The sequence below is a fragment of the Gossypium raimondii genome, chromosome 8 (genome assembly GCF_025698545.1).
Source record: "Gossypium raimondii isolate GPD5lz chromosome 8, ASM2569854v1, whole genome shotgun sequence".
NCBI lineage: Eukaryota > Viridiplantae > Streptophyta > Magnoliopsida > Malvales > Malvaceae > Gossypium > Gossypium raimondii.
In genome coordinates this window covers 23,804,915-23,877,003 of record NC_068572.1, presented here as the reverse complement: position 1 = coordinate 23,877,003, position 72,089 = coordinate 23,804,915, and the positions used below count along the sequence as shown (strand labels likewise).

General features: G+C 33.1%; 3 protein-coding genes across 5 annotated transcripts; all 3 read left to right on the top strand.

Annotated features, from left to right (window-relative positions):
- Nucleotides 1–18,462: 18,462 nt before the first annotated feature.
- Nucleotides 18,463–30,800, top strand: LOC105791066 (carbon catabolite repressor protein 4 homolog 6). Of its 3 annotated transcripts, XM_012618944.2 has the most exons (15): nt 18,463–18,646; nt 18,732–19,110; nt 19,345–19,508; nt 20,020–20,085; nt 20,250–20,302; nt 20,999–21,080; nt 21,213–21,259; nt 21,744–21,825; nt 28,011–28,103; nt 28,228–28,260; nt 28,334–28,419; nt 28,492–29,512; nt 29,619–29,704; nt 30,104–30,188; nt 30,499–30,800. In XM_012618944.2, exons 1-15 carry the CDS (start codon nt 18,560–18,562, stop codon nt 30,577–30,579), a joined length of 2,445 nt encoding a protein of 814 aa, XP_012474398.1. In that variant the 5' UTR covers nt 18,463–18,559; the 3' UTR covers nt 30,580–30,800. The 3 variants fall into 3 exon arrangements, with proteins under 3 accessions (XP_012474398.1, XP_052490448.1, XP_012474399.1); XM_052634488.1 differs by lacking the exon at nt 28,011–28,103; XM_012618945.2 differs by lacking the exons at nt 28,011–28,103; nt 28,228–28,260.
- A 16,326-nt stretch (nt 30,801–47,126) lies between these two features.
- Nucleotides 47,127–49,587, top strand: LOC105793207 (uncharacterized). Its single transcript, XM_012622134.1, has 6 exons — nt 47,127–47,222; nt 47,905–47,956; nt 48,089–48,552; nt 48,661–48,983; nt 49,092–49,185; nt 49,306–49,587. The coding sequence occupies exons 1-6, from the start codon at nt 47,127–47,129 to the stop codon at nt 49,585–49,587; spliced, it is 1,311 nt and encodes a 436-aa protein (XP_012477588.1).
- A 19,900-nt stretch (nt 49,588–69,487) lies between these two features.
- LOC105791065 (40S ribosomal protein S11) lies at nt 69,488–70,982 on the top strand. Its single transcript, XM_012618943.2, has 6 exons — nt 69,488–69,618; nt 69,702–69,742; nt 69,857–69,957; nt 70,261–70,405; nt 70,498–70,587; nt 70,716–70,982. The coding sequence occupies exons 1-6, from the start codon at nt 69,607–69,609 to the stop codon at nt 70,804–70,806; spliced, it is 480 nt and encodes a 159-aa protein (XP_012474397.1). The 5' UTR covers nt 69,488–69,606; the 3' UTR covers nt 70,807–70,982.
- Nucleotides 70,983–72,089: the final 1,107 nt, after the last annotated feature.

The following is a 72,089-nucleotide window of genomic DNA, read 5'->3' as shown; positions in this document are numbered from 1 at the left end:
ACATTAACACTTAAACATATTCCCATCCAGTATAAAACATTTGAATCAAACCAAAACCAAGTCTTATGCATAACATATCATCTTATATAATCAAGTATCCATGCTTAACAATTTGATCACTTACATATATATATTTATATTTGTACCAACTCAAGCCATGTTACAATTTGCCTACTAGTTAACCATCAATCAATTATACCAAAACACATATCAACCATGATAAGTCCACATACTTATATATATACCAAAATGTATCAAACATAAGCCATACCAATGGCAAATCACAACCAAACACATACATGCCATCATTTGGCCAAATTTAGCCTATACATGCCATTATACCCAAAAGAAATTTTTCTATTTATATCAAAACGAGCTAAAGGATAGTGTGATGTTGCTCCAAACGGCTTCCAACCAAATCAAGCTTTCGAATTACTATAAAACAGAGGAAATAAAATAGAGTAAGCATTTAATGCTTAGTAAGTTCGTATAACGGGAAATTAACTTACCATTCATTTTCATTAAACTTCATCAAACATGTTAGTCATTTATTTCACATGAATATCAAGAATCATGTATAAGCTCTTCAATATCAAATTTCCATGTATTTTGTGTATATACAAGTAACGATTCATTTTGAATTTATTTATTTTCTCATATCAGGATTTTGCCCGTTGAATCATTTAAAATATTAATGGATACCCAGGTAGTACACACGAAGTGTACCAATTTGTAATCCGTCAATTCATATTCAGGAATGCTCATATGAGCACATAAACTGGAAGCTCATGTGAGCCATGTAACAGGAAGCTCCAGAGAGCTATTAACGAGAAGCTCATATGAGCTAATATCGTGAAGGTTCAAGTAAGCCAATTTCGGAAAGCTTTTGAGAGCTAATTAATCAAGAAGCTCATGGAAGAGCCTTTAATTGGGAAGCTCCGAAGAGCCATATATCGGGACGCTCATAAGAGCGGTGGTGTGTCTACAACACATGCAGGATCATAACCAATCGGGGTGCTCTGAAGAGCTATTAACGGAAGCTCGCAAGAACCATATAACAGGAAGCTCATGAGAGCTAATAACGGGACGCTCTTTCGATCTATGGTCTGTCCACAACATATGCAGGACCACAACCAATTCTGGAACCCTCTATCCATCGAATCTCATTTATCCAAACAGGACTTATTATTTATCGGGCATTGTCGGATATGTAATCAATTTCATATATTTATGGAATTTATACAATTTACATATACAAAATTAAATTCAAACATACAAATATAGAAAGTTTAGCTACACGAACTTGCATTGACAATTGTATGTTGATTTGTTGTCTACTAATCTGACACTTTCTCTTTTCCTCGATCTAATTTCGTATTTTGTATATCTGGAACTATACGAGTAAATTTAACTCAATTTAATACAATTCATATTCAATTCAATTTAATTCATATCTTAGGCAAAATTACCATTTTACCTTTATACTTTTCTTTAATTACGATTCATCCCTAGGCTCAGAAAATGAAATTCGTGCATTTAATCCTTATTCCAAGCCTAGCCAATTTTTACTTGTAACATTAACAGCCCATGTATTTCATAAAATTTAGAATTTTTCCATAAATTGTACATGTTTACAATTTAGTCCCTAAATCACAATTTCATCAAAATTCCCTTTACAAAAGTTGTTTATCTATCAACAAACTTTCATTTTCTATCATAAACTTCATAATTCATGCATACTCATCCATGGAAAAACCCTATTACTTTGATAACTTTACAAATTAATCCCCGAGATAGCTAAATTAAGCTTTTACGATCTCAGAAACATAAAAATCATTAAAAACAGAACTTGAATACTCACCTAATTGAGAAATATAAGCTTGTCTATTCTTCAAGCTTTAAACTAGGTTTTCCACGTATTTTTATTTGGGAAAGATGATGAGAAAGATAATATTTTATTATTTAATCATTTATCATCTTTTATTATTTCCACTTTCCAATTTAGTCCTTTTCTTTATCAAATTTTCCATTGATGACTAATCATACTTATCTACTAACTCTTCTTAATGGTCTATTTGCCACATAAGGACCTCAAATTTTGAATCCCAAAGCTATTTGATACTTATAGCTACTAGAACTCAACTTTTGCAATTTATGCAATTTGGTCTTTTCCATCTAATTAAACATGTAATTGGTAAAATTTTATTAACAAAATTTTCATACGACATTTCTATCATAATGCAGACCATGCAATAATATTAAAATAATTTTCCTTTCGAACTCAAATTTGTGGTCTCGAAACTACTGTTCCGATTTCACTGAAAATGGGTTGTTACACATTTAGTATGACAAACTTAAAACGCAAATATCTCGATCTACACTCAACATTTTCACATGAAACAAGTTCCATTCATCCACATATTCATTTACGACTAATTTCAAACCTTTAAACTATACAAAACTACACATTTCAAGGTAACAAAATTTTTCGACAAGTTTTGGCCATTCTAATGAAAATTCATTAAAACACGAGAAATCCTTAACGAAACCTCAAAATAATTTTAGAAACCTTCTAACCAAGTTAAAACAAGATAAAAACACTTTTAAATCACATTTTCATCCACAATATCGAATTCCACCAATAACGACCTAATTTTTGGGTTTTAATTAAAACATGCAATTTCATAACTAAAAACTCAATTTTAAAGTCTAGACAACATTAAAAACTAATGGGAAAGTGAATGGATACCTTTGATGGAAGATTAAATAGAGTTTTTGACACAAATTCGAGAAACCCACACTTAAGGAAGATGATGAAATTGGTGAGATATTTGGGTGTTTTCTTGATGATTTAGGAAGGTTTAATGATTTGGGAATGAGGGGAATCAAAATAGTATAGTTTTGAAATAAAAAAAATTGAATGGAATAGCAAGGCAGAGCAAGGGACGACAAGTAGCAAAAACTATCATGAAACAAACTACTCGAAGCCATTCGTGGTACGAGTATAGTGGAGAAGATCATTTGATGGAAATACTGGAATGAGAAGGATTCACCTATTCGTAAACACAGGTGTGGATTCGGTTTAGGATTTATTGCTATAAATATCACAAACCGGGTCTATTTTCAAAATTTTTATTTTTCACTGTGCAAAAAAACCATTTTCGAACTGGATTTTTTCCCAAAACAAAGCACATATATAATGTCAGTTAAGGGTTTATTGTAATAAATAACACAAATGCTTGGTTTTAAAGAAAAATTTTAAAACATTCATTATGCCTAAAAACATTGTTTACTAAATCAATTTTTCCAACAATGTGCTCATGTATTTAAATTTTGTTTTACTTGTAATTTAATCTAATATTTTTATTTTAATATCATACATATTTCATTTGTTACTATTAATTAGATTCAAATCATATATTTCATTATTTATTGTATTTTGAAACATAAATCGTGTTCTAAATACGTGATTTCCACACTTATACGCATGTAATAGAGTTTCTAGTTATACCATAAAGATTTTGATTGAGTTGGTGTCACCCATAATTAGGTCCCAGATTAGTTATTAAACTACCAAAATGCCCTTATTTTAATAAAGCAATAAATCTTAATTTAATGTTATTTTAGTCTTTTAATATAAAATCTAGAAAAAAAATCATGTTTATAATTCAATTTGAACTCAAAACACCTGATGTGATCTCGGTCACATCATTTTTTTGGCTAGAAGGACTCGAGTTTGGCTTAAATTCTAGGGGCCCAAAGTTCAAATGAAATCCATCATTCGAGTTCTTTAATTGATATTTACATGTTTGTTGTTTTAATTTATCATGCATCATGTTTCTTATGTTTTAATTCACAGCATGTATATGTCTATAGGTACATGGTCGACCACCAAAACACATCATATGGCCTTTCACATTCCAAACGAATTTGAGGTCCCATCTACCATGCATAAAAGAAGCGAGACAAAAGGTATCACTATTGTAAGAAGTTAGGTTACGTCAAAGCAGATTGTTATAAACTGTAAAATAAAGGGGTTGCTGAGAGTAACGAGGAAGATGTAGCTGGTGCTAATTTGGTCGACGAAAGCGGGGATGAGTTCTTGTTCGTGTCAACGAGCGATAACTCCGAGCTTACGTTCGAGTGGATACTAGGTTCGGGATGTTCTTTCCACATGTCTCCCAATAGAGAATAGTTTTCCACATACAGTTTGGTTGAAGGTAGAGTTGTAATATCCCTAAATCGGGTCTAGTAGTTTCGGGTATATTTTTTGGGTTTCGAGTGTGAAACTAGGAATTCATAGGGTTTCTAGTGATTTTTAATTTAATTTAGGAGGTTAATTTCATCTAAAATTGATTAAATAATAATCCAAAAAAAATTTAAAAATATTTTCAAAAAATTAATTTTAAATATTTTAAATAATTATTAGTGAAAATAATCAATTTTGGTTGAAAAATAATTTTAAAATAATTTTTATTGGGGGTAATTTGAGTAAATTTTAAATATTAATTAAATAGGATTTAATTGTAAAATAAGGGAAAATTTAGAGTATTTATATGGAAAATAAACCTTAAAATTCAGAATTTTCGAGGGAAAGGATTAAATGGTAAAGTAAAGGAAATGTGAGAGTGGCCATTAGGCAAATTTCCCAATTTTTAAATTTCTGGTGGGTGGTTTCAGTTTTAAAACTAATGTATCTAGCCCACTTTTCATACATTTTACATCATATTAGAGAGCTTTAAAATTCATTTTCTTTGCATGATTTTAAAGATCTATCATCAAAGAATAGATCCAGCCAATTTCATTCTCAAAATATTCTCTCAATTCACCCAAAATTATTCTCAAAAGTAGCCAAAAATATTCTAAAATTTCTCAAGTTTCTTGAATCAAGATTTTCAATCAACGAATTTATAGCAAATTAAAGGTAATCTTCAATCCTAAACTTATTTTTATGATGATTAGAAACATTTTTACATGATTTGAGAGTCAATTAAATGATTTTTATCAATGTCATCTTCTTTCAAGAACACATGGTTCTTTAATGGTGGATCTTGAATTTTGAGAGAAAATACACAAATCAATGGATGTTCCAACTCAAAATGGATCTATTAAAAGGTTTTTTTATCTTATTTATCAAGATTAAACATGATTTGTAAGGTAATTTAAATAAATCTGAATTTCATCATCTTTATGAACCGATTTTTTGAAATTTGTGAAATTGATTTAAAGATGAAATTAATGCTTAGTATAAGTATATTTGGTCTAGTATTGATGATTGAAAGTGTTTAGGAGGGCTGGAGAGATCAATTTTGTGAGGAATCGAGTTTTCAACTTGATGTTACAAATCCGATAAGGTATCTTTGTGAGAGGATTTCGATTAGTATAGTTAATTAAAATTCATGTTTATTATAGCATTGGAAAGGTGATAATGTCTACTTTATCTCTGTTGAAGCTTTGAATCTTGAAGAGGACCAAGCTAACTGGAACTGAAGCTTGGATTTGCTTAGTTAATCACTTGTTTGTGGTGGAATAAATTGTGAGGTGAGTGTTCCTAAGGGCGATTTGGTAAATTGACCCTCATGTATGTTTAATTAGTAGCTTAATTGATGATTTCAATTGATTAATTATGGTTGAATGGCTGGTTTTTTGCAAGATTGATATTATATGTACAAGAGTTGAATTTTTATTGAATAATGGTAAGTAAGCATTTAGGTGGTGTTGAGCAATTTATTTAGGTTAATTATATTGATGATTAGATCATGTTTATTGGATTTTTTTATCATGATATATTGGTGTTGCAATTGGTAATTGAACATTGGAAAATGACAAATGAAATGCTTGATTTAATTGGATGTTAAATGGCTATGTTACATGTTACACATAAGCATTTTGTCACATTAAATTGAGCACAATAATGACTGATTTATATGCTATGTTTAACTAAATATATTGGCAACATGCATAGTGGATCTATTGGATATAGTTGGCATGCTATAGGATTTGTGAATACTCACATTTATTTGTGATATTGTGAGCATATGGCTATAGGTGGACTGATTTGTTTGGAGTAGGTAAGGGAGTGTTGAGCATGAGTCTCCATTCATTGGGTTATTTTAGGCGCTATAAGGGAGCGTGTGCTTCGTTTCGCTCAACTCGGTGGACTGTATTTAATATTTTTAGGAGTCCGAAGATCTGTTTATTCGATGTATGATCACCCGATTAAGCCATGACAAGTGTATGCCAATATATTTATGTGTGATTATTGTTATATCATTCGATGTTTGTAAGCCATGAACAATTGATTCTTGATAAAGCGTATGGAAATTAAATTGACATGTTTTATTATTATGGTTGATAATTGGTAATTGATTGGATGTGATTTAAGCATGATTTGGATGTTGATTTACTAGTCGTTTTTATTAACACTCACTGAGCTTTTTAAAACTCACACCCTCACAATATGTGCGGTAATCATCGGGCTTGAGGAGTTGAGGAGACGAGCAAGAGAGTTCCAAGAGATTTAGGCTTGGTAGAGACTTTATTACACGTTTTAGAGACTGTAATCGGGCATTGTAGAACTCATGGGAATAAATTTAATTTTGGTTGTAATTGGACTTTGGACATTGGACATTTTATTTTGGATGGTTTTATAATAATTTTGAGGCATGTTTGAGTTTAATTATTGAATGATTTACGGTGTATTGTTGCTTGATAACACGATGATTGATAACACGATGTGTGAGGCATGAAATTTATACTAACGATTGTTTAAATGAAGCTTCCATGGAATGGTTTACTAGCGACTAAGGTACGCCACTTGTTTGATTTATTCGATGTTTGTTATGCATGAAATTGATTGCCTAATTCTATATAATTGAGGTTAATTGATGTCAATAAATTCAATTGAAGGTCTATGTATATGTATGTTAATTAATCGTAGTTAAACCAGGTTTAATGGCCATTAAATATGCCAATTTAGGTTTTAAAATGAATTTTTTGCAAAAATAGGTGCAGTGTTTTCACACGGGCGTGTGAGATTTCCACACGGGCGTGTGAGATTTTCACACGGGCGTGTGAAATTTTCACACGGACGTATGCGATCGGCCTAAAAGTTTTTCACAACGTGAATACGATCGTTTAATGACACACAGCCTGGGGGACACGGCCGTGTGGGTTTTGGGGGGTTTGAATTTTTGTCTTTTTAAATTGATATTCTAATTTGTTTAAGTTACAATTTAGTCCTGAAAATTGATTAGTCTAATTAGAGCCTTATATGATAAGGGAACTTGGTAAAATTTTAGGATTAGTCTTATAATGGGTAAAATTAGATAGAAACACACTTAATTTATAATTCAGAATAGGTATTGATAGTTTGTATTAGTTACAATTTAGTCCCTAATAATAAAACTTGAATTAGACATAGTAAACGAACTCAAATTAAGCTGAAAATTTTAAGCTTGCATAAGTTGACTAAAAGAATGTTGGTAAATGCTTAGATCTAAAATCGGGTTAGTTTTACTATAGGTGGTAAAATGATAAAAATGCCATTAGGTTAAATTACCTAGAAAAAGTTTAAAATTGGGGTATAATTTGCTTCCGCATTAATAAATAACTAATAATTAGATAAAATTGAGATGTTATAAGGTTGGGGTGTGTCTTGGGTGGTCATTAGCCGAAGAGTCACTTAGGTGGCTAATGTAATGCTTCGAATTTAGGCCGGTCTGTCCCGGTCGGGTTTGGGGTGTCACAGGAGTTCTGTGTATGAGAAACAAATCATCCAGTAAGGTAATCGGTATTGGTACTGTAACAGCCCAAATTTAGGGTTAGTCGAAATAGTGGTTTCGGGACCATAAATTCGACGAGAAAAAAATTTATTTTCATTATATTTTTATGGTCTAAGATTTCAGAAAATGATTTTGTGAAAATTTCATTCGAAAATTTTGACGTTTGGGCACTCAATTTAGTCAAAAGGACTAAATTGTAAAACGTGCAAAAGTTGAGTTCTATATGTTAGAGGTGTCCAATTGTTATGAAATTTTAAATTGGAGGTATTTATATGGTAATTAGATCATTAGTTAAGTTGGTGGACAAAAATGGGTATGGTTAGGCATGTTCCAAAGTTTTTCATTAAGGGCATTTTGGTCATTTAGTTATTAAAATGAATTAAAACAAAATTAAAAGCCAATTTTTGTCCATCTTCAACCCCTAGGCCGAAAATTGCATGGAGAAACCATGGCTAGGGTTTTCCAAGCTTCCAAGCTCGATTGTAAGTCCGTTCTATCCCTGTTTTTAATGATTTTTACGTTTTTGAAATCCTCGTAACAAGATTTACCTATTTTTACCATTGTTTTGAACTAGGGTTTGTGCTTAAAAATTTACCCATGAATGATATGCATGTATTTTGATGTTTTGTGGAAGAATATGAATGTTTGGAGTGTGATAAACGATTTGTACTAAGTAATTTTCGATGAAAATGCCTAAAAGGATTAATTTGTAAAAGTTATAAAATATGTCACAAGTGTGTGAATAAGTGAGTATTGTGGACTACTATAGTTATGAAAATGGTTCAACTAGGCCTAAAATGCAAGGAAATTGAATAAAAATTATTTTACGAGCCTAGGGGCAAAATCATAATTTTGTGAAACTTTAAGGGCAAAAACATAATTTTACCAAAGTATGATTTTTGGACTGGAATGAATAGTGTGAAGGTTATATAAGTTAAATGTATTGTTATAAATCAAGAAAGACAAGAAATTGAAATTGATAGATAAAAAGAAAAGTGAGAAAAAGTAAAAAATTCTCAAATGAACCTTTGGAATAAAAAGGGATACGAATGAATAGACAGAAATGATCACATGTGTGGCACGGATTGTGTGTAGGCCACTATGTAAAAGTGAAAGTGATGGTCACATGTGTAGTACTATGTGAACCGATATTCAATTCCACACCTATATTCATTATTCAATTACACTTAGTCAATTTCCCGACGAACACTTCGGAATAATAACAGATATTCAGTGGATTCAGCACATAGCAACCACCTTATTAATCAATGATGTCCGGTTGAATCAGCACATAGCAACCACCTTACTACTCAATGATGTTCGGTTCACATAGTAGCCTGCACATAGTATTATACATGTGACCATTACCATCCGATACACGTAGTAGCCTGCACATAGTACTACACACGTGATCGAAACTATCCGGTACGCATAGTAGCCTGCACATAGTACTACACATGCGACCTATCATTCCGGTACACGTAGTAACCTGCACATAGTACTACACACGTGACCATCACTTTTTACATAGTGGCCTACACACAATCCGTGCCACACATGTGATCATTTTTGTCACTTCATTCGTATCTCTTTTTATTCCAAAGGTTCATTCGGGAATTTTTTACTTTTTCTCACTTTTCTTTTTATTGATCAATTTCAATTTCTCGTCTTTCTTGATTTATAACAATACATTTAACTTATATAACCTTCACACTATTCATTCCAGTCCAAAAATCATACTTTGGCAAAATTACGTTTTTGCCTTGTAGGCTACTATGTGAACTGAACATCATTGATTAGTAAGGTGGTTGCTATGTGCTGATTCCACTGGACATCAATGATTAATAAGGTGGTTGCTATGTGCTGAATCTACCGAGTATCTGTTATTATTCCGAAGTGTTCATCGGGAAATTAACTAAGTGTAATTGAATAATAAATATAGGTGTGGAATTGAATTGAATATCGACTTGAAATGGAAAAGTGAATTTTGAATTGAATTGTGATTGGAAGTGAAAAAGTGAAATTATGAAATAGTACATTTAGCAATAAAACAGTTTAGACAGTAATAGTTGTGTGACTTTGAAAAATCACCAAAAATGGTGGAGATTGAATTAGAGGCTGAATAATATATGAAATTGAAGCTGATGAGTATTTTCACATAAAAGATACAGAGCAAACAAAAGAGTTATATATTTTGAGATATTTGAAGTTTAGTTAGACAGAGTCAGAATGAGTTCTGAATCCCCTGTTCTGACTTTGGAAAATTTTCAAAAATTGTACAAAAATAATTATGGGATAAAGTTTATATTTTTAGAATCCTCAGTGAATCTATTTTCAAGCGAAATAAACAAAAACAATATCTGAACTCTATAAAATGAGATAATTATTTTTTAGTGAAGAGAGGTCAGAATTGTCAAGCAGTGAAACAAGGGAAGCTTTAAGGAATAAACTGTACTATTTGGCTAAACCAAAAATTCTAAAAATTTTATGGTAAGAAGATATGTGAATCTAGTTTTGGGGAAAATTTACGGATCTTAATTTGGAGTTTTATAGCTCTAGGTAAAAATAATTTAGTGACTCTGACTTGAATAGACAACTTTGAATATACATGTGAGTGAATAGTGAAATTGTAGTTAATGTTGTTTAAGTGTGTTATACACATTAAGGATGTGAAATGGAGAGGAGGAGGAGGAAAATTGGAAGAACATATGAATGATTTGTGTATAATTGGCCATATGCTCGATTATAATTGATAAACGATTGAAAAGAAATAATGTTTATAATTGTGCATTATTAGTTATAGTTAAAATTCATGTGAGAAAATAAAGTTTCATAGTATGTGTATGTGGTATACTTAGTATATGATTTGGTATGTAGCAATGTCAGAAATGGTTTATGAATTAACTCATGTTGATAAGTTTGATACATAAATAAATGTGGTGCTTATCCATGCTTATAATGCTTATACTGATAGAGGGTTGCGCGCGGACCAAGATTGAGTTGTCAAGTCAGGAGAAAATTCCTACGAGGCTCTAGACGATCAAACCTGAAACGAAACAGAGAATTGAAGTTAGATTCGATTAGATCTCAATTAAAAACTATCAATGAACAGCAAGAATCAAAAACACCCTTAGAGACGGCTATTCTTGGAAACCAAGAATCGATTTGAACTTAAGAAGTAATTCCCCAATAGCCGATCCTATCAATTACGAAAGAAAACGAATTAGAATTCAAATCAAAGAAAACAATCAGATTTTAAATAGAAAATTAGGGATTTGGGTCGGCAAAAAGAAAAGAAAAAATTCAGGAATTAAAACGGTTCTTGAAACCCAAGGAGATGTTGATTTGTCCAAATCGAAACAACAACTAATTTTCCCCAAAAATTCCAGCTACCAAATCAATCAGATTTGAAAAGAAGAAATCGGCAAGAACAATGAATTTTAGGGATCTTGAACAATCTTTGCTGCCAATAACAAGGGGGCGATCCGATCTTTAATGAAGAAGGGGGCGAATCAGATCTTGGATGTTTTGGAAAGTCTGAAACGCAACAAGAACAGCAAACAAATTAATTAAATAAAAATCGACGCAAGCAGGATTTAAAAAGAAAGAATGACAGCAAGAAATAAATATAAGTCCTAAGAAGCCTTGAAATCGAGAAAGATTTCACAACTCCCTTCAAACGGCTCTAATCTCCCTTCCAATGAAGAACAATGGCAAGAAGAAGGCTGAAGATGGCTCCCACAATCAAAAAGATTGTTAAAACTACTTCTAAAGAAAACTCAAGAGAGAATTCTTGGAGAAAACTCAAAGAGAATTTCTACTCAGAAAAATCTGAAATTTTTAATGTAATGTAATGTGTGTCACAAGGGTGGCCGGCCATGCCTATAAATAGGCCTTATAACTATTTCCTAATCTCATTAGGAAAACTTAAAAAAAACCTAATTAACAAATTTAAGAGGGAAATTCGGCCAAGGCATTCGAATGGGCTGCTTGGGCCGAATTTTTACATATAATACTCCTAAAGTCTAAAAATTAAATTAAACAATTAAAATTTTTACAAATTGGGCCACTTTAACAATTTGGTCTGATTTTCAACTAAGTATGGTTTGACTTCTTGGTTGGGCTTGGAATCCTCTTATTAGGCCTTGCCTTCAAGAACTTGGCTTGTAGTCCATCTCCTACCGAAATTGGCTCGTTGATGCTCGTAACGGAGATCCAATGCGCTTTGGCTGCAAGATTCGGTTTCTTGGACCAAGATTTCCAAGATTTGAAATCTTGATTTTCTTGATTCTTGAAATCGCTCCAAAGAGCAAATTTGGGCCAAGATTCGATATCTTGATTTTCTTGAAAACAAGAAACTGAATCTTGATTTTCTCTTTCTTTCGTGTACGCATCTAAGGCCTTTGTGACCCGTATCATTCCCCCTTCCTCAAAAAGATTCGTCCTCGAATCTGAAAAATCAAATGGAGATAAGTCAACCACATTGAAAGTAGAACTTGTAGTCCAAACATAAGCATAACAAAACAAGTATAACGCATACGAATGGACAGATTCAGATTACCATGCAAACAAGCTAATTTACTCGCCAATGCCTCGTCAAATATTCAAAACAGAGATGGACATGTTTTAAGGCATTCAATCATCTCAAATTGTTTCCACAAACCATGAATAAATCGCGAGTAATAAATCCAATGGTAAACGTAATCATCACAAGTAGGTATTTGATAAGGTTCACACGGTTCACAGAGTTGCACAATCATACCATGTAGTAATCGACGGTTTATAGATTCACTCACACATGCATTATCAAAAACAAGAATCTTTTTGTCAACCATCAAAACAGATAGATCATCACTAAATAAAATAGGACAGTCAAGCACGTTTCGATCTAAGTGTTTTATAAAAATTAAATCATCAACACGATCTTTCTCACTATCCGAGGAGTACAAAAGTGTTTCAAAAGTTTCAAGCATCTTACCTTTTCCATTTAATACAAACCTTCGCTCATCAGGGGCATAGTGTAGTCGAAGCTCTGTTGTTGAGTTAACTTTTGTCAAATGGAACTCAAACTTCATGTACGACCACCTAAACTGTTTAAGGCACGAATATAAATTGAAAACAAATTTGGCAAATTTCGTTACCTTATTCACCAAAACAGATTTGCACAAATTCGCGGATTTTACATAAGGCAAATCAAGAGAATAACAACTCACGCTTCCTTTCGTAATGACTTTATCAACCACAATCGAAGAATAACAATTAATCGGATCAAAATGAGGGGATCTATTAAGAATTAAGTCACCAAAAGTTTTATCAATAATTTTCAAATCTGCACGGGACTCGGTTGATAAAATTTCCTTACCTCGCTTACCTTCGGGCTCATGTAGTGTGATTTCATCTTTGCCTATGTTGATCGTATGAAAGCATCTTTCATCGGAAAGGTATTGAAGTTGGAAGTTAAAGGTATTGAAGTTGGAAGTTATCTTTCATATGTGGCCAATGGAAGTGTTCTATCCCACGCAAAGGTGGTAAACCTTTAGGGGCCTCACTAAAAACATCCTCATAATCCTGCGAAGAACATTGAAACACACTAGGAAAATTTTCATTAATGTTAGATAGAGATAAATAATTTTGCCTAAACCTCACAAGGATACAAGGCTGTTCATTGAATAGGTCTCTTCGCACATCTTTTTTTGTTGCAATTAAATTTTTCACTCTATTTTTACCACTTGCGGATTCACTCACCTTTGGGCCATTTAAATTGTGACTTTTTTCACTACTAGCCTCTTTTCTCTCTGTCTTTTTTATTTGTCATTTCTCCCTCACCCCCTCACAAAATTTCATCATTTTTAATTGATCTTTATATACATCACTGGGATTTAAAGGAGCAAGAGTGAATTTTCGGCCTTTAAACACAAGAGAATATCTATTAAGCTTGCCTTGGTGTGTAACATCACAATCAAATTGCCAAGGCCGTCCAAGGAGCAAGTGTGCCGCATGCATTGGGACCACATCACACCATACCTCATCCTCGTAATTCCCAAGCTTAAAAGTGATCAAGGACTGTTTTGTAACTTTAACTTATGAGCATTCATTAAGCCACTGAAGGTGATACGGCTTAGGGTGCTCAATACAAGGTAACTTTAAGGAATCCACCAAATAGCTGCTAACTACATTTGAACTACTCCCACTATCAATAATAAGTGAACATAAGTTAACTTTTATAAAACACCTAGAATGGAAAATATTGGTCCTTTGGTTATCACAATCGTCTCCCATTTGGATGTTAAGGGTGCGGCAGACTACCATCTTATTTTTTTTCTCTTTTTTTTTTGAAATACTTGTAAAACAAATACTCAACACTCAAAAGAAAAATTAGCAAACCTCACCGTTAGTCACTCAAAAAGAAATATCAAATTCTCCATGAGGTAGAATTCAGTCTTGTGAGTTCTTTAGTAGAGTCTATATCAACCAATTAGAAAGTGTATGAACCGAAACTACCAAAGAGTCCTAATTTGCACTAAGATGCCAAAAACTGACGAGACACCAATTAATTTGTGTTGCACTGAGGAAGAATTGTGCACACCTTAAAATCCTACTAACACAAGAAACAAGGTGTTAGATAGTGTAAAGGAAGAATAAAGGAAAACAAATGAAAACCTACAGCTAAGAATCAATAAAAATTGCTGAAATCGAAAAACCAGAAAAACTACGGAGTAACTTGACAACTTCGTTCGAGGTGTTCCTGATCTCTAAAAATCACGAAATTAAATCTGGAATGTCCTTAAATATTGAATTTTTGGTCTGGAAAGTTTGGGCACCAAACTCAAACCGCTGAATCTTTTTTAAAATTTTTATTGGATTTCGTCTTTTTCAATTTTTTGACTTTTTCGACTAATTTTTTGCGGGAAATATTTTTATATTCAATCACAGTGCCAAAAATATGTATGTAAAATTTCAGATCAATCGAACAACGTTTACCCACTCAAATGAATTTTTTTCAAAAAATTTTTCTGGGTAAAACTGCTATTTGTAGTTTAAAAAATAGAGATCAGTTTAAAAATCAACCAAGAATACCCAAAACGCCCAAAATCTGATACTAAATGATAGAAGGTTGCGCGCGGACCAAGATCGAGTTGTCAAGTCACGAGAAAATTCCTACGAGGCTCTAGACGATCAGACCTGAAACGAAACAGAGAATTGAAGTTAGATTCAGTTAGATCTGAAATAAAAACTATCAATGAACAGCAAGAATCAAAAACACCCTTAGAGACGGTTATTCTTGGAAACCAAGAATCGATTTAAACTTAGGAAGTAATTCCCCAATAGCCGGTCTTATCAATTACGAAAGAAAACGAATTAGAATTCAAATCAAAGAAAACAATCAGATTTTAAATAGAAAATTAGGGATTTGGGTCGGCAAAAAGAAAAGAAAAAATTCAGGAATTAAAATGGTTCTTGAAACCCAAGGAGATGTTGATTTGCCCAAATCGAAACAGCAACTAATTTTCCTCAAAAAATTCCAGCTACCGAATCAATCAGATTTGAAAAGAAGAAATCGGCAAGAACAATGAATTTTAGGGATCTTGAACGATCTTTGCTGCCAATAACAAGGGGACAATCAGATCTTTAATGAAGAAGGGGGCAAATTAGATCTTGGATGTTTTGGAAAGTCTGAAACGCAACAAGAACAGCAAACAAATTAATTAAATAAAAATCGACGCAAGCAGGATTTAAAAAGAAAGAATGACAACAAGAAATAAATATAAGTCCTAAGAGGCTTTGAAATTGAGAAAGATTTCATAACTCCCTTCAAACGGCTCTAATTTCCCCTCCAATAAAGAACAATGGCAAGAAGAAGGCTGAAGATGGCTCCCATAATCAAAAAGATTGTTAAAACTACTTCTAAAGAAAACTCAAGAGAGAATTCTTGGAGAAAACTCAAAGAGAATTTCTACTTAGAAAAATCTGAAATTTTTAATGTAATGTAATGTGTGTCACAAGGGTGGCCGGCCATGCCTATAAATAGGCCTTATAACTATTTCCTAATCTCATTAGGAAAACTTAAAAAAAATCTAATTAACAAATTTAAGAGGGAAATTCGGCCTAGGCATTCTAATGGGCTGCTTGGGCCGAATTTTTTCATATAATACTCCTAAAGTCAAGAAATTAAATTAAACAATTAAAATTTTTACAAATTGGGCCACTTTAACAATTTGGTCTGATTTTCAACTAAGTATGGTTTGACTTCTTGGTTGGGCTTGGAATCCTCTTATTAGGCCTTGCCTTCAAGAACTTGGGCTTGTAGTCCATCTCCTACCGAAATTGGCTCGTTGATGCTCGTAACGGAGATCCAATGCGCTTTGGCTGCAAGATTCGGTTTCTTGGACCAAGATTTCCAAGATTTGAAATCTTGATTTTCTTGATTCTTGAAATCGCTCCAAACAACAAATTTGGGCCAAGATTCGGTTTCTTGATTTTCTTGAAAACAAGAAAGTGAATCTTGATTTTCTCTTTCTTTTGCGTACGCATCTAAGGCCTTTGTGACTCGTATCATTTACTATATGTTTATTTGGCTAGCATGTTTGGTGTGTATGCTTAGGCTTTGGCCAAGTTGTGGCTGGATTACGCCACATTAAATTTATAAAATTATGTATTGAGATGGTAAATGTCTAGATGGAAATATGCTTGTGATCATAAAAAGGGTGGTAAGGTTTAAAGTTTGCAATCTTTATTAAAATGGTTTATCATGTGGCTAGTCGTCAAAAAGACTATCTTGCGACTATGGTTGAGTGTAATGTTTATATCTTGTGTGATATGCATAGGAAACAGGAGTGAAAAGGAAATGAAATGCTACATTCATGCTTGAAGTGTAAAATGATGCAAAAAGGGGACGTTAAGTTAAACGATAAATATGTATTAGTATTGAGTTTATGAAATTGAATTGTACGTGAATTAAATGGAAATTGCAAATGATATGATTTGAATTAATGAATTATTGTGGTATTGAAATGTATATTGGATTGAGAAATTGAATTGAATCGTGAACATGAGAATCGTGAGCACGAGAATGTGAATTAAATTAAATGGGAATGAAGTATTGAATTGCATGAGTATGTATTGGGTCTTAGAAGCCCTGTTTGTTACAAATATAGTATTTTGAAGTTATAACGTGAAGATTTATAAAAGCATGTGAAGAGTTTAAATTTGAATGAAATTTTATAACTCGGTTTAACATGTTTATAAGTGTATGTGTTTTGGTAATGCCTCGTACCCTATTCCGGCGTCGAATACGGGTAAGGGGTGTTATAATGTGACATCGCCAGATTCGGTCATAACATTTAGACCGGATTTGGGGTATTACAGGTACTGTTAAAATTAGGATGCACGATGGGATGAGTATGACACTCTCAAATGTCAGGTATGTACCTGATTTACGAAAGATTCTCATCTCCTTGAGTATTTTAGACTCAAAAGGTTGTAGAATCAATATCGAGTTGAGCGACATTGAGGTGTCTCATGGAGCTCTCATTTTGTTAAAAGGTAAAATAACCGGCAATTCTTATATTCTGGAAGGCTCTACAGTGACCAATGAAACTGGACGTCCCTTGTACGTTACGGAGTCGAAGTCAACTCGTTTGGAGCAGAGACAACTTGGTCATAGGAGGGAAAAATGTATGATCGTTTAGTTGAAGAGATGTTCTCTTTTGGATGCAGGTTTTGAAAAGTTAAGGCACTGTGTTCGTGAGAATCAAACTCGGGTTAGTTTTGATTTGGCAACGCACAAGTCGAAGGCTAGCAGTCTTCTAGTTTCTAAGCACAGATTCAACTCAGTTAATTCCCTGCATAATTCAAGATAGGCCCGTGGCGAGCTTTGGCAAAGATGGCATTGTGAGAATTCGTGTCAAGGTGGAGATTGTTAGAGTTGTGTGACCCAAATTCCTATTAAATAAGAGATTGCTTGCAAGTAAGTTAAACAAAATATATTTTCTTTCTAGAAGATTTAGTATTTATTAATATAATATATTTATCATTTATTAGCATAATTTATTTGACCTACGAATTTAGCCTAATTAAGCTCTTTTACAACCTTAGAAAACACACCCATTAAAAGATTAGAACTCATAACATTTTTGGACAATTTTGTGTTTACGTTTTGAGGGTTCTTTGTTTTCGGCTTTTGAGGTTTAGTTAACTCCATCTTTTGTACTCTTCGTTCGTTTGCCATTATAGTAAAATTATCTTTAACCGTGACTTTTATCCTCTTTTGAAAGGTTTTTTCACGTTAAATTTGTGTGTTCAAATTCTCAATTTCTTTCACTATTTTTACTGATTCGGTGCTTAATCGAGTCGATTCCCAACACCCACCAATAATGACACATCAATGCCTCCAATTCTTTACAAAAAATATTAGGGAGTAAAAAACAGGACATTAACTATTTTAAAATATATGTATTAAATAACTTTTTCCTCGTATTATTATACAATTAACAAAAAGTAGCTTAATATAATATATTTACTTATTTAAAATTCATTTTCCTCATAATTTGAACTAATTTTTTTTAATATCAAATATATTTTAAATATTATTAATTAATTTCTAATCATAATTTTTATTATTTATCGAATATTATTGTGAAACATAAATTATGTCCTAAATGTTATGCATGCTAGAGTTTCAACTTTCTAGTAATTTGCACGATTGATTTTATTATTGTTAGTTGATTCCAGCCGCTCACCGCTCTGGTTCCACTTCACTGAAACAGTTTCTTTCGATGCGGCGTTGTCCTCATCTACGTCTCAAATTCCTTGCCGCCACTGCTACAGCCGACACCGCCGCCATGTCCTCTTACCAACGTCCCGTACTTCATCTCTTCTCAAACACATTGCCCTGTGTATTATATTTCCATCTATGTGCACTAACATTCAAATTTCTAACTGTAACAGCATCGAGGCGGTCGAAATCAATGGGGCAGAAGCTTCTCCGACCGAACCAACAGCGGCGGAAGAGGCCATCTAGTTACTGGGGATTCGAACTTGGACTCTGTTGGAGAAGCGAACCTAGGTTTCCGTCGAGGAAATTTCTCCAACCAAAACTCCTTTCAGTCTCAGCAGTTCGGTTATAAACCTAGGCCTTCATCTCCTTACAGCCAAAACCAACAGTTTTTTCGCCAACCTCCTCCGGCTCGTCCGTACAACCGTTATCAACCGCCACGCCATCCGTTTGGTCAAAATCCAGCGGCTAAGCCTTTCCGTCCCCGCAATTCCAAGCCCTGGGATTACCGGGAATGGAAGTACGCAGGAACTCCGCCGCCTCCGCGTTCTGGTAATTAATATTAGTATGCTTAATCTCTGTTTTCCATCGCTTCTGTTTCTTCAAAGAGAAAAAAAGAACTTTTAAAAAAGAAAATATCGTGAATTTGTTCCTTTTCTCTGTAAAAGAAATTTAGCAAAATTTTGAAGCAGACAAGCAAATAGCAGAAAGTAGTAACAGCAGAAACCAAATTGAAAGATAGCTTATTTAGTTGGTTTGATTAATTTGTATATATATCATTTGCAGATAAGTTTGTTGTCCTTTCATATAATGTATTGGCGGATTACCTTGCTAGTACCCATCGGAATCTTTACTTCCATATACCTTTCCATATGATGAATTGGGAGTGGAGGATGAGGAATTTAATGTTTGAGCTCAGTTTATGGTCAGCTGATATTTTGTGCTTTCAGGTTATCCTTTATCCCTCTTCTATGTTTCAGAACTGTAATGAAGTTTGACATATGCGAACAAAATATGGAGGCCTGTAATTTGATTCCATTTTTATCTTGAAAATTATTGATTTGCTAGAAGCTTGCTCTATCTATAATTAGTATAATAAATAGGTTGTAAGTCCAGTCCTTAGCATCTCATTAAAAGGTTTTTGTTTTTGTTCTCTTACATCTGTTTACTTTCTGCATACCGCCACCAGCATAGATAAAGTTTTGAGGCCTTTGTAAAGTAGATGAGCAGTAAATGAGTGTTTCCATTAGCGACTTAATTATGGACTATAATGACTACTATTCTCATGGTAAAAGCAATGTTGTAGGGTGTGCTAGGGTTTATATTCTTGCTAACTTGGCCGGGAGTGTCTTTATTTACTTATTTTTAAGTGTGACTGGTTGTTCCTCTTTTGGCGGGTAGCTAACGGGGTGTATTGTTGTTTAATATGAAATGTTATGTTTCCTTTTACTATGTTTTCAGGAGGTTGATAGATTTCATGACATGGAGGAGCAGTTGAATTCCATGGGATATAATGGCATTTGGAAGGTTTGCTATGTCATGAATTTTAGAGATAAAAATTCTATCCTAACTGTGACTTCTGTCTTCCGTTTGTATTCAACACAGAAATGGCATGCTTTTACTTGATGTGCATGCAAACAACCTTGCCCTGGAGAGCAGAACTCTGACTTATTTATTGGGCCATTTTGCAGATGCGAACTGGGAGAGCAATTGATGGTTGTGCAATCTTTTGGCGAACATCAAGGTCATTATACCTTCACATTTTATTAGTCTATAGTGGTGTGAGGTCTAATTTGTTGATTGGTGATTTGGCACTTTATTTTATTTACTGCATGAATCTTATCAATTATCATCTTAAACAGCAGGTCAGCTGTTTGTTTTATTGCTGCTGTTATGCATTTTGTCATATTTAAGATCCACGCTACATAATACTTGCTTTATTAATGTGCCTTGCAGTTGATTGCTTTCCACTTTAAAGCGATGCAATATTATAGGTCATAGATTAACACTGAGAGAACACAAACCATATTTCTAAATCTATCTGCCATGATCTCAGAACAAGTGGCTACAATAGCGAAATTACATATTTTTAAAATTAATATTTCCATATAAATATATTTATGTGAATGTAATTGAGTTATTTGTACATGTATACACATTGAAAAATAATTAAAAAAATACCGATAAACTTGAAACGATACATCACAATACATCGTTACCAGTATATACTAGTACCAGAACAAAAATGGTACGTTCGTACTGACTACTTTGGTTAAGCTATGTACATTTGAGATTTTGAATTCTTTGTTTTTCTTTCAGCCCTCTCAAACTTTTGTTTTAGATTATGTGATAATTCCTTGTTGATGTCAGATTAGACCCCTTATCACATATTTCATTGGGTATTGTAGCATTAATATTCATCTGATGATTTTCATATTAGGTTCAAGTTGCTTCATGAAGAATCTATAGAGTTCAACAAGCATGAACTTCGAGATAATGTTGCCCAAATATGTGTTCTTGAGGTCCACTACAACTTTCTCGTTCAATCTTGAAATTGCAATTTTAATATGGTTTTTGTGGTTGGATTTCATCTTGACTTTCTTTGTTTTCCTTGACATGGCATTAATTACTATTTATTTACTCTTTCCCCATAGTTGTTGAGCCAAAGTCCCCCCCAAAATACAGCAGCACCATTAAGAAGGTAATAAAGGAAGTTTATGGTTTAAATCTAATACCTTTATAACAGAATGTCATGTAAATTGTTTCTTATTTAATTTGACATGAAATTTTCTTGTAAGGGTAATCTTGAATCAAGTATTTATATTCAGAGACATTATATACGGAGTCCCCAAAGGGACTCTGTAGATGTAGAATTTCAAAATCTAATGTGGAGTTATGAGTTTAAATCTTGGGAAGGGTGGAATCTATGGAGGGCTACCTTTTATTATGTAGCATGAGACCTTGTGTGCCAAAAAAATTAGATTACCTACTAGAAGAGTTAAAATCCAGTTGTTTTCCTACCATTTTTCGTATGCTTTTTTTGTTTTGTCATAATGGTGCTTAATGTTATGGATCATGATTTGGGGCTTTTTGCTTGTGCTCGTATGCCGTATGTGCTTTTCTATTAAAACAAAATTGAATTTTGTATCATTCAATTATTAAAAAATATTAGCATTTATTTGCAGCTCAACAAATTCAAATAAAGTTGTCATTTGTAACATTCACGTGCTATATAATCCAAGAAGAGGAGAAATTAAGCTTGGCCAGGTATTTAATTTTCTAGAGCTAGTTATTTGGTATCTTTCTTTTTCTACTTTTTGAAATGCTTTTCTTGTCACCTCCTTGGAGGCCTTGATTATTGATTACACCACATTCACTATAAGAATCAATCTTTTTGCTCATTTGCAAGATTTTCAAGATTGATCACTAAGCATTTCGTATAACTTGAGGTTATTTTGCCATGTCAAGTTATTTATTTCTGTGTTCATATTTTGCTTGAGTAGCTCTACCTTTTATGATGTAACACTTATGTAGATTTTGTTGCAAATGTGGTGTAAAATCCCAAGATCTATGCAAATATCAATTGTGGATAGCATAGAGCTCAAAAACATTTGAATTACTTTGGCCTTGCTTATTTAGTTGGAGAAATCATCAACTGCTTGGACTCACTAAAATAGGAGCCACAATCATGTCAACATGACATGGTAGGGATAAGGGTACCCGGTATGGGTTGGATTTGTCAAACTCATGATTGGGTGAGAAGAGCAAAGAAAGAAAGAAGAAACTGAAGAGAAAGGATGAGAAAAGAAAGAAAAGTTATACTAAAATCACGAAAATCAAGGGAGTAAAAGTAACACATTAGAAATGTTGAGAGAAAGATGATAATTCTATTGATTTGTGTGGTAGTTATACACGTGTTACAGGTTTTGTACAAGGAAATAAATCAATGTAATTAATCTAATTAATCCTTAAAATCTACTATTCCTACTGATCAACTAATCTTGTTGATTCTGCTTGTAGCACTCCCCTCAAGCTGGAGCATAGATATTGATCACGTCTGTCTTATTACATGCATAATCAACTCGATTTCCATTCAATGTTTTTGTGAAAAAATTGGTGGGTTCTCGTGTATTTACATAACCAATGGAGATTAAATTGTCAAGAACTTTTAACTAATGAAGTAACAATCAATCTCGATATGTTTGATTCTCTTATGATAGGATTTTAGGGTGATAGAAAGAGTGACATGATTATCAAAACAAAGTTTGTTGGTGATGAATGCTCCATCCCAGTTTCAGCTAACATATGATGCATTCACCGTAGATTGATATGTTTGATTCTCACACGTAGACTGAGAAATAACTCTATATTCTGATTTTGCGCTTGACCAGGATAGGACATTCTGCTTCTTGCTCCATGATACTAAATTTTCGCCAAAATGATACAATTTTTGGTAGATCTACAACATTAACAATATGAACTACATACACCACAAGGAGAATGATACTAGTTTTTTTCCGCTTATAGAAAATTGAGTGGTTATAATTACAATTTTTCAGCCCAAACTCTTGAACTACCTCATTGAATTTGCCAAACCATGCTTGAGGACTCTACTTTGTACAAAGATTTCTTCGAACAACAAACCTTCCCATACTCTTCTTGAGCAACAAACTTAAGTGGTTGCTCCACATAGACTTTTTTTTTGAGACCACCATGACGAAAAGCACGTAGCAGCTCGAGCTTTAAGTCGAGCCATTGAGTCATTTGGATTAACTTTGACCAGAAAGACCCATTTGCAACCTGTTGCCTTACCCTTAGGTAAATTTACCAAATCTCTTGTGTGATTGTCATCGAGAGCTTGTATCTTTCAAGCATTGCTTCATACGAACCAGGATGAGACAAGGATTCTTTAATTGTTTTAGGAACTAAGATAGAGCCTAAAGAGGCAATCAAAGATCTAGAGGAAAGGGATAAGTGACCGTAGAAAAACAAAACTAGCAATGGGATAAGTAGGTTTCGGAAGGGTACATTGACGTTTACCTTTTCAAATTCCAATTGGTAGATCAATATCATTTGGCAAAGGATTAGATGATGAAGTGATTGGTGTAGGACATGTATCATCGGTCTTTTTTCTTCAAGAGTAGACTTGAATAATTGGTGGTTTATTTTAAACTTGATGAACATTGGCAACTGTTTGCTCAACAGGAGAACTAGCCATGTCAGACCCACCCTCGGATTGCTCAATAGAGGATTTGATTCTTCTTGATACTTTTGATTAGGAGAAATAGTCTGTGAAAAGAATGGTATTTGCTTAGAAAATGCCATATCAGTTGAGACTAAGTATTTGTGAAGATTTGGAGAGTAGCACTGATAGCCTTTTTGAAGTTAAGAGTGGCCCCTAAAAGCACATTTGAATGCTTTGGGGTCTAGCTTAGTGAGATGAGGTTGTACATCATGAGCATAACCGGTGCTACCAAACACTTTGGACTTTACTAGAAATAGTGTTTTAGTGGGAAAAAGGACAATGCTGGAAATCTCACCACTGAAAACTGAAGATGGCATGTGATTGATCAAGAAGTTGGTTGTAGAAATAAGATTTGCCCAAAATGGTTTGGGAAGCTTCATTTGGAACATTAGCACTCGAGTAGTTTTGAGAAAATGCCTATTCTTTCTCTTTGCGACATCATTTTGAGATGGTGTATCAACATAGTAAGAAAATAGGAAGACTGGTGAGGAATGATTCATGTAATTCTTAAATACATTTGACTTGTATTTGTGAGATTATCAGTTCTTAATACATGAATAGGAACATTGATTTGGGTCTTAATTTCAGCATAAAGGGTAGCAAAATGTGAAAATGCCTCAAAGTGTTCCATAAAATAAATCCAAATCATACGAGAGCAATCATCCATTAAAGTAATAAAGTAATGAAACCCAATTTTAGATAAAACAAGATGAGGTCTCCAAATATTTGAATGCACCAACTCAAAAGCAAATTCAGTTCGCCTATTAATTTAAGGGCTTAACGAGCTACGGTGATGTTTTGCAAAATGATAGGGCTCACACTCAATTGAAGAAATATTACAAAATTGAGGACACAACTTTTTCAAGATTAGTAGAAAGGGATGTCCCAATTGACAATGTGCTTCGAACGAGGAGGCGATGTTGGAATGAGCAACTGTTCCCATTCATTATGTAGAGGTTGTCAGACACATTTCCCTTGACAATTTCTATCTTCAATAATAATGTTTCAAGACACTTAATTTAAATGCAAGTATTTCAAAGTTAGTATTCATGACCCGATAGAGGGTTATTGCTAACGTAGAAATTTTGTCGATGTTACAACTCTCCCTTAAGAAATTTGGTTGTCGGAATTTACTTGAATCGAATAATTAAGGAGGTTGCTATCGCACTACTTCGCTCCGTAGGTGGCTTCTTTGATGTTGTGATTTCTTAATAAAAACCTTCACTAAAAGAATCTTGTTTCTCAATTCTTTGATTTCTCGTATTGGGATCTATTTATTCCTCCCTATAAGTCAAATCTGATTGGATTTCAATCATATTGGGGTAATGGAATGGGAAGGATTAGATCTATATCTTCTCAACATTGAAACATGAAATATGTTGTGAATTTTTTCCAGCTCAAGAAGTAGAGCTACTATAGGTTATCAGGCCAATAGTTCAAGGATCTTGTATGGACCAATAAACCTCAAGCGTAGCTTGCTTTTTTTTTTTATGGTGACACTTCCATAGGCACTATCACTAACATTGCGTTCAACATCCTTTTGTTTTTAAATTGGTACAGGATTTTTGTTTATTTGAAGCGACTTTAATCTTTCCTTGATGAATTTCACGTTTTCTTTGATTTCCCTAATTAAGTCTGGTCCTACTAGTCTATTTTCACTTAGCTTGGTCCTATACAATGGAGCTTTCATTTCCTTCCATATGAAGCTTCGTATGGTTCCATCTAAATGATAGATTGGTAACTAATGTTGTACGCAAATTTAACTAATGAAAGATATCTCTCCCAACTTTTGAACTAAATTGCATTCCCTAGTAAGGTTTTGGAAGATTCACAAGTATCAAAAGGGATTTAGCAATTTCCAACAGAAGGCTATTCTTGTCGGCTACTCCTTTTTGTGTATCCAGGACAATTGGTTTGATGAATTATCTCATAGGACTTAGCATAAGTTCCAAACTTGTCTTTTGTGCTATTATCAATTATTAGAATATTTATCTTAGCATAAAATTGAGTACAAATCATCTTATGAAAAGATTGAAAGCATGAAAAAACATTATTCTTTGATTTTATTAGACACCTAAGCCATCTTATTGCAATATTAAACAAAAGTAGCAAATCATCAACTACCAGACAATTTTTGGTCCTTAAACATTAGAATAGTCATAAAAGGTTTATTACTTCTATTATTTTGTAAATGATAAAAGTTTCTCATATGTTCAGCTTACTTACAAGTCTCACAAAAATAAAATAAAAAATCAAAGTGAGTCTTTAAAAACAAACAAAGATATGATTTTTCTTGAACAAAAAAAGATGGATATCTAGTTGTTTGTGCCATTGTATTATTTCTTGGTTGACATCCTTGTTTCTTCCAAAAGAACTTAATATGGATTAGAACCTCGACTCCCCTCTAACGTTTAAGCCATCATGCAACCTATCACTACCATTCCTTTTGTTTGAAGGTACTGAAAGACACAATGATCAAGAAAAAAAACCCTCAATTTTACAATTTAGAGTTTTGATAATGGCATTGATGAGTAAAATATTTAACATGAAACCGAGGGACATGAAGTATAGAAGATAGATATTGGGGGCATAGATAACATAACCTGTTTTGGATACAGGAGTAAAAAAACCACTAGTCATTTGGACGCCATCCCTTTTTAGACATGGAGAGTAGTTAAAAAAGTCTATAGTGGTTCTTGTCATATGTGCCTATTTGCTTGATTCAAATACTCCATGAATCGGTTTCAGGGTGGGCAGTAAAAGCATTACTTAACAAAAAATGGATGTTGCATTAGAGGAGTCGTCAATACAGGACAGAAAATGCTTGAGATGCTGAATTTCACCAGAAGAAAAGATATCAGTTATATCTGTCTCCTTAGAAGTTTCTTAGATTCTTGACAAATTTGCCGGAGTCATTGTTGACTTGGCTGTTTTCCTCCACGACTTCTAGTGGGTCTGTCATGTAACTTTTAGGAAGTATCCTTGGTATGTCTCGACTTTCCACAATAATCATAACGCCATTAATCTTTCTCAAAATTGTTGGCTTTCAAGCGGTCAGCCCAACCTTCTCAACTAGTGCTGTTTAGAACATGACACTTCTACTTCTTGCTGGACATGGGAATATGTTTTGCTCAAGAGAAGGAAAAAGGGGGTTTTCCAAGAACTTGAATCTTCATGGAATTATACTCATTGTTCAACTTGATTAGAAAATCATAAACCCACTCCTTTTCAACCAAAATTTGAAATTTGATTGCATTTGGTAATAATCAAGTTCCTGTAGTAAGCCACTGAATTCAAGAAAAGTAATGAGAAATTGTCATCACCTTGCTTTGTGCTATGGACTTTATCCCAAAATTCAAAGATCTAAACTTCATTCTCGTTCGTGAGTAGGTAAGATTGCATTTCATGTTTTTTCTGCAATGTCATATGCTCAGGAAATTTGGGGCTGCATAGAGTTGATAAGCCTTGCCATAACAAGTGAGTTCTCTAAGTCTCACTGATTAAAAGGTCGGATCTTTTATCAATGGTTTCCACTTATCACCATTAATATAACCTTGCAATCCTCTAGTCAAAATGATCAATAAAAAAGAAAGTGACAATGCAAGGTATTTGTTCCCATCAAGCTTTGCAAGACTGATTTACAAAGAAGGGTTAGTGGAACTAGTAGCAGCAATTTTCTTATCATCTGGTATTTCAAATAAAAATGCAAAAGAAAAACCAAACCCAAAAATATCCTTTAAAAAAAGTCAGTTGGCCTGCGATGAGGTTGCGGCTCCTTTGAGGGTGGTGGTGAGAACATAATAGAAGTCTAAATGGAAAAGTGCCAAATTTGGCTATCTATGGTTTAAGAGAATCTGAAAAAAAATTGGAACCCGAAATCAGGATTTAAAGCTGATACCATGAAGAATCTTCAGGATTTTGAGAGAGAAAAACTGAATTGAATTCTTGTTTTGATTTGAACAGATTACAAAGGTATTTATACACAAAATTGGTGCCTAACTTAGGAAATAAAGTCAATACACTAAATAAAAAATCCATACATATTAGCCTAAGAATCTGTCAAGATTAAGCTGTCAGCAAGATTGTGCTAGGCTATCAATTAGTCAACAGTACTAGGCTATCTATTAGTCAAGAGTGCTAAGCTGTCAATTAGTCAACTATGAATAATAATCATTTCAATGTTCTTACCTCTGTTTTTCTCAAACAGGTTAGGAGGCTCCTAGAAAGAGCTCATTCTGTTTCAAAGAGTTGGGATAATGCTCCAGTAGTTCTTTGTGGGGATTTTAATTGTACTCCCAAGGTTGTCATGTCTTTACATATTAAGCTTTAGTTAAGCATGATTTACATGGTTCATTTCTGTTTATAAATCTCTGTATTTTTCTACTTTGGTAACTTACAAGGACCACACTTTACTTTCGTAACAGAGTCCATTGTACAACTTTATATCAGAGCAAAAGGTAAATATGTTTATCTTTTCTCTCTTTATTTCCTTGATTGATGAATATTGTAATTATATATTGTTCGGGGCAGTTGGATTTATCAGAAGTGAATAGAGATAAGGTGTCAGGACAAGCTTCTGCCGAAATTCCTCTGCAGACATATAATCCCAATTCAGGGTGGGTAACACTTAAATAACTTTTGGGTACACTGCTGATTACTGAAAATGAAAAGCTCCCAAAATATTACAGGGCTCAGTCTGGTAATATTCCTGCACAAGTTCCTCCTGCAGTAGATATCAAGCGAATTGGTGTGGATAAAAATGATTCTCACTCTGATACGAAGAAACAAAATAATCTAGACAGAAATATGAATGATGCTTCTGTAAACATGTCTGGGTCCAGTGAGACAATGCAGGATTTGTCAGATATGTCCTGCAACAATTTGCGAATGGGAGGCAATGACAGTGCAGAATATGATGAAGTGACAGAAATTCGGTGTGGTGCAGTTGATATGCAAAGGCTTTCTCCTGGCCATTCTTCCTGTCCTGAAAATATGTGCTCCGGCATCACTGAGATGGAGCACATAGGAACAGATGTTACCATCCATTCTAACAATGGAAAAGCGTTGGATGACATTGTGATGAACAATCATTCTAACGGGATTACAACTGATCCTGAGTTGTTGAGTACCTCCCAGTCAGAGACTTCTTCAACTGAACCGTTATACCAAACTCACTCTCTTGACGCAATTGAAGTTTCCCCTCCTAATATCTTAGCTTGTCAGTCGTCAGAGTCAGTTGCTAATGATCACAGGGATAGACGTCCAGTTCCTTCTCAAGTTGACTTCTATGGTCTGTCTGCTGGCACTGACATCGAACTAGAAGAAAAAATGGATAATTTGTCTCCTGAAGAGCATAGCAAAACTATGGTAGAAAGTGAAAATATTGTTGCAGACAATAATGCATTTGTTGATGCATTATATGGTAATCAAGATAGACATCCAACAAACTCTAGTCAATCGGTAGCATCAGACTTGGATCATTCTTCAATGGAATTTTTGAGTTCCCAGGATTCCCAGTTTTTGCTACCAAGTGCTGATGTTCTGGATGATGTATTGCCTTCCTTGGATTCCGAAGTTGCTGAGATTGAGCAGACTACTTACGATCCATCATCATGGAGCCCAAAGGAATTAGCAACTGCAACTGGCAATGAGGACTGCAAGTTCCTGGAGCACCCTCTGCAGCTTAAAAGTACATATACAGAAGTCAAGGTAGATCACTGTGGAGCTATACTTTCTTAGTCTTTTCAGTGATCAGATATCTGCAAGCATAATGAGTATAATGGGTTAAAATTTGGAACTCTTTTCCACAACTCAGGATTCTCCTGGTACAAGAGATTCTTATGGAGAACCCCTTGTGACAAGTTACAACAGGCGCTTCTCAGGCACGGTTGATTACATATGGTAAGTACTTCTCATCTCATGCTTCTTAGATTATTGGATATATTTGAGTCATCAGATATGTGGTCAAGCAGCGTTCACATTTGACCTGGATATAGTTTTGGGTGTTGGACATTTATACACCCTTTTTATTTGGGTATATAGAAAGAAATTCAATGGGGATAGTATATATATGTTATCCAAGCCATGCATTTTATTTTCATAGTACCCCATCAATATGTGCTCATTGCTTATAGTTATTGAGGCTTTTCTTATGAGACCTTTTCTTTCATTTCTCATGGTCTAGTCAATTGAAATAATCAACTAGCTTTTTCACCTTCATTTAAAAGTTTTGGGTTATAAAATAGTGCTGATATGCATGGTTAGTATTGATTATATCAATCACGGTGATCTATATTCCAGGCGTTCTGAAGGTCTTCAGACTGTCAGGGTGCTTGCTCCAATTCCAAAACATGCTATGCAATGGACTCCAGGGTTTCCAACAAAGGTATAATAATAAACCTAGTTCATATGAAAGTGCTATTTCTCTATGGTAAACAGCAAATACTCTTCTTCTGGGTAACTATAGTTCAAAAGTATATAGCGATTTATAATGACTTAAATTAGACATAAAAGAAAACAGAAGATTCAGATTCAAATTGGATTATATTGAAATTGTGTATATTACATGTACCCCAGCTTGAGGGAATTTTGTAATTTGCATTTCTCTTTGCTTTTAGTCTGGGGGTATAAATTTTTCTCAGATTTAACTGGATTGCACTTTCAGTAGGTATTTTCTTTTTTCTCTGTTTTCTCAGAAATGGGGTAGCGATCATATTGCATTGGCAGCAGAGTTGGCATTCACAAAAAGCTTGACCAATCAAGACCCCAAGAGTTAAGTGGCTAGAAAGGGGGTTTTTTTTATGGTGGTTACTTGCGGGGTTTTCTAATCTCACTTGTTGTATTATTGTTGTTATATGTCGATCTGTTTTACTGACTACAATTAGATATTTTAATTCATCAGTTACTAATTGTGGATGAGAATAAGTAAATACCAGATCCTCCTGGTTGTCATTTTGCATAATTATATATAGAGATCTTGGTAACATAGTTGGGACAAGTCTCAAGTTCAGTAGCTCACAGGGCAGATTTGGTTAGATTGTCTTTTCTTTGTCACAACATGCATGTTCTTTTGTTACCTGTTGGTACTATCTAGTAGATCGTTGCATGGTTATTTGAACTCGACTCGATTGAAGTGAACAAAGAATTGGTTCAACTAACAATTAAATAAATTTTAAGTATAAAAAATTGGTTCAACTAACAATTGAATAAATTTTATGTATTCTTTTTATTTTTAATGATTTATTAAGTAAATTATCTCAATGAATCTGATCAACGAATCGGTAGTTGGCAATTGATTGAATGGAATTGCTGGATCATAGTCACTTACCCCCATAATTAGAAATCTATTAATCGAAGTGATGTGAACAATTATAGTTGTGTACTTTTTACTAATTTAGTTTTTGATATTGAATATAAATGTTTTTTCTATTATTTAATAAAATATATTATATCATCGTCTTTATAAAAATGATATATATAATGAAAGACTTTCAATTCATAATTAAATAATAGTACGATATTAAAAAGTATATTTGTAAAATATTTAAAAGATGCGCATATTTATTAATATCTTTTATTTTTACAATTGATGCAAATAAATTAATGATATTATCAATGTATTAAATAATAATGTTTTACTCGGTTGCTACCAAATGTTTCATTTGTGTTTGTCGTGTAGTTATTTGTATATTACATTTTGTGTATGCTTCTTTTGAGTCTTCTTTGAGGATAGAATTGATCTATGTTTAAATAAAAAATTGATTAAATTGAATAATTCAAATATAATGAAAGTGTAGTAAAGATGAATCATCTAACTCTTATTATGAATTCTAATAAAGGTGAAATAAATTTTCTTGAACATTAAATTTGAATATTTCTTTTGAGAACTGAGATTAGATTTTGATTTGATTTCGATATGTATGCTAATAATAAATAGAATTAATTATAACTTTAATGTATTAAAATTATCAAATTAACTATTAATTTTAAATTTAGCGTTAAAACTAAATTCAATTTTTAGTTTTATTATTAAAATTATTCTTAACATTTCATATTTAACTGTTTTTTAATTTAATACCAATTAACGATGTTATTAATCAAATATTAAATTCAAATTATATTAAATATAAACAAATTAAATTTTATGAATTTTGTTTAGAATCTACTTATCAATTGGGATGAAATTATCATAAAACATTTTTTTAATTTCTTTATAGTTTATTTTCATGAGTGAAACAACTATTTAGATTATTAAATCTTATAAGTGTATTATAAAAAAATGAAATGAATTAAATAAAATTTTAAAAAATTAAATTCCTAAGTAAAACAAAAGTATATTTAGACAAATTAAATAAATCAGACTTCCTAATAAAATAAAATAAAATCTAATTTAAAAATAAATACTAATAATATTACAAATGTATTTAATTTTTATGTCTTGTGCTTCAATCTATCATTTTCATCACATCTTTTATCTTAATCATCTTCAATCTATTATCCGCATTATCATCTTCAATTTATGTTAGACTTTTGATGTAATTAATTGCTTTGGAGTTATAGATTATCTAAACAATTATAAAATTATAATGATAAATAATAAGAATTTATTTTTGTAAATTAAATATTTTTATAAACTTATAATTAATAATTATATAGTAGTTAGAAAATAGCATAAAGTAAAAGTAAATTTAATAAGGACATTATTATAAAATGAAACTTTCACATTAGACAAATGAATGGGAAAGTGAATAAAGTGAGTTTAAAATAAATTTGGTTTATAATAAACTAAAGATGAAAGAATATAATAAATTCACCTCCTCATAGATTAAAATGATCATAGTAATAATCTCAAAATTGTTTGGAGATATTATTTGGATGCTATTTGTTAGTAAATGCTTAAATGTCTAATGTTATGAATAATATGTTTAAAATAATACTATTATTAATAATGAATTAATATACTCAATTGTGTAGTTTAAATCAAGAAAAATTTTATGCAAGATAAAAAAATATTATTGATATGATTTTATCTATTATTAAAAATTAATTAATATTATCTATTTTAATAATTAATTAATTAATATTACTTATTTTTAATACATTGAATTCAACTTTAACTCAACTATATAGTTGAATAAAAGCTCTATTATTTAAAAAAATTAAAACTTATTTTTTCTCAAGGAAATGATACTTTGAATCATAAAACTATAATGGAATATACGATCAACTAACATTTATCGAATTTGAAAATGAGTCAGAAGAAATGGTTCGATCCTCTTATTTTGATTTCTTGGACTGAGAGATCCATGAATCGAGATCCTAATGCATATAGATACAAATGGTCCAATGAGAGCAAGAATTTCCAAGAGCATTTGGAACATTTCGTTTCTGAGCAGAAGAGCCGTTTTCAAGTAGTGCTTGATTGATTACGTATTAATCAATATTCGATTGATTGGTCTACTTGAGTCTTTATGATAAGATGTGATAAATATTGTTATGTATTGAAAAACACTTTCTAATCTCATGTTGTGCAAAAATCATGGCTTTTTGATTATCACGATAACATGGATTACCATGGATATTGAAAGTTATATGTATATGAAAGCATGATTGTCATGTCTACTGATTTGTTATGTGATTTGTTTGCCATGATGCATTACATGGGGTAGGAACATGTGTAAGGAGGAAGATGTGGCAGTAATAATCTGCAAATTTGATGGTTTATCCATAACCTACATGTTTTGCCAGCTTGTCTGCAAATTTGGTGGCTTTGTCCACATATATGTTGGTGTGTTTTGGATGGATGAGTTCTGGGGAACTCCTTTTGGTGTGTAGCAATGATTGGTAGGACTATTCATATTTAATTTGTTATAAAATTCACATTGAGGTTTTTAGTTCACTCTTTAGTTTTCATAAACTATTCAGATGATTCACAAGCGTAGGACTTGGATTCAGCATATGGAGGGGTCTCTCAGATGAAATATTTTATAAAATGATTAATAAACTTTTTGGGTTATTATTTTGGACATTGGACATTTGACTATTTATGGGTTATTTTTACTTATATTTTTGTAAACTGCCATGCATGCAATATTGATGAACTTAAGTGTTTTAAATTGTTGTTATAAAATATTTTAATGATTTTATCTAATTTTAGTAAACTTATAAATTTAAGTTGTTTTCTAAGCATTTTCAAATTCTGCTGCAAAATATTTTACTATAATAATTTTTAAGAAATAATTAAAATTGATGTTGCAAGTTCTTTGTTTTAATGATATAAGACGATAAATCGATATAGTAATGAACTTTTCAAATATTTATGTTTTAATAAATGTTTTTCAAAAACTAAATTATTTAGTATTTAAATTTTAAGTTTTTACAAAAATTACTTTAACATAGTTGTCTTTAACAAGTAAAAGTTTTTCAATGGATTTAATGTGGCTTCCGAAATTTGGCTATAATGTCTTAGCCGAGTTTAGGGGGTTACATGTAGTGGTATCAGAGTCGAGTTCAAAACTTTGATTATGAATTTTTAATCGATTTTGCATCCATGTTTTAAAGAGTATTTTTCTTTTTAAAAAATATTTATTACTGTTAAATTTCAGAATCGAACCTCTGAGACTCCGAGACTCCGATGCTGATTCCTCTTTAGACGATGTACTTATTGAGATTTAGATTGAAATTTTATTTTATTAAAAATATTGATCATAAGACTGTAAATATGTGTGAATAATGAAGAATATTTTTGAAACTATAGATTTTAGAACTAAAAACTTTCCGGTAATAATTAGTGGTTGTATCTTTTCTTTGAAACTGTGGATGAAACCTTGAGACTGTAGACTCGAGGTTGTTAAGAATAGTCGAGGTATGCAAAACTGTGAGGTTCAGTGTCGTGTTGATCAAGGATAGTCATTTGTTTCTTAAGGACTTGTACCTGGCCCTGAGACAAATGACATGCCTAACGCTAGAGGCAAAAACCAAAAGACTAGGGATGATGCAGTGTCCCAAGTGGTGTTGGGAATTTTAGAAGAGTTTTCAAAACTTTTTTTAAGAAGACCAAGATAGTGAAAGAGAGTAATTGCTTGGAGTGCGAGAAAGAGAAAAGGAATAAAGAACGAAATAAGATGGGTTCTGATTCTAGTCGCTCAAAACCGCGACCTTGGAAGCGAGTCAGTGGTAGACTTCAGCAAAGTATTGCAACAGTAAATACTAAATGTTTTATTAGTTCAGCAAGAATTTTGGTTTGTAAGTACTGTAGTAAGCGCCATCCAGACAAGTGTTGGAAAAAGTCAGGTGCATGTTTTAGATGTGGTTCTGTTGAACATTGAGTTAAGGATTGTTCATATCATTCTCTTAGTTAAATGCAAGCTTCAACTCAAAAGCGGAATCAAAGATTGGTTTATGCAATTAGGTGTCGAGAGGATCAAGATGCAGTTGGCTTCAATGTAGGTAATTTTATGATCCATTCTAATTGTACCTTGCATTGAGTGAGAAATGGTTTTACCCAAATGTTTGTTGTTAAAAGTATTTCTGTTGAACTGAGAATTTGGGGTAGAGGAAATCATTAGTGATATTTTTGTAGATAATTTCTTGAGACAATCCGTGAAAGTGAATAAGAAGTCCGTTGGTAGTTGAACACAAAGTATTGTCTGGAACTGTATTGGAATTAGAGTTGCGCAGTGGAAGCATGATGGTCAATTGGGAAAGAGGAATTACACATTTTATGTTAAGTGTATAGCGTGACAACAAGAACTTCGACAACAAATTTTTTTTAAGGAGGGAAGAGTTTTCACATTCCAAAAATCAGGTTATAAGAAATTAGGGTTAGTGAACTAAGAGTGGTCACGCCTTGATTGTTAAAAGTTTTATTTGAAAATTAGATAATAAATAAGTATCTAGTCTAGTGGTTAAGTATTGGTGGAGTTGTTCTTGAAGATTTGAGTTTGAGTCCCTTCCCTCACATCATTTTCTATTTTGAGTAATTTTGTTTCAAAATCCTATTTTGTGTTACGCCTTGTTTAAATAAATGTTGTTAGCATTTAATTAAGTTTGAGACGTGGTATAGTGGTTAAATAATTTATGTAACTCCTAAATGACCCAAGGTCTAGTCCCCATAACATTAATTATTTTTTAAAATTCATGCAAAAATTTGGTCAACTTTCCCATGCAAAACTGTCCAACCATAAGCATGTAACTCATATTTTTTTTTTGTAACCCCATATTTTAAAATTTGAAAAGGTGAAACTCCTAGAGTAATTCTGCTTAATTATCCTTAACACTCTTGCCCCCCTCTTGAATGCTTTGTTGGGAATTTACTCTAGGTGACCATCCACTCCTCTCTCTCACACTCTTTCATTTGTTTTGTTTTCATAACAATTTTCTCTCTTTTCTCCTTATTTTCCTCCTCCTTGTACGGCCCAAATTGGTTGCTCCTCCTTGTTTCTTTCTTTCATTTTTGCTTAATTTTCCAATTTCAAATCGAAATACCACCCAAAAACCATCATATCACCACCCAACAACCAACATATCACCACCATTAAACCACCTTAGCACCACCCCACCACCACTACGTCAAAACCATATCATCACTCTAGTACCATCATCCAAAAATCGATTTCTTTATTTTTTTCTCCTCTTCTTTTACTATTTCTTTTGATCGTCACTTAAAATATCTTAATACTTCTCCATTGTCGAAATTTTAAAATTCCTCTTGGATACTTCAACTTTTGACATATTTGTCAATATTTGGGTAACAAGTATCTTCTTTTCTTCTTTTAATTTTATTCATAATCTCATATATTTTATTTTCTTTTCATGAAAACTAATTCAATTCACTCAATCTTTTCATTAAACTAGATCCTCACACCAACTCAAGTCATCAACTTTAGAAGTGTTCATCTTGGATCATCTTGGAATAAAAGAGTAAGTTTCATAAGTTGAGAAGTTAGTAGATGATTTTATTTGGGAAATTCTTTTATTGGAGATAAGAGAATTCTAACCACATGTACGATTTCTTTATGTACGAATCAAAGTTCATATTCTCTTGGATTGGAAGTGATCAAGATTTAGTAGGATTTACAAGTCAAACTGCAGATGGAGTGCATTTTATACAAGTTAAACATGTAAGGACTTGACTATAAATTATCAAACTATTATACAAACGAAAGCATAATGTTTTTGTGATTGACTTTGTGGTTATAAGGTAAGTTATTCTTACATGAATCTTTATGATAAGATGTTAAAAAATTGTTATGTATTGAAAAATACTTTCTAATCTCATGTTGTGCAAAAATCATGGCTATTTGATTATCGTGATAACATGGATTACCATGGATATTGAAACTTATATGTACATGAAAGCGTGATTGTCATGTCCTACTAATTTGCTATGTGATTTGTTTGCCATGATGCATTACATGGGGTTGGAACATGTGTAAGGAGGAAGATGTGTAACCCCTCTAATCGGGCGTAGATGTTGTGGCCCAATCTAAGTGATCACATGGGCCATGGAAATAAATGGATTTAATTTTTAAAACACGTATTTAATATTTCTTTAGAATTAGTTTGTTTAAAACATAATCTTGAAAGGTAACCTTGTTTATTATTTGAAAAATTTTATAATCATTTTAAAAATTTAGATTCGATAAAACGAGTTTGTGAAAAACTGATTTTATTAAGAAAACATCAAAACAGTTTATCCATATTAAAAACCATGCAAAAAGTCAACTCATCCATAATTTAAAAAAAAAAACATCCATTCAATGATAATACACAAATTAAAGTCCCAAAATAAAATTTAAAAGTCCATGAAAGTCCCAAAATAATAAAATAGTCCATAGCCATAAAAATCGTCTATTTCTGAGAGCCTCTCCTATGTCCGAATCCGAGTCCTAGCCACGAGGATGATCTTAAATACATAAGTAATGTGGGTGAGGTTTTAAAGGCTCAGTGTGAGATCACCACATAATAAACATATATTTGCATACAGATCAACTCATATATCAAACATGACATAATCATACATCATCAAAATGATGGAATTTATCATTGATAACCATGCATGAACACATCGGTGCACATTTAAAATTGATGCACGTTTTATAAAAATTCCTACCCATCTCCGCTACACACCAACATCGAGTTCCCCAGAACTCGTCCATCCAAACACCGTTTATGGACATGCCACCACTGATTTGCAGATAAACTGCCACTGATAATACTGATGTGGACAAGCCACCACTGATTTATAGATTTATTGCCACTGCTTCCACCTTTCACATAATCCCACCCCATGCATGTGATATGGCGATTTCACTTATTACACATATAGACCACTTTATACACTTATGCATGTAAACATGCTCTCATAAACACTTATCATATAATATTCACTTTTAACGTAAATACCATGCTTTTTCACATTAGATCATAGATCTTGATTTATTACACATATATACATATATATCACATATATTTAAATCATCACATATAACACATAAGCAATTCATCACATATCACGAGCATGAGATCTACACATATAACACAATCAGTATCATAAGCATATCATTTGCCATGTATTTCATAGATCCACTTGGTTAGAACACTTACTTGGTATCCATCTTGTTGAGTTATACATCTTTTTATAAATATTTAGTGTATTCATAATTTAATATAATTATTTTATTAACAATAAAATATTGATGTCACACAAAGAAATAGTATCGATCCCACACCTTAGATTGTAGATTTGATTTGCTTCAACCCTTATTAATTAGTTTCACTCGATCTACCTCACAAGATGATCTCACATAATTAACACATATTAATATAGATCTTTGAAAATGTTTCGTCACTTTAGAGGTCTATCACTAATAGTTCGTTGCTTACTTATGCGATCTAAGACTTTTGAAAGGAGAACTTCCGTCTTGAAGTTAGGGGTCCCCCTACAATTATTTATTCGTCCTTCAAACCGATATGATGTAGCATTAGTATTATAGTACATAAATAATTAATATTAACAAAATACCACTATGAGTCATGGCACTATACCATTTAGCCATGTCAAGAAAATACTAGGAGAAGGATTTTTATGACTTAAAAAATGATCCATACGTACACTTGATCAATTCAAATCGAACCATGAATTGAGAAGGGGCAATTTCGGAGAATCGAGTAATCTAGAAAATATCATTAAGATAAAAGAATAAGTTTTATTTTTTTAAAATGAAAATCAACAGAAAGAGAGGAAAATAAAAAGAAAAAGAAAAAGAAAAAGAAAAGAAAAGAAAAGAAAGATTTTGATCACTAGCGGTGACGACGACGGTGGATCGACGACAGCTCGACGACAGTCTGATGATGGTGATGCTATGTTCAACGATGGTTCGACAGCGATGGAGTTTGGAGGTTTGGCTAAGGATAGGAGGATAAATAAGTAGGAGAAGAAAATAAAAGAAAAAGTGGAGGAGAAAGTGGACTCGCGGTGGCGCACGTCGGTGACCACGATGATGCTTACAACGGCAATGGGAGGTCAGAGATGAGAAAAAAGGAAGAGCGGAGGCCACAAGAGGTGGTGATTGGGTAGAAGGTTGTTCAGTTCACGGTGGAGGAAGAAAAGTGTTTTGGAGGAAAGGTGGTGGTTGTTTGCAAAAATGGAGAGAAAAATGGCGAGAAAGACATGAACAACGGAAGAAAGTGAGAGGGTGAGCGGGTATGGATGGCAAAAGATAGGGAGAAGCTTGGTCAACTATGGCTAGGTTCAATGTATCAAGCTACATGGTAAGAGGTGAGGTTATGGCAAGAGAGGGGGACATGAAGCAAAAAGGGGATCATGTTCCCCCTAACTTTGGTAAGTTTGACCATCAAATGGAGGAAACAAATCCTCCTCATTATGGTGCACAAGGTGGATGGCTAGCGCATTAAATAAGGGGGAAAATTGTCAAAAAGAAATAAATGTAAGAATTTGAATAATGAGGCTTGAACCTTGGATGACTAGGATAGATAATTAGTTACTAAACCACTTGACCATTAATTCCCTTGTGTCCAATCTTGCGCATTTAATTTAAAACATAAGAGATGACCGTTTCACTATTGCTTAAATAATCAAAAAGTGGGATGTGACAAGATGTGGCAGTAATAATCTTCAAATTTGGTGATTTATCCACAACCTACATGTTTTGGCAGCTTGTCTGTGAATTTGGTGGCTTTGTCCACAACTATATGTACTGGTAGGTTGTTTATGAATTTGGTGGCTTCGTCCACATATATTTTGGTGTGTTTTGGATGGTTGAGTTTGGGGTACTCCTTTTGGTGTGTAGCGGTGATGGGTAGGATGTTTTAAAAGAAATTGCATTATGGTTTTATCAAAATTAGATTGCCATAATCATGTGCACAAGAGTTGTAATTTTGTATATTGTGGATGTGTTTATTGATATTTAATTTGTTATAAAATTCACATTGAGGTTTTTAGCTCACTCTTTAGTTTTCATAAACTTTTTAGATGATTCACGAGTGTAGGACTTGGATTCAGCATATGGAGCGGTCTCTTGAATAAAATATTTTATAAAATGGTTAATACACTTTTTGGGTTATTATTTTGGACATTGGACATTGGACTATTTATGGGTTGTTTTTACTTATATTTTATAAATTGCCATGCATGCATGATAGATGAACTTATAAGTTTTTAAATTTTGTTATCAAATATTTTAACGATTCTATCTAATTTTAGTAAACTTATAAATTTTAGTTGTTTTCTAAGTATTTCCAAATTCGCTCTAAAATATTTTACTATAATCATTTTTAAGAAATAATTAAAATTGATGTTGCAAATTCTTTGTTTTAATGATATAAGACGACAACTCGATATAATAATGAACCTTTTAAATATTTATGTTTTAAGAAATGTTTTTCAAAAACTAAGTTATTCAGTCTTTAAATATTAATTTTTCACAAAAACGACTTTAACATAGTTGTTTTTAGCAAGTAAAATTTTTTAATGGATTTAATATGGCTTTTGAAATTTGGTCATAACGTCTAGGTCAGGTTTGGGGCTTATAGGTACACTGGGAGTGACGCCAAGGTTTAAAGTAAATTTAGTAGTGTGATTGGTGCAATAACTCACATGAATGAATAGGCTTGGTGCGTCTGAGGGACACACGCTATCAAGATGATGAGAGAATTCGCCAGAGGCGATGATGAGTGAGACAAGGTAACTTCTCAACCTAGTTAGAGTTAAAAGAGAAAAAACCTCCATAGATAAGGAGGTATACGTATTGTGCAACAAAAGGAGTCTGCCTGGTAAGCTGCAGTTACAATTTTAATTTGTTAGCCACTAAAGAGGTGGTTGAGAGATTGGGTAGACCTATTAAAGTCTTTAGGGGAAGAAATGCCTGCTCGAGGCTGAGTGGGTAGTAAAGTCAGTTAGAGAATAGTAGAAAATAGAGGTCCGATAAGACCATGAAACACGATGAAGTGAAGATCTTATTGATCTATCAAAGGTCAAAACCGCAAGTCTAATGAAGCCTCTCTAATGATTGGACTGAAAGAATGGATATTGTGTGGGGTACATTATGAGCAATGGTTCCCCAAGAGAAAGATAATGTTGGAAAAGATTGCCTGTAACACCCTTGGTCTGATTTAATTAATCGAAATAGAATCTTGGGTATTACCACATGGATACAAACATGAGCTTAATCTACTTACACAATTTATAGATAATTACAACTTAGTTACAAAATTTTAAACTAAAATACATAAGTAAATACAATGACTAAATACAACTACAACACATCTTAATTAATTTACAGTAATATCTCTATTGAAATCCTAATTAGTTACAGATACCCCAAAGTATGGATCTTTAAGTAACATTTCAGTCTTGGGACACACCGCCAAACTAACTCAGGATGTCCTAGCAATGTTCCACCTAGAGCAGACCCATATCAATTTAATTGTGACATAACACACACAAATAAGTTTATGGTGACTTAATGAGCAAAACATCATTTACCTAAGTCATATTTGCACATCACAACTGATAACTTATATAGGTGGTTTTATTGTTCTTAACCTTCAACCTTGTCTCTAGTGAATGCTTCTTAAAGTTCTATTCCTTTACACTTGTTTGTTACTATACCTTACACTGAAATTATTTCCTTTTCTCAAAAAAACTTCTTTGTTGTATCACTTACATCCTTCAATCACTGAGCCATCACCTTATCACGATTCAAGAAGAAACACGTACATAGATCACATATGTTTCCTTTGATCATATAAATTCACGACCTTAATCATAATACATTTTCAATACTAACTTATTACTTCTCTATATCTCTTCAATTCATTATTGCCAACCGAGTCTTAGTCTTGTATAGTATTTCACCGTGTAGTGATATATTGTCCTTAAAGATTCCTCTGATTTCATTTAAGAGCCATACAGGATTCGTCACCAGTAAAAATCTATTAGAATGTGCCATGAAGGCCTTATCATAGTATGCCACAAAGAACCTCCTTCATAGTTCTTCATTGGGAATCCTATTAAGACACGCCACAAGAATAGTCCATCTAAAGTTCCCCACAAAGGCTATTCTTTTAGACTTCTCCACAAAGGCTAGTCTTTTGTAATACGCCACAAAGGCTATTATTTTAAACTTTGCCACAAAGGCTATTCTTTTGTAATACATCACAAAGGATATTCTTTTGCAATACGTCATAAAGGCTATTCTTTTTTGACATGTTTATGACATGGATTTGCCTAAACTCACTTTCGTGAGGTTTGCTCATCATCATCCTGGGACATATAGAGAACCCTATTGGGTAATCATCATTCGTGATTTCCTTTTCGGATGGTACCATACATATAAGGTTACCAGTCTAAGATAAACCTTTAAAACGACAACAAATTACCAGTCCAGGATAAATCTGTGCCATATGATCTTCGAGTCCGCAACAAATGCTGGAGCTCGGTTTCAATCACATTTAATTTATAGACCTTTCATGCATTAACTCAAAATAAGCACATTAATTCTAATCACACTGCGTAACTTACCATCCAAACATACATTCATATTCGTATTTCATCATATACTTGAACTTATCATATTCTGTATCAGATTTACCTACTATCCTCAACACATATTTTTACAATCATAGGGACTCACCTTTCTTGATAAACTTCTTACAGATATTCTGGTATGAATAGCACACATGCAAGAGTCAGTATAGGGACTCACCTAACAACCACAGATAGCAGCTTTAACTCCAGATTCAACATCCAACGAGAAAATGCAACAACCACTGCTTATACAACATAGGGACACCATTAAATTCATTTATATGACTTTTACCATCATCTCAAACCCAAATAGCCCTTATGCAAAGCCTTATTTCTTCATTTTACTGTTTATGCACTCTTACTGACTTAACATTTCATAACATAACATGTAGAGTCATAAATCTTACCTTGACATGGAAAAATCACTGATAAAGACCCAAATCTACAATTCCAGCTCAATTGAGGAAGGAATATTTTAGGTTTCTTATGATTTAGATAGTAATACCTCTTGAAGAAGGAAGAAGAAAAACCCATATTTCTCTTTCCTGAATATCTATTTGTACAACCCAAGTCCTTATTTGAACTTGACACATGTTGCCTTCTTTCAACATTACCCCAATAATGGTTTACAACTATAGAGAAAACATAAAATAAAATCCAATATTTTTATATACCTCGTTCATATGTTCCATTAGTTCATAACCAAATCATTCACAACGAACTAGCATAGTATCCCAATGAACATGGCGTATACTACATTTGGCGATAACCTAGTTTACCCAAAAATCTTCAATACTCTTACCAATCTCTCATTCTTTACAACTCAACACATTCTGAGGTAAATCTTTAATTAATATTCTAACATCTGCTATGCATCCGATCTATATGCCAAAGCAACAGTTAGACGAGTAGAACCATGTCTTACAGATTACTCTCAGTCTATACGCCAGAACTTAGAACCCGCCAAAACTGGGTGTTACAACTTTCCTCCCCTTAATAAAATTTCATCCTCGAAATTTTCTAATCTCATATAATTACAAATATATGTATACATTGAAAACTGACTGACTAGGCTAAGTGTAATTTAGGAGTTGGAAATTTCAAATTTCAATTATCACCACGTAAATTCCTAAACATTACAGTTATTCCTTTATGAAAGATGTCAACCTTACATTGGAGAAACTAAATATTTCCCTTTAAATAAACTTCTTGCACAAGTTTGTTTCTATAAAATAGGTACTCAAATACTTCATTAGTTACTTTTGCAAAATCGGTCAGAAATCTAACCTTCCTCTACTAAGCCTCTCTGCATTCTTCATCTTTCGTTTCTGATTTTTCTCATAGGTAACTCTTTTCTTCTTTCTTCCTTTGAATTTTAGCTTTTTGTTCCTATCATGAGAAGAACTACTATAAGAGGAAGAGGTCGTGGCTAGATTACCTAAACCGTTGCTCATGTAACTCTGTTGCATGTAGAGACTGAGATGTGTGATTGTAGTACCACTCGAGAAGAAATGAATCGATATTTAGGAGTCTGAGGTCTCCAAAACCCAAACTTTGTTTATGACTTTTAGCTTCTCCATCGTTTCGATCTTAGTGACCGTTCGAGAGGTTTCATCTTACCACTCATTTTATTGGAGGATGGTTTTCATCTGCCACTTAACCTTTTCTTCTGTGTCGCAGTCAATAGTTATGGTATTGCACCAGGGTAATTATCAGCTCTATCCTTGTGGACATTGGTGGCATTTTTCATTGACTGTTGTATACACCATGAGCACTCACTATTGGGTGTTTTCAAGAAATTTTATCAACTAAAGATAACAAGAGTAAGGACTTCTACTGGCAGCGCTCATTTTAGTGTGGGCCAAGGATGTGAACCCCTCGTTCAGAACAAGATCTCAAATCTTCATCAAGGAAAGGAGAAATATATACGAGTAGTAAGTAAACTTTATTTTGGCTTTGGTTTCCCAACTCAATGTTCCCTTCCTCAAGAAAACGTCTGTATTAAATGCCAGTCAGAGGATCGCATACTTGATTTGGTGGAGTTGGTTTCAGTTAGGAATGCATTTCAACATTGTTTGACAAGGACACTCTATCCAAGTTTGCCCAACGTTTAGGGAACATATACAATGTCACTTAGATTCTTTCCAGCTAGAGATACAAGATGGTGTTAAAAATAATGAGATAAACACGTTAGATGTGAAACCTGTCACCATTGTATACGGAAAGAAAACCCCTATTGGAAAATAGTCTACCAAAAAGGCCGTACAGGATGATGTGTTGGTCATCAGGGTTCCTTGCCCTTTTAAGTATAAAGATGACCAACGAGTTTCTTGGAGATAAGATTATGAGGTGGTTGGATTTGATGCTTCCAATATCTTGGGACTTAGTGGCATAACCCAAAGCAGACGTTGTTACAAGCCAAACATGGTGGGGAAAGAACCCCGTGGTAAGGAAGTGATTTCAGAAAATCAACCAGAAATTGGTGATAAAGAAGCTGATAAAGAAACGAGAGAGGCCCAAAAAGGAGAAGTGGAGAATGATGAAGTTAACCAAAATTTGCATCTGATAAAGCACATCGAATATAACGTGGTCGAGCAGTTGAACAAAACACCAGCAAGAATTTCTTTGTTGTCACTACTTTTGAACTCGGAGCCACATAGGGAGGCTCTTGTACGAGTTCTAAAACAAGCTTATGTCGCTCACAACGTGTCAGTAGATAATGTTAGTCACTTAACAGGGAGCATTTTGGCCCCAAATTACATATCTTTCAATGATAATGAAACACCCCTGGATGGAAAAGGAAGTACGAAGGCACTACATATCTCAGTAAAGTGTAAAACCTATTCCGTGGCCAGGGTCTTTATCGACAATGGGTCATCGATCAATGTCCTGCCTTTGAAAACATTGTCCAATCTACCCGTGGACACCTCTCGTACATGGTATCGAGCCCTTTAGTGGTGCGAGCTTTTGATGGCACCAAAAGAAGCATGATTTACGAAATAGAGATTCCCTTGTTGGTAGGAGTCATTAATTTCCTTATTCATTTTCAAGTGATGGATATAACGCCTTCTTACAATATGTTTTTAGGATACCCTTGGATTCATTCGGCTGGGGTGGTACCATCGTCCTTGCACCAAATATTGAAATTTATAGTCGATCAGAATTTGTGCATCGTTCGAGGTGAAAAAGACCTGTTGGTAGCTAGCTTGCCAAATTATCCTTTCATAGAAGTGGATGATGATGTAATAGAGAGTTATTTATAGACCTTTAAGGTGGCCACTATATCTTACATGACAGAGGGAATGCGAGCCCCTAAGCCTCATGTACCACGAACAGTGAACATGTTATTTGCCCAGACAGTAGGGAAGGGTTGGTAAATCCACTTGGGTTTGGAAAAAGACCTATAAGGTATCTCAGAACCCATTTTTATTCCCACTCAGAAGGATACAAGAGGTTTGAGATATAAGCCCATGAGGGAGGATGTGTAAAGAGTGGAGAGCAAAGAGGTTGCCTAGCATGGCTGGAAAGAAGGTGGTGGAACCTTCTTTGATTTGTCCTCCACTATCTAAGACCTTTTACCCAGTGGGATTTGAGAAACAGGAAAGGACCTCGATCAAGTTAATGATTAATGGAGATATAGTGGATCTAAACATGATTGGCGATAGAGTGCTGATGTCAAGAGATTGGGTTCGCTACGACCCTTTCGCCTTGGACAACTGACAGCTCATACCATTACCAGCTATCCTTGAATCCTTTGAGATGTAATCATTTTTAAGAGTTTTTATATCAAAGTTTAATATCATTCAGTTAATTTAATTTCCTTTAAAAATCCATGTAAAAATGTTTTATCTTTAATGAAATCAGATTTGGATAATGTCCCCAGTCACTTTTATTCATTCAATCATTTTCATTCATATACCAATATACATACTCATAATTATTTCAGGGATATACCTTATGAATTGATAAATTATCCAAATGACATGAATCAAATTCTCATAATTATGTTCACTATAACGATCATGAGATGGAAGAGGAAGAAGTTGTACCAGATGAGTTTTTGAGGCTAGTTGAACAAGAAAATAAGTTTATAGAACCTCGCTTGGAGGGAACATATTAATCAATTTGGGCGATGATGAGTTAAGAAAGGAAATTAGGATTGGAACCACTCTCATGCCAGAGCAAAGTTAATTGTTGAAGGATCTACTTATTAAGTTCTCAAATGTGTTTGCATGGTCATATGAAGATATACCGAGTTTGGAAACCAATATCATGGAACATGGGATACCTTTGAAATCAGATTGTAAGCCCATATACCAGAAGTTGAGAAGGATGAAACTTGAGATGCTGTTGAAGATTAAAGAAGAGGTCAAGAAATAATTTGATGCTAGATTTCTGAAAGTAGCTAAATACCCAAAGTGGGTGGTGAATATTGTACCGGTGCCTAAAAAGGATGGAAAAGTCAAAATGTGCATCGATTATAGAGATTTGAACCAAGCCAGCCCCAAGGACAATTTTCCATTAGCTTATATAGACACACTAGTTGATAACACTGCTAAACATTGTGCTTTCTCTTTCATGGATGGATTCTCAGGGTATAATCAAATCAAAATGGAAATGGAGGACATGAAAAAGACCACATTCATCACAACTTGGGGAAATTTTTGTTACAGGGTCATGCCATTTGATCTGAGAAATGTTAGGGCCATGTATCAATGAGCAATGGTGACACTGTTTCATGACATGATGCATAAAGAGATTGAAGTTTATGTTGATGATATGATAACAAAGTCGGCTAGGGAGGAAAGTCATGTGGAAAACCTCCACAAACTATTTGAAAGATTGAGGAAATACCAATTGAGATTGAATCTAGCAAAATGTACTTTTGAGGTAAAGTTGGGGAAGTTTTTGGGTTTTGTAGTGAGTGAATAAGGAATTGAAGTAAATCCAGACAAGGTTAAAGCAATTGATTATTGAAACCCCCTAAAACTAAAACAAAGGTAAGAGGTTTTTGGGATGATTAAATTACATGTCTCGTTTCATCTCACAGTTAACGGATAAATGTGATCCCATCTTCAAGCTCTTACGTAAGGATAGTGATGGTGAATGAACTGAAGATTGTCGAAAAGCATTCGAGAAAGTAAAATAGTTTTTGGCTAAGCCACCAATTTTGATCCCCCCGGTGCTTGGAAGACCTTTGATTTTGTATTTGGTAGTGCTGGATAATTCTATAGGTTGTGTTCTAGGGAAACGAGATGGTTCAAACAAGAAAGAGCATGCAATCTATTATTTGAGCAAGAAGTTCACAGAATATGAAGCCAAGTATTCCCATCTAGAAAAGATGTGTTGCATTTTAGCATGGACCATGCGTCAACTAAGGCAATATATATTGTATCACACCACCTTCCTCATCACAAAGTTGGACCCTTTGAAGTACATTTTCGAGAAGCCATCATTGTCAGGAAGATTTGCTCATTCGAAAGTGGTATTGTCCGAGTATGACATCGTCTACGTGTCCCAAAAGGTTATAAAAGAAAGCATAGTCGCACAATTTCTGGCAGGTCGCATGAAAGAGGAATACGAACTCATGAGTTTTGATTTCCCAGACGAAGAGATCATGTCAATTTCAAAGTGCGAAGAAGAAATTTGGAGGGTGTATTTCGATAAAGCATCCAACATGATGGGGCATGGGATTGGGGTAGTACTTATCTCCCTAAGTGGCCAGTATTTTCCCGCTACAGCTAAACTGATGTTCACCTGTACTAACAATGTAGCTAAATACGAGGCATGCATTTTGACACTTTAGATCGCCATTGAGAAAAAGATCAGGTTTTTAAAAGGTTTTTGTGGCTCAGCGTTAGTTGTTTACCAATTAAGAGGAGAACAGAAAACGAGGGATTCCAAACTAATTCATTATCAAACATATGTGCATGGGCTAACCAAAGAGTTTGATGATGTCCAATTTTTTCATTTGCCAAGAGAAGAAAACCAATTAGCAGATGCATTAGCTACTCTAGCTGCCATGTTCAAAGTAGGATCCAAAATAGAAGTGCAACCTATACAGCTAAGGGTCAAGGGGTCGTCAGGCCACTGTACGAGAGTAGGATCGGGAGTAGATGGGAAACCATGGTATGTTGACATTAAACGGTATTTGCAATACCAACAATACCCAGATTGCACCTCAGAAAATGATAAACAAATAATTAAGAGGCTGACTATGGGTTTTTTCTTGGACAGTGAGTTTTTTTACAAAAGAATACATGACCAAACCCTTTTGAGATCTGTCAACACAGAAGAGGAGAATCAGATAATGAAGGAAATCCATGATGGAGTATGTGGAGCACATAGTAATAGATATATGATGGCAGGACAAATCATGAGGGCTGGATATTTCTAGTTGACGTTGGAATGAGATTGTTTAAATTATACTCGAAAATGTCATAAATGTCAGATTTATACAAACAATATTAATGCTCCTCCTGCCAATCTCAATGTCTTGGTGCCTCCTTGGCCGTTCTCAATATGGGGCATGGATGTCATTGGCCCCACCACACCGAAAGCATCAAACGGGCATCGCTTCATCTTTATGGGGATTGATTTTTTCACCAAGTTGGTCGAAACCGCTTCATATACCAATGTAACTCGACCAGTGATCTGCAAATTTCTAGAAAAGGAGGTCATTTGTCGGTATGGTTTACCAGAAAGAATCATATCAGATAATGCCAAGAACTAGAATAATGCCTTGATAAAAGAGGTTTGCACACAATTGAAGATCAAACATCACAATTCTGCGTCATAATGTCCAAAAATGAATGGGGCAGTTAAGGCTGCAAACAAGAATATCAAGAAGATCATTTCCAAGATAATAGAAACGTATAGGGATTGGCATGAGAAACTCCTTTTTGCTCATGCATACCGCACATCGTGAGGACTTTGAGTCGAGCTACTCTATTTTCATTAATGTATGGAATGGAGGATGTTTTACCTATCGAGGTGCAAATTCCATCTCTACGAATGTTGAGGGAGGTACGACTAGAGGAGGCTGGATGGGTGCAAGAGAGATATGAGTAGTTGAGTTTAATTGAGGAAAAAAGATTAGCAGCTTTATGTCATGACTAGTTGTATCAGCAAAGAATGATGAAGACCTATAACAAGAAGGTGAGACCAAGGCAATCCAGAGAAGGGGATCTGGTACTGAAGAAGATTCTACCATATGTTCATGATCATCGGAAAAAATGAACACCAAAATGGGAGGGACCGTATGTGGTAAAGAAAGCTTTCTCTGGTGGAGCATTGATTCTCGCTGAAATGGATAGAGACAAGATGTTGATCCGTATAAATTTTGGTGCAGTGAAAAAATACTTTGCTTAAAAACTAAGCTTGATTGTTCTTAAAGATTTTTTCACATTAAGTAATATTGGCTTTTTCTGTTTTGCTTTTCTTTGTACATCACATTTGAGGTTACATTTTGCTTTGTAACCTTGCATTCTCCTTAAGGTTAATTACTTCATAAGTTAGCCATGTTCAAAGTGACGAATGACATCTGTTTTTGAAATATCCTTCACTTGAAGAAAATTTCATCCTTTGTTAACCAATTTGGGCCATCTTGCTTGTTCAAAATTGACCCTTACCGAAGGACCACACTCCACATTGGAGGACAAATTGTGAGGTTTTAGGTATGGATCGATGATTTTACAACATTGTGAGGAAAACATGAGATTATGCGCAATTCAAATTGAAAAGAAGGGTGCATTCCTAAGAATGACTTTTTTTATGAGATTAACCATATTTTGAAATGATAAATGGCATCTTTTTATTCTCCCCGTCACTTGGAGAAAATTATATCCCTTGTAACCCTATTTTGAGCCTGATGTATCTTGCTTCTGGACCCTAATTAAAGTCATCCATCGAACATCATGAATTGACAAGAAAGATCATGAAGAATAAAAGTAAAATTCTAAGTTTTTGATCTCATTAAAAAAATGAAAAAAAATAAGAAATAGGGAAAGCGAATAAGAAATAAAAAAAGAAAGGAAATAGGAAGGAGTAAGAACAAAGAAAAGTGATTGGGAGATGGAATGAACAATCAAAAATTCAAAATAACTCCTCATGGTTTTTATAATCTTTCACATAATATATATTTTAGCCTAGAAAACCTTTCCCTGATTGACCCTTAACCCTTAGACCACGTTACAACCCTTAAAAGACCATTTTCATTGAATATGTTTGTTCAAATCAGGAAGTTAATCCTTGTGAAATTGTAACGTCTTAGAGATCATAAAAGAGGGAGCTGAACTTTAGGGTGAAAACTCAGTAATGAGCAGTGAAGAGAGATTTCTAAAAAAAAGAGATATGAGATGCCCTGGAGGATATTGAAGATTTTTAGAAGAAATTGATCCCTCGGTACGAGCCCTGAAGTAATCTATTTGAGCCTATTTTAGCCCTTTTCTTTGGCACATAAACTCAAGTCGACACTATAACCTTGGAACAAGTCCATCTCTGATTGCTCATGGCCGGTTTAAATTAGGGAATTAATCTACTTGGAGAATGTAAGAGTTTATAAACAGAAGATTTTGCTTAAATCAAGAAAAATAGAAAAACAACAAAACAACAAAACAAAAAAAGAAACAAAAAAATAGAGAGAGAGAGAGAGAGAGAGCAAGAGAAAGGAACTATATTAGAGAATATCTACTTTAAGATGCAATTTTGCAAAAGAGCATGGTACAGGGTTCACAGTTGGAACAGTCCAAATTCAGGAAAAGGAGTTATTATTCTTGGGAAAAGTCAAGAGAAGTCATGACCAACATAGAAGGAGGAAGAGAATGAGGAAGAGTTTTTTCTAATGAGGTTAAAAATGAAAGAATGAATAGTTTTTTTTCCCCAATTATAAGTGCCAAAAATGAGTAATTTATTCTCACCCCTTTATTTTTTAAATTTACAAAAAATACCTCATTTTTTGTAGCACCACCCTCACTCTCTAGCATATTTACACCTGTAACCCTTTTGTTTATTCAAACCTTCAATTTAAATCCAACATTTAAAAACTAAAAGTAAATTAATTGCTACACCAGCCCTCTGTCTTCCACATTTTTTATCTTTTAGTCCCAAAATCAAGCTATGTCATTTTGTTTCCATCTTTAATAAATTATTTACACTTATATCTTCCCTTTCATTTCCATTTATACATTATATATTTAATGTCAATTATGCACTTTATTTTAATGTTTTTATTTATTCACACTTGTATAATTTTTATTTAATCTTATTTCGTCTTTATTTATTTTTATGTCATTTATATTTATGTTTTTTACACATTCCCATTACATACATTTTAATATTATTTATTTCATTACTTTGATTCTTTTGTTGTATTATGAATAAGGTTTATTATTGTTATTATTATTATCATCATGTTAAAGTCTTATTTATTTCATTTATTTAAGTTTTCCTTTTATTATTGTCCTTTTGAAAGAGTTTTAACTTTTCATTAACTTTAGCCAATTTAATTAATTTTCCTATTTTATTACTATTTATTTTAAAAGAGGAAACTTTAGATCATTTTCCATCCTATAATTGTTGACATGAAGTTAGTTAAGTAGGTGTTACATTTTAATGAAACCATAAGATTTTTACATTTGGATTTAGGTTAGTCCTTAAGATCTTATCTACCATTTACCCTAGAAAAATATAAATAATATGTAAGATATTTTTTAGGGTTTTAAACTAATTTTAAATATCACATAGGATTCCTCTTTAGAATCTTAAATTAATATGTAAATATTCTCTAGGACTTTATTTAAGATTAAAACTAAAAATTTTTGTAGGTGCATTGTAAATCATGAGTAGGTCTTTCTAAGTATTTTATTTTAGAAACTTTTTAAGCAAGCTAATAAATGTTATTTAAGATATATTATTTTAAGATTTTGACTAATTTTAACCTTAGATCAAGAATTTTAAAGTAAAATAAATCATAAATCCGACATAGGATACTTTCGTAAGATCTTGATAGGTTCAACGTTATTAATTAAATCTTTTAAATAATAATTATAAAAGATCAAATAATTTGTAGATGGATTTTAATATTTCTTTTAATTCATTGGTAATTTCTAGGTTCTTTTAGAATTCTAAAATAAAATTAATTTTAGGAATTGAAGGTGTTTTACTAGAATTATTTCGGTATCCTTTAGGGTTCCCGTTAAAAGTAAAAATCTCTAATTCAAGTTTCAAATTAGATAAGTTTGGTGAACGCATCTTAATCGAGTTACATGTAAAATTTTCTTTAGAGTTTTTATTTAAGATCTCCATAAGATTTTAGTCTAGATTAAGACATTAATATGCTTAAATAAAAAAAACCTAGCTCCTAAAACCTCGTAAGACTATCCTCGGATAGGCATTGTGGGGGTGCTATAACCTTCTCCACATGTAATCGTACTATTGAACCCAAAATTTGGTGATGAGATCAAGTCTAGACTTTTAGGATTTTTCCGTAGTATTAATTCTAGACTTTTAGACGATAGGTGGCTAACGAACCTAGCCCTAATTGGTTAGTGGCGACTCTATGTTAATTTAGGTCTTCCGTGTCTAGCTTTGCTTACTAGTCCCCGTGCTATTATGTAGGCAACGTTATGACACACGCCCAAGTGGCCGCAAGTTCTCTTGACCTTAGAAGAGTAGACTTCGATTGCCTAAAAAACATAACCATTAAGTCACTTAACTTTGACGTTTATTGTCCAGATGGAATAGGAAACATTTCAAAGGGAATGGAAACAATCAGAGGAATTTATAATTCCACCTACGCCTAATGGTGATGAGAATGATGAGTGTTTAGTATCTAAGGGCCAGAATCCTGAAGTTCCTCCTTTTGCTGACGAGATCCCATTTGCACCCATTAATCAGACTAATGAGGGTGGGGACTAATATTTTCCTTTGTGTAATCCCATTCTTTTCTTTTTTTATTAACTCGTTAATGTATTCATCTTTAGCAATGAAATCATCATTTACCTTTCTCTTATCTTTTTACTTCACTATTATTTCTCTTCATTAAACTACTATTATTAATACATCAATTACATCGCGGTCCAAGAACCAGCTAAATCGTGCTCTGATACAAAACTTGTAATCCCATCGACCCGATCCAATTAATCGGATCTAGACCTTGGGTATTACCACACGAATACACATACAAGCTTAATTTATTTATACAATTTACAGATAATTACAACTAACTTAATTACAAAATTTTAATTAAAATACATAAGTAAATACAATGAGTAAACACAACTACAATGCGTGGTAATTAATTTACAATAATGCCTACATTGAAATCCTAATCAGTTATAGATACCCCAAAGTATGGATCTCTAAGTAACATTTCAATCTTGGGACACTCTGCCAAACTCGCTCAATATGCATAATAACCCGATACGCCATTTCTTTGATGTAATCCTGGCATCTCCCTCCTGGCGCAGACCCATATCAATTTAACTGGGACATAACATATACAGATAAGTTCATGGAAACTTAGTGAGAAAAACGTCATTTACATTATTCATATTTGTACATCACAATTTATAACTTATTTAGGCGGTTTTATCGTTCTTAACCTTCAACCTTGTCTCTAGTGAATGCTTTCTCAAGTTCTATTCTTTTACACTTGTTCGTTACTATACCTTGCTCTAAAACATTTTCCTTTTCTCAACAAAACGTCTTCCTTACATCACTTACATCCTTCAATCACTGAGCTATCACCTCATCATGATTCAAGAAGAAACATGTATGCTGTCACGCCCTATATTTTATTTATTTTATTGTGTTAGTTTATGACACAAGGAATTAAATGGCCAAGTGGCTAAGGGAGTGAATTATTTCCAAAAGGTCCCATGTTCAAGCCACCACACTCCCACATTTTATTTAAATTATTTTTGACAATTCTAAGTAGGTCAAACCCCCTTAGTTGTCCACCTCACTTGCCTTATAGGCAAGGATTTCTTTCCTTTTCTTTCTAGTCAACTTACCTTACATAACCCCATTTTCACTCCTATGATCCACTTTTGGTGCCTTTGTCCCCCCTATTTCCTTTTTCCCTCCTTTACCATACCTTGGTCGACCATGCACCTAGACAGACTTTTATTTTTATTTTTTCTAATCTTCTCTCTTCCTCTTCCTTTAGCCGCCCTTCCTCCTTGCTCCTCATATTTCTCCTTTCCTATTTTCTTCATTTCTCCTCCATTCCACCACTTCTAAAGGCCACTAAACCACCACCTCACCATCGCGGTCACGCTATTGCCGTCGACCACAGCTAAATTCTCTGATTCTTCTTCTTTTCTCCTGCTCTTCTCATAACTAATTTCTATAATACCTAAAATTTGATATTTTATTCTTAAAAAGGAGTATATCACATCCTATTTCTAATTCATTTTTTATATATTATATTATCTTCTGTCTAGTTGCAAATCCTCCTCTCTAATAAACTCTCTGTAGGAAGTTGTTGAGCCCCTATTCCTTTGATATTATGTAAGTTTAGATTATCCTCTGTCTACGATATTCTTTTGTTTATCTATATATATTCGATAAGGACAATAATAACCATTCGAATTATTGGATATTATGAAGTGTTATTCGAAAATCCCAGATCTATACCCAACTTTTGGAATTGTGCGATTGTACAATCGATTATGTAAGTATTTCACCAAATCGTAAATTGTGTAAGATCCTGATTTTTAGAGGTAACAAAAATAGTAGTTTTTGGACCACGATTTCGATGGAAAAATTAGTATTTTAATGTTTATTTAATATGTAACAACCCAGTTTAGGGCCTAGTCAGAATAGTGGTTTCGAGACCACAAATCTGACGAGGAAAAATTTTATTATCATTATATTTTTATGGTCTACAATTTCAGGAAACGATTTCCTGAAAATTTCGTTAAAAAATTTGACGTTTAGGCACTCAATTTAGTCAAAAGGACTAAATTATAAAAAGTGCAAAAGTTGAGTTCTATATGTTAGAGGTGTCCAATGGTTATGAAATTTTAAATTGAAAGTTCTTATACGGTAATTAGACCATTGGTTAAGTTGGTAGGCAAAAATGGACATGGTTAGGCATGTTTCCAAAGATTTTCATTAAGGGCATTTTGGTCATTTAGTTATTAAAATGAATTAAAAACAAAATTAAAAGCCAATTTTTGTCCATCTTCAAGCTAAGGCCGAATTTTACAAGGGGGGAAGCCATAGTTAGGGTTTTCAAGCTTCCAAGCCTTATAGTAAGTGCATCCAAGCTCCGTTTCTAATTTTTTTTTAGTCCTCGTAGCTCGGTTTAGCTTATTCTACCATTAACTCATGTTAGGGTTCATATTTGGAAAAATACCCATAGGTGAAATGTATTTATTTTGATGTTTTATGGTAGAATATGAAGTTTGAAATTATGTTAAACAACTTTTGCTAGTCAATTTTAAGTGAAATCGAGTAAAACAACATAATCGGTAAAAATACCTAATGTTCATAAGTAAGTGTTAGAGTGGGAATTTGATATTAGAAGCGAAAAATGTTCATCATGACATAAAATATAAGAATAAGGGTTGAAGTTTAATTTCCGAGCTTTGGGACAAAAGTGGAAATATGTAAAAGTTTAGTGGTAAAATTGTAATTTTGCCAAAAATTGAGTCGAGGGCTGTTTTGGATAAATGTGAATATTAAACAAGCTAAATTTGGTATTATAGATCAAGAAGAATGTGGAATCAATCTCAACCTGGGAAAGGAAAAGATTTCGGATTAAACTGCAAAATCACTACATTTTGCACAGAGGTAAGTTGTATGTAAATAATACATCGTTTATAATTATTTTTAATATTTTGTTATAATATATGAGAAATGGTTGAATTTGAAATAGTTATTTAACAATTAGAAATTTAGTATTGATAGTTGAATTGAACAAAATTAGCTTGAATTGTGGATATATGATTTCGAGTAAAAATTGAAGTAGTTCGAATCAAATTATTAAATTCGTTATGGTATTGGACTGAAATATTGGAAATTGTGATTTGATTTCGGATAAATTGTAAAATATTGAAAAGTGAGAATCCCTGTTGGACCGTCGGAAGACGAAAGGCTTGAATAAAGTACCTATGAACACGTGCGTAGTACTAAGTGCAGGCTACTACGCGTATCGATAGATAATGGTCACATGTGTAGTACTATGTGCAGGCTACTATGTGTACCAGATGGCCTTGGTCACGTGTGTAGTACTATGTGCAGGCTACTCCGTGAACCAGAAAGCTTGATCACGTGTGTAGTACTATGTGTAGGCTACTCCGTGTATCGGATGACAATGGTCACATGGGTGGTACTATGTGCAAACCACCGAATATTCATTATATTCCGACATGTTCAACGGGATATGAGTAATTAGAAACAAATATGAATATGTGATTAAAATGCGATAAATTACAAAGGAATAACTGGAGTGATAAAGTCTCATACTGTGCCTACAAATTAAATTGTTATTGAATGTTGAATAAATTGGTATAGTGTTATATGAATGAGTGAAATTTAAATAGAACAGAGTTGGGTAGTGACAGTGATGTTAGTTTGAAAAATCACCAAAAATTATAGGAATTGATTTAATGGTTGAATGAGATATGTAATTAAATCTTAATGAGTCTATTTTCATATAAAAGAGAAAGAATAGACAAAAGAGTTATATATTCTGAGATATTGGAATTTTAGTGAGACAGGGGCAGAATGATTTTGAAATATCCTGTGCTGACTTTGGAAAATCACTAAATGTTGTAAAAAAATAATTATGGTTTTCAATTTACATGCTTATATTTCGAAATGAGTTTATTTTCAAGAGAAACAAACAGAAACATCATTTGAATTCTGTACAAATAGAGAATTAATTTTTAGTGAAGAGGGGTCAGAGCTGTCGAGCAGTGAAACAGGGGAAACTTTAAAGAATAAACTGTACTAATTGGCTTAACCAAAAATTCTAAAAATTTTATGGTAAGAATATATATAAGTATAGTTTTAGGGAAAATTTACAGATCTTAATTTGGAGTTCCGTAACTCTAGATGAAAATAATTTAGTGACTATGACGAGAATAAACAGCTTGTTGGAACTTGAATAAAGAATGAATTTATGTGTGATTATGATTATATTACTATGGAAATATGCTAGAAACTTGTTTATTAATTACATACTTACTTACTAAGCTATATGCTTATCACTTTCTCTTTTCCCTTGTTTTATAGTGTTTCCAAGCCAGCTCGAAAATTGGAGGTTTTCAGAGATCCAGTCACACTATCAACTTCCTTTTGGGTATTTTAGTCAAAAATATTATTTTGGAATTATAGCATGTATAGAAGACTTGGCCATTTTGTTATGTGTCATAAATTGTTCTGTATATACTATATAATAGTTTATTTTGTATAAATCGTTGATATGGACTAATATGGATTAAATTCCACATGTATGAAATTTCAATGTTGTGTTGATAAATTTTAAAGCAAGTATGTAAATGTTTAAATGCAAAAAAAAGGGACTTTAAAATAAAATATGAAAAATTTATTTTGTTAAAGTTCTATAATGCCTCGTACTCGGTCCGGGCGTTTGACACAGGTAAGGGGATGTTACATTTTAGTGGTATATGAGCTATGCTTTAGTCGGTTCTCGCACCAACGTAAAGTTTGAAAGTCTATCTATACATGCCATAAGTATTCTGAGATAATGTGATGACTCTTGACACTTTAAATTGTTTTTTTATAGTAAATGGATCCCGGCCGAGCTGTAGTTGACGGTGTAGAGAGTAGTACACCGGCTCCCGCACAAGGGACCGTGCCTGAGGATATAGACCTGAAACACAAAGACAGGTAGATGGGGCTCGGGAATCCTTTTTCCATATGATGAACAATTGGTATACAGAATTTGTTCGAGCAAATCTGAATGTTCAACCTCCTCCACCACCTCCTATTCCCCAACCGGTCCCTATAACTCTACAAGGTGTTGACTTGGTAAGATTGAGTAAGCCTCCAGTTGATAAAATATGAAAGCAAAGGGCTGAAAAATTCAAGGCTAATATAGATGATGATCCCGAGAAAGCAGAGTTTTGGCTTGAGAATTCTATTCAGGTATTTGATGAGCTATCTTGTACTCCTGAAGAATGCTTGAAATGTGTTATATCTTTACTGAAGGATTCAGCATACTGATGGTGGAAGACACTGGTATCTGTGGTTCCGAAAGAAGGGTTACATGGGATTTCTTCCAGGAGGAATTTAGAAAGAAGTACATAAGCCAATGGTTCATTGATCAAAAACGTAAAGAGTTCCTCGAGTTAAGCAGGGCCGAATGTCTGTGGCAGAATATGAAAGAGAGTTCGTCAGACTCAGCAAATATGCTCAGGAATGTGTGTCCACAGAGGCTATCATGTGTTAGAGATTCGAAGATGGATTAAATAAAGATATCAGATTGTTAGTTAGGATTTTGGAATTGGAAGAATTTGTGGTACTGGTTGATCGAGCTTACAAAGCTGAAGAATTGAATAAAGAAAAGAGAAAAGCTATGATTGAGGCACTAGATGCTAGAAAGAGGCCAATGAGTAAATCATTCCAAACTCAGTCAAAAAAGTCCAAAGAGATGAATCCTAGATTGACTACTTCAGCTGGGTATTCACGCCGAGACCGGGGGAGATCATATTCGGGTTCTAGAGCTCAAGCTACTTCAATGGCAAGTGCGGGTACTGTGAAGTCTAATAAACCCGAGTGTCAGCATTATGGTAGGCGACATCCTGGTGAGTGTTGTTTAATTAGCCAGCTTGTTTTAAGTGTGGTTCTCGAAAACACTATGTTAGAAATTGTCCCGAGAAGATTGAATAAGAAAAATTTCAGAATGTTAGATCGGGTGATACTGTCAGCAGGGGTAGACCACCGAGAAATACCGGAAGCAGAGCTAGCAGCAAAAGTGTAATGAAAGATATAGTTGTGAGACCAGAAACTAAATCACCCGCTAGAGCTTATGCCATCTGTGCTCGAGAGGATGCATCATTCCCTGATGTGATTATTGGTACATTTTCTCTCTATGATATTGATGTTATTGCATTGATTGATCCCGGGCCTACTCATTCCTATGTTTGTGTGAATTTAGTATCTAATAAGAGTTTGCCTGTTGAATTTACTGAGTTTGCGATTAAAGTGTCAAATCCTTTAGGAAAATATGTGTTAGTTGATAAGGTTTACAACAATTGTCCTTTGGTGATTCAAGGTCAATTATTTTCCGGCTAATCTGATGTTGTTACCATTTGATGAGTTTGATGTTATTTTGGAGACGGATTGGTTGACATTACATGATGCCAAGGTGAATTGTAGACAGAAAATTCTTGAGTTGAAATGTGAAAATGGTGAAATTCTTCGGGTTGAAATAGATGAATCAAATAAATTGCCTATGGTGATTTCGCACATGTCTGCTCAGAAATACATGAGAAAAGGGTGTGAAAATTATCTTGCTTGTGTGTTAAATACTGATATGACTGAGTCGAAGCTTGAATCAGTACCGGTAGTCTGTGAATTTTCAGACGTATTTCCAGAGGAATTGCCTAGGTTACCTCCGATTAGAGAAGTTGAGTTTGCTATTGATTTGTTACCTGAGACTGCACTGATTTCCATTGCTCCGTATAGATTGTCTCCAACCGAATTGAAAGAATTAAAAGCTCAGTTGCAAGAGTTGATAGATAAAGGTTTGTAAGACCGAGTTTTTCTCCTTGGGGTGCTCCTGTATTATTTGTGAAAAAGAAAGGCGGCTCTATGAGACTTTGTATTGATTATCGACAGCTCAACAAAGTGAATATAAAGAACAAGTATCCGTTGCCGAGAATTGATGATTTGTTCGACCAGTTAAAAGGGGCAACAGTATTTTCAAAGATTGATTTGAGATCCAGTTACTATCAGCTGAGAGTTAAAGAGTCAAATGTGCCAAAAACTGCTTTCAGAACGAGGTATGGCCACTATGAATTCCTTGTGATGCCTTTCGGTTTAACTAATGCTCCAGCTATTCTTATGGACTTGATGAATCGGATTTTTCGATTGTATTTGGATAAATTAGTGGTGGTGTTCATAGATGATATTTTTATTTATTCTCGGAATGAATCCGTGCACGCCGAACATTTGAGAATTGTGTTGCAGATTTTGAGAGATAAGAAATTGTTTGCTAAATTTAGTAAAAGTGAGTTTTGGCTCCGAGAGGTCGGATTCTTGGGACACATAGCTTCAAGTGATGGTATTAGGGTTGATCCAAACAAAATTATGGGAATTATTGATTGGGAACCGCCAAAAAATGTATCAGAGGTTAGAAGCTTTTTGGGCTTAGCTGGGTATTATAGACGTTTTGTCAAGGGATTTTCGATGATTGCTTCTCTATGACTAAGCTACTGCAAAAGAATTTTAAGTTTGAGTGGACTGATAAATGTCAGCAGAGTTTTGAAAAATTGAAAGCATTATTGACAGAGGCATCGATTTTGGTGCAACCTGAGATGGAGAAAGAGTTCGTGATTTATAGTGACGCGTCACTAAATGGTCTTGGTTGCGTGTTGATGCAAGAGGGCAAAGTAGTAGCTTATGCTTTGAGACAGTTGAAACCGCACGAGAAGAATTATCCGACGCATGATTTAGAATTAGCTGCCATCGTCTTTGCATTGAAAATTTGGCGTCATTACTTGTATGGTGAAAAATGTCGAATCTTTACTTATCATAAAAGTTTGAAGTATTTAATGGATCAAAAGGATTTGAATTTGCGACAACAAAGATGGCTCGAATTAATAAAATATTATGAGCTAGTGATTGATTACCACCCTAGAAAAGCGAATGTAGTCGCAGATGCCTTGAGCAGAAAATCCTTATTTGCTTTGAGAACTATGAGTACGAGATTAACCTTGTCTAATGATGGTTCGATTTTGGCTGAATTGAGGGCTAGACTGTTATTTCTTCAGCAAATTCGTGAAGCCCAAAAGAATGACAGAGAATTGCAAGTCAAAAGAGCTCAGTGTGAATCAGGTGGTGATACAAATTTTCAAATTGGATCAGATGATTATCTGATGTTCCGTGATAGGATATGTGTACCGAGAGATGATGAGTTGATTCGAACGATTTTACATGAGGCACACAGTGGTGGTTTATCAATTCATCCAGGTAGTACGAAAATGTATAATGATTTAAAGATATTGTATTGGTGGTCGAGTATTAAAAGATATATTTCTGAATTTGTATCAAAGTGTTTGATTTGCCAACAAGTGAAAGCTGACCATCAGGTACCTTCAGGTTTACTTCAGCCAGTGATGATTCCTGAGTGGAAATGGGATAGAATTACGATGGATTTTGTAACAAGTTTGCCTTTGATTCCTAAAAAGAAAGATGTTGTTTGGGTTGTTGTTGATAGATTGACGAAATCAGCCCACTTTATACCGGTACGTATCGATTACTCACTTGATAAATTGGCTGAGTTGTATATTGCTGAAATTGTGAGATTACAAAGAGTGCCTATATCCATCATTTCGGACAGAGATCCGAGGTTCACTTCGAGGTTTTGGAAAAAGTTGCAAGAAGCCTTGGGTACGAGATTGAATTTTAGTACAACATTTCATCCACAAACCAACGGTCAATCCGAAAGAGTAATTCAGGTTCTTGAAGATATGCTCCGATGTTGTGTTTTAGAATTCGAAGGTAGCTGGGAAAAATACTTACCTTTGGTTGAATTTGCTTATAACAACAGTTATCAGTCAAGTATACAGATGGCACCGTACGAAGCCTTGTATGGTCGCAGGTGTAAAACCCCTTTGTATTAGACCGAGCTTAGTAAGAAACGAATTCACGGGGTTGATTTGGTGAGAGAAACTGAAGAAAAAGTGAAAATAATCCGTAATTGTTTGAAAGCTGCTTCAGATCGACAGAAATCATATGCGGATTTAAAAAGGAAAGAGATTGAGTTTCAAGTTGGCGATAAAGTGTTTTTGAAAGTGTCTCCGTGGAAGAAGATTTTGAGAATTGGTCGAAAGGATAAATTGAGTCCACGTTTCATTGGGTCGTATGAGGTCATTGAAAGGATTGGACCCGTGGCTTATCGGTTAGCGTTGCCAGCAGAGTTGGAAAGGATACATAATGTATTTCATGTTTCGATGTTGCGACGCTATCGTTCAGATCCTTCACATGTAATTTCTTCGACAGAGATTGAAATTTGACCAGATATGACCTATGAGGAGGAACCGATAAAGATTCTAGCTCGGGAAGTCAAACAGTTAAGGAATAAAAGTATAGCCTTAGTAAAAGTGTTGTGGCAAAGACATAGAATGGAAGAGGCTACGTGGGAACCGAAAGAAGCTATGAGAAAACAATACCCAAACCTATTTTCTGGTAAGATTTTCGGGGATGAAAATCCCTAAAGGGAGGAGAGTTGTAATAGCCCGATTTAGGGCCTAGTCGGAACAATGGTTTCGAGACCACAAATCCGACGAGGAAAAATTTTATTATCATTATATTTTTATGGTCTACAATTTCATTGAAAGATTTCATGAAAATTTCGTTCGAAAATTTTGACATTGGGGCACTCAATTTAGTCAAAAGGACTAAATTGTAAAAAGTGAAAAAGTTGAGTTCTATATGTTAGAGGTGTCCAATTTGTTATGAAATTTTAAATTGGAGGTTATTATATGGTAATTAGACCATTGGTTAAGTTGGTAGACAAAAATGGACATGGTTAGGCATGTTTCCAAAGATTTCATTAAGGGCATTTTGGTCATTTAGTTATTAAAATGAATTAAAAACAAAATTAAAAGGCAAGTTTTGTCCATCTTCAAGCTAAGGCCGAATTTTACAAGGGGGGAAGCCATAGTTAGGGTTTTCAAGCTTCCAAGCCTCATAGTAAGTGCATCCAAGCCCCATTTCTAATGTTTTTTTTACGTTTTTGGAGTCCTCGTAGCTCGGTTTAGCTTATTCTACCATTAATTCATGTTAGGGTTCATATTTGGAAAAATACCCATAGGTGAAATGTGTTTATTTTGATGTTTTATGGTAGAATATGAAGTTTGAAATTATGTTAAACAACTTTTGCTAGTCGATTTTAAGTGAAACTGAGTAAAACAACATAATCGGTAAAAATACCTAATGTTCATAAGTAAGTGTTAGAGTGGGAATTTGATGTTATCATAGAAGGGAAAAATGTTCAGCATGTCATAAAACATAAGAATAAGGGATGAAGTTTAATTTCCGAGCTTTGGGACAAAAGTGGAAATATGCAAAAGTTTAGGGGTAAAATTGTAATTTTTCAAAAAATTGAGTCAAGGGCTGTTTTGGATAAATGTGAATTTTGAACAACCTAAATTTAATATTATAGATCAAGAAGAACGTGGAATCAATCTTAACTTGGGAAAGGAAAAGATTTCGGATTAAATTGCAAAATCACTACATTTTGCACCGAGGTAAGTTGTATGTAAATAATACATCATTTATAATTATTTTTAATATTTTGTTATAATATATGAGCAATGGCTGAATATGAAATAGTTATTTAACAATTAGAAATTTAGTATTGATAGTTGAATTGAACAAAATTAGCTTGAATTGTGGATATATGATTGTCGAGTAAAATTTGAAGTAGTTCGAATCGAATTATTAAATTCGTTATGGTATTGGACTGAAATATTGGAAATTGTGATTTGATTTCGGATAAATTGTAAAATATTGAAAAGTGAGAATCCTTGTTGGACCGTCGGAATAGGAAAGGATTGAATAAAGTACCTATGAACACGTGTGTAGTACTAAGTGCAGGCTACTACGTGTATCGTTAGATAATGGTCACATGTGTAGTACTATGTGCAGGCTACTATGTGTACCAAATGGCATTGGTCACGTGTGTAGTACTATGTGCAGGCTATTACGTGAACTGGAAAGCTTGATCACGTGCGTAGTACTATGTGTAGGTACTATGTGTATCAGATGACAATGGTCACATGGGTGGTACTATGTGCAAACCACCGAATATTCGTTAGTATTCCGACATGTTCAACGGGATATGAGTAATTGCAAACAAATATGAATATGTGATTGAAATGTGATAAATTGCAAAGGAATAACTGGAGTGATAAAGTCTCGTACTGTGCCTACAAATTAAATTGTTATTGAATGTTGAATAAATTGTTATATTGTTGTATGAATGAGTGAAATTGAAACAGAACAGATTTGGGCAGTGACAGTGACGTTAGTTTGAAAAATCACCAAAAATTATAGGAATTGAGTTAGTTGTTGAATGAGATATGGAATTAAAGCTTAATGAGTCTATTTTCATAGAAAAGAGAAAGAATAGACAAAAGAGTTATATATTCTGAGATATTGGAATTTTAGTGAGACAGAGTCAGAATGATTTCGAAATCCCCTATTCTGACTTTGGAAAATCACTAAAAATTGTAAAAAAATAATTATGGTTTTAATTTACAGTCTTAAATTTCTCAATGAGTCTATTTTCAAGGAAACAAATAGTTTACAGATTGTTCCTAGATAATATGCGATTACTTTCTTATTTAACTAATAACATAAAATTAAAGACTACACTATATTTTTGTAATTTATAATTTTTTATAATTAAACAAAGCATAAACTATATTTTATATATATTTTTTATTTTCTTTTCCTGCAATTCCAAAGACTGGTGACCGAAATTATGAGCCAAAAAAGTGTAGGAAAATAATTGCATTAACATTGTCTCACAAATAAGAAAAGTGAAGTAGACCCGACTGTTTCCATTTGGCTCCATGTTGATAAAAGAAATATTTATTTTTGAAATAAAAATTCTTGAATAATGTTGTTGGTAAAGCTGAGTTTATTTCTATAGGAAATGAAAGCGCGGAATATTTTTGATAGAACAGAGTTTCCTTTGCCAAAGGAATTAGAATCGTAATATCATTTTCAACAAATCTAATGTGTCAGCTTCAATTCAAATCCATTTTGTAAGGCATTAGTCATCTAATGATATAAATAATGTACTTGAACTAGTTTAAAATTATAAAATGTTACTCTATGATCCCAAAAATTAGATTAAAGTTTTGTATCATATTGTATTAGTTATATTTATATAATGTATAAGTAATTTGTAATAGTTTTAAGAAAATAAATTTAAAGTTAAAACTAAATCTCTATATCAAATTATTAAATAATAAAATAATGCGAATACAATATTAATACATGTGTTAATATCTATATAAATGAATTATTAATGTATAGAATATATAAAATTTAAAATACTATGAACAAATAAAAATTAATATTATTAATTGACATCATGAATAAAATTGTAATGAATTTCAACACATTACTTTAAACAAAATTTTATTCAAAATAAACCATAATAACAAATTATGCAAAATATAAATACAACTATCAACATGTAAAATTTTCTAAAAAGAAAAACTAAAACATAAAAGGAAAATATTTGTTACATTATGAACAAAATTTTAAACTTAAGTAAAAAAAATATAAAATATAATGTAGCCTTTAATCTTATATTGTTAGTTAAAAGAGGAAGTAATCTCACATTGTCTAGGAACAAGCTGCAAACATATTCATGAGTCTATATATATACATATCCCATATCCCACATTATTTAAGAAAATAAGGGTCTCATATCTCACATTACTTAAGAAAACAAGGGAAATGAGACTTTAGGTCTACATAAAGACATGTTTTGTAAGTTTTATTTTCACATTAATAGGTAGTATCAAAAAAAATTGTATTGCCATTTTTAGTGCTTATGTGGCAAAAAACACTTCCAGCGCTGGAAGTATTTTTACTGGTTACATGTGAAAAATGCTTCCAGTTAGAAGCATTTATTTTTAGTTTTCCTTGAAAGTGTTTCTAACTAGGAGTGTTTTATCAAAATTAGCTCATTCTTGTAAATTTTCAAAAATTTAGTCTATTTTTGTATTTTTTTTTTTAAAAAAGAGCTTTTTTTTGTAATTTAGTCTTTATAATGAATTCAAATTTAACAAATTTATTTTCAAAATATTAAGGCCCTACTATCTTTCTTTTGCAAAAAAAACCAATTAAGCCTCTACTTTTTCAAAAAACCCTCAAATTTAAAAAAAAATTAAGCCCCTGTTTTTTTTTACACTCATTTGGGTACTTGAACTTTCAAAATGCATCAAAAAGGCCCTAAAACCTTTTCAAAAAAAAGCAATTAAGCCCCTACCTTTTTTTTCACTCAATTGGGTACTTGAACTTTCAAAATGCATCGAAAAGACCCTCAAACTTTTTCAAAAAAAGCAATTAAGCCCCTGCTTTTATTAAAAATTATAAAAAAATTAAAATCAATAAAAAGCTATTAATACTATTAAATTTTAATAAAAATTCAAATGTTAAAAATTTAAATTTATTATTAAAATAAATTTGTAATGTGAAATAATATATTAAAATAATAAATTATATTAAATATATTAGTAATTTACATTATAATATTTAATATTTAAATATTTTAAATGTTTTTAAAACTAAAATTAAAATATTATTTATATAATAATATTAAGCTTTATTAAATTTAATTTTATATAAAAATAAAATTACTCATAGATTAACCTTTTTCAGTAGAATGATTTACACTTTTCAAAAGGATAAGTCAATTTACAAAAAAAAGTATTTTACTTCACTTGTAAGTCATTTTTCGTTGACGAAATTATTTTTCATGAAACAAATAAAAATGAAAAAATATTTTTAAGTAAAATAGACATTCCCTATAATTCTTTTTGTAATTATAAATAACCAATTGCAAACAAAAATGTAAAAATAAAAATAAAATTAAACTCATAGACAACTATAGAGATGGATTTTAAATCCATCAACGTGTCACAATTAACATGTCACCTCGCTTTTTATAAATATATAATTTTAAAATCACTATCACTTCATGAATGTTAGATGTATCCATTCTCGATTTACTTTGCTCGGTTTAATTTAATTTTTACTATTTATCTTTAATATTTTCAATCTTTTAAAGATAAAAAATATTTAAACATAATTCTTCAAGAGAATATTTAAATTTATATTTAAATTTAAAAACTTATGAGATTTTCTTTTTGGTGATAAATAAGAAAATAGAGAAACAAACTACATTACATAATTCAAACCCTTTAGCGGGGGAGACTTCAAAAACTTGCAACCTTTGATTATTTATGTGAGCCAACTTTGCTTGTCTATCAGCTTTCTGGTTCTCTTCTCTAAGAATATGGTAAATGCTCTAAAGCTTAATCCGTTAAAGTAGTTGAAGAATCCTCCTAATTAAAGTCGTCTTAGGTCCACCTGATGAAATCTCATGTATGGCACTAGCCACTTCAATACTGCCAGTCCGAATCTGCACCTCCTTGTATCCTCGATCAATCAAAATGCCTAAGCCATCTAAAATGCCCCACAATTCTGCCTCAAACACTGAGTAACTCCCTAAGAATCTATTGAAATCTAAGATCCATTTCCCAATACGATTACGTACAATTCCCCCTGCTGTAGCAGAGCCATCCTCAAGTCTAACAGATCCATCAGTATTCAAGTAAGTCCCATACTCAGACAAGTTAGAACACGAACAAGGACGTTGAATGGACTCGTATGTCTACTACCGGACATCATAAAGTGTTTTGCCCAGCTATATGAGGCCTTAATAGTGTCATTACTGCTCCAGGATGTACCCTGAAAAATAAATAAATTACGATTTTTCCATATGCGCCAGATGAGAATCCTAAATAAACATTGCCAATCAACCTCCCTAAAGCCAAGATCGTATTAATTTGAAGTGATCCATTCCTGTAAATTACCAGAATAACAACTAGCAAATCAGTCAGTAAGAATTAAAAGGTTCCAAATTTCTCTTGCTAAAAGGTAGTCTCAAATAGTATGCAACAGATCTTCAGTGCTATGCCTACAAACCCCATACATCGAGCTATGACTAATCCCCCGTCAAACTCTTTCCAGCACCAGCCAAATAAAAAATCTAACCTTTTGTGGTCCTTGATATTTCCAAGGGATCTCCCACGCTTCCTCCTTTGGCTTCCATGAATTTTCTCGAATTTTCCTGTAGACGCTCTTGACGAAAAAAGAGCCTGTCATCGTCCCCCCAAATAATCCTATCTACTCCTGCAAGAGGGTGTGGTAAAAGTACCCCAATAATCTTATGGATGACCATCTCTGGCAACCAAAGCTAAAACAAATCAAAGTTCCAAGTACCATTATCTGAGACCATATCACCTAGCAAGCATTCTATATCAAGGTTTGAATGTCCTGAGATTAAATTAACGAGGGCCCCACATTAAGAATCCATGGATCAAATTAGTGAGATTTTTCTAAAACATATTGTTACAATTTTATCTAATAATTATATATAATGATAAATAATAATTTCATATAATTAACAATGCAAGACAAATAATTACTATAATCACTCTATATAAACTATTTAAAGAAAATTCATCTGATTCCTCTCGCCCCACATCACATCGAAATTTACTTCATTTAAACAGATAAATTAAAAATTTATCAGATGGTGTCAGCGGATTTGAGTTTTGCCATTCTAATTGCGTTGAAATAGCTTTAACATTTGAAGGCCCAAATTGACTAGCTGGTCCAAATTGGCCCATTGAAAGTCGAGCTATTTCTTAGGATTAGGGTTTCAGGCTTGTCCTCTCTTAATTTCTTTGACTTTGCCCGCAGCACATCCGCGCCACACTCTCCAGGAAGCTCATCAACCATGGCGGAACAGGTCTACACTGAGATCTATTGTCATTATCATTCATTTCTTTTCTTTTCTTCTCATTTACTGGTTTTTTTCTCATTTGTTTGCAGACCGAGAAAGCATTTTTGAAGCAGCCCAAAGTGTTTTTAAGGTAATCTTACTGCTCTATACCAAGGAAACCTTTGAGCTTTCATGCTTATTTCCAATTTTGGGTTTTTTTCTTTTTGAGTTTTGGTGGGTTTTATTTGATGTGATATTGTTGTAGCTCTAAGAAAACTGGTAAAGGGAAGAGACCAGGAAAGGGAGGGAACCGCTTCTGGAAGAGCATTGGTTTGGGATTCAAGACCCCTCGTGAAGCTATTGAAGGTTTCGTTTCCTTTTAGTTTCCGTCTTGTTTCATGTTATGTGTATTGTTGATGAATGAACTTTAGGTGATATCACGGTCAGTTATGTAGACTTTATGTAAGTTCTGATTGTTACGTGCATTTATTAGCTTAAGCTGACTAAATATTTCTTTAAGCTAGATGGAATGACTCTGCCATGCTACTTAATATTTGCTTTGTAATCCAAGTGTCGGATGTTCATGTATGAGTTTAGAATTCAATGGATAACCATATTAAGATTGTTGGTTGAATCATTTAGTAATGTTGTGTACCTTGTTTCCTGAAGGAACTTACATCGATAAGAAATGCCCTTTCACTGGCCCTGTTTCAGTCAGGGGCCGCATCTTAGCTGGTACTTGCCATAGTGCCAAGATGATGAGGACAATCATTGTTCGACGGAACTATCTTCATTATATCAAGAAATACCAAAGGCATGATCCAGCTTAATTTGAATGTGCTTCTCTTATGAAAATGGTATTTCATTTATCTTTTTGGAGAATAAAATTTTCTTTTCATTTTCCAGGTACGAGAAGAGGCATTCAAACATTCCTGCTCACATTTCTCCATGCTTCCGTGTGAAGGAAGGGGATCATGTCATTATTGGTCAATGCAGGTAATACTTCTAAAAAAGGATTTTGTTACATTTGTTTATTATGAATCTACAGAGTTGAATAGTCATGTTTTGGCAATTTTGGTTTTGTTTGTAATTTGTTTTTGTCAATTATTTTTATAATAATTCAGGCCATTGTCTAAGACTGTGAGGTTCAATGTTTTGAAAGTGATTCCTGCTGGGTCTTCCGGTGGTGGGAAAAAAGCTTTCACTGGAATGTAAGGGCGTGAGTGTTATTTAAAAAAAAAAAAAATGTTTTGGGGTTTTAGAAACCTATGAAGAAGGCACTAAGATTTTGATGAACTGACTACACATGGAATTTTCAATATATTTCCAATTATTATTATTATTGTAATGATCTTGAAGTATATGGTATTTGTTATTGGTTGGAAGGTTTACCGTTGTTTCCTGCTTTCTATTGCCGAATTCCAGTCATAAAGTTTCGTCCTTGATGAAACTATTAGCAAAGTATTACGGATTTTGTATTCAGTTTATTATTTTATAAACTGAAACATGTGCTGACATCTCAATAAAAATCTTTAAAAACAAATATAAGTAATTAGTAATTAATATTGTTAATAAGTAGCCTTACATAATTCATCGACTCATTATAACCAAATTATAAAAATCGATTATCCTATGTAAGCTTAATCCATCCAATTTGGGATTTAGATTGTATTTTAGGCATAAATTATACGTATCGTGCGAGATATTCAATTGGGGCATCAAGCGCACTGCGGAATGAAATGCAATTCACGTTGATGGAGAAAGATTCTCAATATTTGGATGCGAAGAATCTCTTGGTAAGACTAATATGTTATGATGTTAAGCAACTTTATCATTCTCTCTTAATTATAAAAAAAATACTTTAGATTTAAAAAGAAAATTGCCAAACGTATCAGTTTATATTAATCTCTATATTTTAATTTTGAAATATTAACTTTTTATATTTTTTAATTTAAAATCTTTATCTTTTGTTAACTTTCTAATGGAATTTTCGATTTGGTTATTATAAAAGGAGTAAAATTTTTAGCCTTCATTATTTATAGTTTTTTTTGTTAATTTGGTCTTTACTCTCCAAAAGTACATGATTCATTAAAATAAATGCTTTAATTTTTATTTTCAATAAAAATATAAAAATATTACAAGGTCCTAAAAATTAAGAAATGTTTAAAATTAAAAAGAATAAAAATCATTTTAAATAATTTAAAATTTTGAAAATTTTCAGAAATTTGAAAAAAAAGGTGTTATTTACTTCTTGAATGGTAATAAAGTATTTTATGTTCGATTTAAATCCAATTTGAACATATTTGTATAAAATACACTACGAAAATAATTTGATAAAAAACGGACCACATTTTGCAAAATACAAAAGTAATAAATTAAGTCTAAATTTTTATATATAGTGTATTCTGAATAAAAATATACACAATATATTTAAATTTTATTAGAATCAGTTTAGAGTTTGTATAATTATTTAAAATTTATTTTACACTAATATTTCA

Excerpts from the sequence above, each read along its gene's own strand:
- LOC105791065 (XM_012618943.2), top strand. Across the intron at positions 69,743-69,856 it reads CAGCCCAAAGTGTTTTTAAG|CTCTAAGAAAACTGGTAAAG; the intron begins GTAATCTTACTG and ends ATATTGTTGTAG. Across the intron at positions 69,958-70,260 it reads CCCTCGTGAAGCTATTGAAG|GAACTTACATCGATAAGAAA; the intron begins GTTTCGTTTCCT and ends TGTTTCCTGAAG.
- LOC105791066 (XM_012618944.2), top strand. The coding sequence starts at position 18,560 with ATGCGGCGTTGTCCTCATCTACGTCTCAAATTCCTTGCCGCCACTGCT. Across the intron at positions 21,081-21,212 it reads CCCAAATATGTGTTCTTGAG|TTGTTGAGCCAAAGTCCCCC; the intron begins GTCCACTACAAC and ends CTTTCCCCATAG. Across the intron at positions 30,189-30,498 it reads CTCCAGGGTTTCCAACAAAG|AAATGGGGTAGCGATCATAT; the intron begins GTATAATAATAA and ends CTGTTTTCTCAG.
- LOC105793207 (XM_012622134.1), top strand. The coding sequence starts at position 47,127 with ATGGAACATGGGATACCTTTGAAATCAGATTGTAAGCCCATATACCAG. Across the intron at positions 47,223-47,904 it reads TGTTGAAGATTAAAGAAGAG|TTAACGGATAAATGTGATCC; the intron begins GTCAAGAAATAA and ends TTCATCTCACAG. Across the intron at positions 48,553-48,660 it reads TGATGGGGCATGGGATTGGG|ATCGCCATTGAGAAAAAGAT; the intron begins GTAGTACTTATC and ends TTGACACTTTAG.